This window comes from Maylandia zebra, linkage group LG23 (assembly GCF_041146795.1).
Source record: "Maylandia zebra isolate NMK-2024a linkage group LG23, Mzebra_GT3a, whole genome shotgun sequence".
In the NCBI taxonomy this organism is placed as follows: domain Eukaryota; kingdom Metazoa; phylum Chordata; class Actinopteri; order Cichliformes; family Cichlidae; genus Maylandia; species Maylandia zebra.
Genome location: NC_135188.1, coordinates 23095641 through 23167729, shown reverse-complemented (window position 1 = coordinate 23167729; position 72089 = coordinate 23095641). Strand labels below are relative to the sequence as shown.

General features: G+C 40.6%; 1 protein-coding gene across 5 annotated transcripts; it reads left to right on the top strand.

Annotated features, from left to right (window-relative positions):
- The first annotated feature begins 20570 nt into the window (after positions 1-20570).
- On the top strand, positions 20571-49443 carry LOC112429706 (uncharacterized). 5 transcript variants are annotated; one of them, XM_076880014.1, is made up of 7 exons: positions 20571-21084; positions 21745-21881; positions 22145-22451; positions 23098-23180; positions 23349-23401; positions 23693-23731; positions 48246-49443. In XM_076880014.1, exons 1-7 carry the CDS (start codon positions 20895-20897, stop codon positions 48286-48288), a joined length of 852 nt encoding a protein of 283 aa, XP_076736129.1. In that variant the 5' UTR covers positions 20571-20894; the 3' UTR covers positions 48289-49443. The 5 variants fall into 5 exon arrangements, with proteins under 5 accessions (XP_076736129.1, XP_024654625.1, XP_076736131.1 ...); XM_024798857.2 differs by lacking the exon at positions 48246-49443 and adding an exon at positions 24006-31382 and having other exon boundaries at positions 20573-21084; positions 23689-23731; XM_076880016.1 differs by lacking the exon at positions 48246-49443 and adding an exon at positions 24006-31382 and having other exon boundaries at positions 20574-21084.
- The last annotated feature ends 22646 nt before the right edge of the window (positions 49444-72089 follow it).

Sequence of the window (72089 nt, the reverse complement as noted above, 5' to 3'; positions counted from 1 at the left end):
GAGGGGCGTGATTGGGAGGAATGGCCTCCCTGATCTGAACCCGAGCGGTGCTTTGTTATTGGACTTCTGTGCTAATCACAGTTTGGCCATAACGAACACCCTGTTCAAACATAAGAGTGTCCATAAGTGCACGTGGCACCAGGACGCTCTAGGCCGTAGGTCGATGATCGATTTTGTAATCGTATCAGCAGACCTGCGACCATATGTTCTGGACACTCGGGTAAAGAGAGGGGCTGAGCTGTCAACTGATCACCACCTGGTGGTGAGTTGGATCAGGTGGCGGGGGAGGACGCTGGACAGACCTGGTGCACCTAAACGCGTAGTGAGGGTGTGCTGGGAACGTCTAGCAGAGGCCCCAGTCTGCGAGATCTTCAACGCACACCTCCGGCAGAGCTTCAACAGCATTCCGAGGGAGACTGGGGACATTGAGTCCGAATGGACCATGTTCAGCGTCTCCATTGCCGAAGCTGCTGCATTGAGCTGCGGCCGCAAGGTGGTTGGTGCCTGCCGTGGTGGTAATCCCCGAACCAAATTGTGGACACCAGAGGTGAAGGGAGCCACCAGGCTGAAGAAGGAGTCCTATCGGGCTTGGTTAGCCTGTGGGACTCCGGAGGCAGCCGACAGGTATCGACAGGCCAAGCGGAATGCGGCTCGGGCAGTGGCTGAAGCAAAAACTCGGGTGTGGAAGGAGTTCGGAGAGGCCATGGAAAAAGACTTTCGGACTGCCTCGAAGAGATTCTGGCAAACCGTCAGACGTCTCAGGAGGGGAAAGCGGTGCTCTACCTGCACTGTGTATAGTGCTGGCGGAGCGCTGCTGACGTCGACTGAGAAAATTGTCAGGCGGTGGAAGGAATACTTCGAGGACCTCCTTAATCCCACTGACACGTCTTCCGAGGAGGAAGCAGAGTCTGGGGATGAGGGGAATGACCCGCCAATTTCCGGGGGCGAGGTCACTGAGGCAGTTAAACAACTCCTTGGTGGCAGAGCCCCTGGTGTTGATGAGGTCCGCCCCGAGTTCCTGAAGGCTCTGGACGTTGTAGGGCTGTCCTGGTTGACACGCCTCTGCAATGTTGCGTGGAGATCAGGGGCAGTACCTGTGGACTGGCAGACCGGGGTGGTGGTCCCCATCTTTAAGAAGGGGGACCGGAGGGTGTGTTCCAACTACAGGGGGATCACACTCCTCAGCCTCCCTGGGAAAGTCTATGCCAGGGTGCTGGAAAGGAGAGTTCGTCCGTTAGTCGAACCTCTGATACAGGAGGAACAATGCGGTTTTCGTCCTGGTCGCGGAACACTGGACCAGCTCTTTATCCTCTCCAGGATACTTGAGGGTGCATGGGAGTTTGCCCAACCAGTCTACATGTGTTTTGTGGACTTGGAGAAGGCATTCGACCGTGTCCCTCGGGGTGTCCTGTGGGAGGTGTTGCGGGAATATGGGGTGTCTGGCCCATTGCTACGGGCCATTCGATCCCTATACAACCGTTGCAAGAGCTTGGTTCGCATTGCCGGCAATAAGTCGGACTCGTTCCCGGTGGGTGATGGGCTCCGCCAGGGCTGCCCTTTGTCTCCGGTTCTGTTCATAATTTTTATGGACAGGATTTCTAGGCGCAGCCAAGTGGCGGAGGGCTTTCGCTTTGGTGGCCTCAGAATCTCATCTCTGATTTTTGCAGATGATGTGGTTCTGTTGGCTTCATCGGGTGAGGGCCTCTAGCTCGCACTGGAACGGTTCGCAGCCGAGTGTGAAGCAGCGGGAATGAGGATCAGCACCTCCAAATCTGAGGCCATGGTCCTCAGCCGGAAAAGGGTGGAGTGCCCACTCCGGGTCGGGGATGAGTTCCTGCCCCAAGTGGAGGAGTTCAAGTATCTCGGGGTCTTGTTCGCGAGTGATGGGAGAAGGGAGCCGGAGATCGACAGACGGATTGGGGCTGCAGCTGCAGTAATGCGGACGCTGCACCGGTCCGTCGTGGTGAAGCGGGAGCTGAGTGTAAAAGCGAAGCTCTCAATTTACCAGTCACCCTCACCTATGGCCACGAGCTGTGGGTAGTGACCGAAAGAACGAGATCGCGGATACAAACGGCAGAAATGAGCTTCCTCCGAAGGGTGGCTAGCCTCTCCCTTAGAGATAGGGTGAGAAGTTCGGCCATCCGGGAGGGGCTCAGAGTAGAGCAGCTGCTGCTCCACATCGAAAGGAGCCAGCTGAGGTGGTTCGGGCATCTGATAAGGATGCCCCCTGGGCGCCTCCTGGGTGAGGTGTTCCAGGCATGTCCCACCGGGAGGAGGCCCCGGGGCAGACCCAGGACACGCTGGAGAGATTATATCTCTCGGCTGGCCTGGGAACGCCTTGGTATTCCCCCGGATAAGCTGGAGGAGGTGGCTGGGGAGAGGGAGGTCTGGGCCTCTTTGCTTAGGCTACTGCCCCCGCGACCCGGCCTCGGATTAAGCGGATGAAGATGGATGGATGGATGGATATATATATATATATATATATATATATATATATATATATATATATATATATATATATATATATGTATATACACTCAACAAAAATATAAACGCAACACCTTTGTTACTGCTCCCATTCCCCATGGGATGGACGTAGAGACCTAAAATTCATTCCAGATACACAATATAACCATCCCTCCCAAACGGTGGTCACAAATCAGTCCAAATGTGTGGTAGTGGGCACATCTGCTATATTGAGATAATCCATCCCACCTCACAGGTGTGCCACATCAGGATGCTGATCTGACATCATGAGTAGTGCACAGGTGTACCTCAGACTGCCCACAACAAAAGGCCACCCTGGAATGTGCAGTTTTGTCTCACAGCAAAATGCCACAGATGCCACAAGCAATGAGGGAGCATGCAATTGGCATGCTGACAGCAGGAATGTCAACCAGATCTGTCGCCCGTGCATTGAATGTTCATTTCTCAACCATAAGCCGTCTCCACAGTCGTTTCAGAGAATATGGCAGCACATCCAACCGGCCTCACAACCGCAGACCTCGTGTAACCACACCAGCCCAGGACCTCCACATCCAGCAGGTTCACCTCCAAGATCGTCTGAGACCAGCCACCCAGACAGCTGCTGGAACAATTGGTTTGCACAACCAAACAATTTCTGCACAAACTGTCAGAAACCGTCTCAGGGACGCTCAACTGCATGCCCGTCGTCCTCATCGGGGTCTTGACCTGACTCCAGCTCGTCGCCGTAACAGACTTGTGTGGGCAAATGCTCACATTCGATGGCGTCTGGCACGTTGGAGAGGTGTGCGCTTCACGGATGGATCATGGTTCACATTGTTCAGGGCAGATGGCAGCTGAGAATGTCCCAGTTCTTGCATGGCCAGCATACTCACCGGACATGTCACCCATTGAGCATGTTCGGGATGTGCTTGACCGGCGTATACGACAGCGTGTACCAGTTCCCACGAATATCCAACAACCTCGCACAGCCATTGAAGTGGAGTGGACCAACATTCCACAGGCCACAATTGACAATCTGATAGACTCCATGCGACGATGTGTTGCACTGCATGAGGCAAATGGTGGTCACACCAGATACTGACAGGTTCTGGGTCCCCAGACCCCCAATAGCGCAAAAAACTGCACATTCCAGGGTGGCCTTTTGTTGTGGGCAGTCTGAGGTACACCTGTGCACTACTCATGATGTCAGATCAGCATCCTGATGTGGCACACCTGTGAGGTGGGATGGATTATCTCAATATGGCAGATGTGCCCACTACCACACATTTGGACTGATTTGTGACCACTGTTTGGGAGGGATGGTTATATTGTGTATCTGGAATGAATTTTAGGTCTCTACGTCCATCCCATGGGGAATGGGAGCAGTAACAAAGGTGTTGGGTTTATATTTTTGTTGAGTGTATATATAGTTTTAGGATTCCTTTCAAAAGAGCCACCTGGCACTACGATGATTTTGACTTTTGCCAGTGTCACCTCGAAACAGTTTCACCCCAGAGATGGGTGTGGAAAGATTTGCAGAAAAAAACGGCGGATGAGGGGCGGCCGAAGAGTACACTTTAAGTACTGAATATTATGTAACTTATTTATGCGCAAATGTTTAATAACGAAGAACATTAAAACATTACTGTTGGCCACATGTCGGCAAAGTTATGTGACATTAGTGACGTTTGTACTAACTTGGTTTTAAAGCCTTTACTTTAAAATATATGCCGTTCAATAGCTGACCTTAATCTTACAGAGAATGATCAAAGCTCATGTAGCAAGAAACAAACAAATGAACAAAAGATTTTCTCCTTCATTTCTGTCAAACACAGCTATGACACGTTTCCAGTGGTTAGTATCATGGTTGCTAGGCAACCTGGGCATCGCAACGGAGGCCTTTTTTTTTTTTTTACTTTATTGACAAACAACAGTATCAGCGCAACGGAGGCTAGACCGTCCCATTACACAAACCTCGCACTTCCGGCCTTAGCGGTCTTTGAGTACGCGGCCCTTGAGGATCATTGAGGCTGCGTACTTTAAGGCTGCAGACCCTGAATTGGGAGACAGCCAGTGATTCGTTTTAGTGATGGGATTTCCGGCTCTTTTTAGAGAACCGGCTCTTTCGGCTCGGATCACTAAAAACACTCCTAAAAATTCATTTCTTTTATATTATGAAATCAACAAATGTAGAGGTTAGGAGAAGAAACTGGAAGAGGACTGAAGAAAAATAGCTCTATATATTGTTTGAGAGAGATTAATTATTAATATACTTTGTAATTTCCAACTGCTTTTCTCTTTCAAGCATATTAGACATTAATCTTTTAACACATTGAACTGGCCTTTGTTGATTTTTGCATTGTTGCATGACCTATGCTAACATTAATGTGTAGTTTTATGTGGAACTCATATCCTTTAAATCTTTAAATTTCTCTTTCTGTTTGTATTCTATACCTCACACACATTAAAAACACATGCAGGTAGATGTAAAGTGGAAGGTTATTGGGAGTGAAACCACCAAACAAATTTTTTAGTTTGCATACAGCAAAGTGCAAATGCTCCAACAATCCATCAAGCGGTGTGGCTTCGTAGCTTACCAAAGTCGTACTAACACTTTTTGACAGAGTTTTGAGCGCCGTGTACTACATAAAATCAGTTCGAGATCAGTAAGCACAACCAGAATTCCTACATAAGGCGCACTGTCGATTTCTGAGAAACTTAAAGGATTTTAAGTGTGCCTTATAGTGCGGAAAATACAGTATATTAGTGTTTTATCATATTATTTAAAAAAGTATTCATTACAATGAAATATTAGCTACATAAAGTAACAGAGAGGGTCAGAGCACTACGATGATTTTGACTTTTGCCAGTGTCACCTCGAAACAGTTTCACCCCAGTCCTTGGATTCCTCAGGCCTCCAGAGACGACACGAGGACTCAGTAGTTACTTCACAAAACTGTTATTCATCCACAATCACTGATGCACCTTCTAGAAGAGAGATGTACAAGACCGGGCAATTCCTCTGCAAGATCTCCATTACCCGCTGTTTTATAGAAGCGACCCCCACCGTAAACCCTATATGATGTGCCATAAAACTAAAACACTGTGTTTGTGTATGTGTGTGCAAGCACGTGACTGCCTGCGTGTGCACATACCTGTGTGTGTGTGTGCATGTGTATATATGTCTCTGTGTGCGGGACTTCCTGCCGGTCATAAAAGTCCATCTCCCGTCCAGACCACAGTTATCCAGTTACAAATACTGAGACCCCCACCCAGGTATCCCCTGGAGAATTTCCACTCATCTCTCTTTGTTTTACTTTCACAGCTCAAGGTGGGGGAGGGTCTCCTACAAGTCTACTCCTAACTTTGTGACACATTTAGGCCTTTATTACATCCAGGGCAGTTTCAGTGTCTTTACAATACTTCTACATCCTATCTAACACATTTCTAAATCCTAAAATAAGCTACAAATATCTTCACCAGTAAGTGGCAGTAACAGCTAGGACAGATGGCACAGTACTCTCTTGCAAAAGTAGCACAGACCAGTTATGGCAATGAAAGCCCACAGTATCACAGACCTGCTATTTTGCTGTTATTAAGTGAGAGTAGTATACAAGCATTATACACAGTTTTTTTGTTTGTTTTACAGCCATCTGTAACGGTTTTGGATCGATGCACACCCTTAAGTCCCCACTCTGCTTTTGGACCACAACCATCCCACTGATCCACTCTGTGCTGCTTTCGACTGGTGTGATGATCCCTCTGCGCAGAAGATCCTGAAGCTCATTCTTTAACGGTTTTATCATTGCAATAGGGACACGCTGTTTTGGTAACTGCACTGGTTTCACAGTTTCATCCACCTCGAGCCTTAACTCTCCCTCCAAACAGCCATCCCCTGTGAAGACATCAGCATACTCTGCTTTAATCTGATCCATGTTCCACTCATTCGCTGTTGGGTGCTCTGCAGTAACAATGCTGTCCAGTTTCAAGATGTTTTCATAGTGCATTGAATATGTAGTCCCTTTAACTTCTTTCCTTCTATTATTAAACCATTCATTCATTCTTTTTCCTTACGTTCTTCTAACCTTTTCACTGTGTTTTCTTTGCGTCTTTACAACAAGAGTGTAAAGTTAATAGCAGTAAATGTCAAGGCTTTCTGATTCTCAGTGAGATAGAGCGAGCTAGAGGAGCAGAGAGGGATGTATTAAATGAGGGTTAACTACCACACTCATCCCAGAACAGAATGCATGTACAAATCAAGTTCTCTCCTTAGTTCGTTTTCATCCTCCTAGTCCTCCTCCTCATCTCCTTGTAACCCTGTTAGTGAGTCAGTATTTTACTGACTCACTAACTGACACTGGCACTATCGGGGGTTTAGAGGCGGCGTATGCACACAGATTGAGGAGGATCTAAGTATGACGTGGATGACAGAGGAAATCGGGCGTTTTACGTCTATCTTGCCTCCGACGGTTTTCTCACCTTGGTGGCCAGCTCCTTCTCACGATCCACCAGCTCTCGATGTCAGCGGAATCGTAGCTGCTGCTCTCGCTCGGCCTGATGGCGCTTTTGAAAGGTGGTGCTTGAGATCTGCAAGGAGATGGAGGTGGACGTGGACAGAGTGCCCGAGCTCACGCTGGGGGACAGAGACTCGCTCAGGGACTTGGTGGTGGGAGCTGTTCCCACGGGAGCCGCCTCTCCCAGTTTCTCTCTCAGCGCCAGAAGGTGACGGGTCTTTTCATCCACCTGGACGAAAGATGGGGACGAATGTGAGGTGGGGAGAAGAGGGGAGGGTTAGTCATGTAAAGTCTGTACTCTAAAAAACCCTTTTTAGAATAGCACTTTGGTCTTTGAGTTGAAAAGTCTTTTTTCCCTCTACGATATTAAACAGAGATTCATTTCTTTATAAATCTTTTAAGGCCCCACCTCCTGCAGCTGCTCCATCTTCTCTAGCTCCCACTGGTGCTCAAGGATGAGGCTATCTAAGGAAAGAAGGAAACTTTGTAACAGGGCAGATATCTTTGATTGTGAAACAGAGATGGCCACAGTGCAGCAGCCCAGATTTACCAGTCAGGAGTTCTGGAGTATTCAGTCCCAAAGAGGTTCTTGCGAGAACGGGGTGGGGACAACTGCAGATGTCTTTGGTGATAATGGCAGGCTGGATGCAATGGTCCAGCTGTAAAGAGGAGATAAAGGGTGTGTGTTAGACACGATGACATCAAGAGACTTACAAACACGTAAAAAAACAGGTACAACACGGCGGAGCAGCGGCTGACCTCCAGATACGCAGATAAGGTCATGTAGATCTTCTCTCCATAGGGAGTTACGCAGTTGAGCAGGGAGCTGTCCCACACTGCCTCAAAGCGATAGAAAGTGCTGAAAAAGACAGAAAGAGGAAAAGTTATCTTAACAGCATTATTTTTTTATGAAGTCCTACTTGGTGCTAACATTACAGGGTCTCTGTTTACAGCAGTGTGTCATGTTGTTAAAAAAAGTGAGTGACGTGAGCACAGTTCTGACATATCAAGAAGTGAACACAGTGACTGAAGCGGTGTTCACATTCATCCTTTAATCATGACAAAACGTGAGGAATCGCACTGAGGTGAGACCTTGACAACAGACAAATCAGGAGCCACAGAGTGTCAAGTGTCAGCCGACACCAATCGGGACAATGATAAGAAAGAAATTCATTTACAGACACGTGAAAAAAGCAGTTTAAGGATCTGGATCTGGATTATTACACCACATCATCATTATACCTGTGATTCAGCAGCTGATGGAACCAACTTTAGCAGCAAAAACTTGAGGTAATCATTTTTTATTAGTGTTTCACAGCAGTGTGGACGGATTTCTGGCCCATTTGTCTTTACAATGTTTCTTCGGTTCATTAAAGTTTGCAGATATTTATTCATTCACAGCTTTCTTAACGTTCAGTCATGTTGAAGTCTCAACTTTGAGCCACTGCAGCACCACTCTGTTGTTGCTTTGCTGCTGCGCTCTGGAGTCACTGACCCAACGATGATCTCTTTGACTCTCGAGTACTTCATGTCTCACTCAGTGACCTGGACACTTTGCAGGTTCTTTGGCAGCAAAAAAGCTCAAATAATCATCACCCGAGCAAAACCGTTGGTATGACCTGTTTGTCTGATATGCCGTGTTTGGTTTTCATCAATGTTGAAGCTGTGCATTAGGGCTTAGGTTTTCAACTTTGCAAACCTAACCCATGCTGCCATGTTGTATTTAGCATGCTAACTGTGGCCTGTAGAGCCTCAGATGTGTGGGGTGAATTTTCTGGGACGTCCACTCCTGGTAAGATTGGAAACAGTCTTTGAATTTTTTAACTTGCGAATAATCTTTCTTGCTGTAAAATGATGGACTTCAAAGCCTTCCCACATTCGTGGGTATCAACAACTGCTTCTCTAATCCTCAGTAGTGGTTACACTTACTGATGATCTATTTCATTTGATTAGCACTTGGCTGATACTGACCCTCTTAACTAATTATGGAAATAGCCTTGGATGTACTACACCACATCTGAATTTCGGCTCAGTGTTTGTTAAATAAATAATGGCCTGGTATAATGTGTTATGTGTTGTTCATCTGAGGTTGCATTTACCTCATATTAAGACCTACTAAGGACCTGATTGTTTTTTTTTAAATTATGTCCTGATACATAAAACCTGAGAGCTCACATAACTGCATATGCTCAGAATATACAGCACACATGGATACAAATGACTGCCTTGCAGCAGCAATCGTAAGGCCATCACTATGAGCTCTATACAAGGTTACACTGTTCCTGTTATTAACAGCAGGGGGCACTATCAGCCACAGACTGAGAGCCAGATATGCTCTGCTGGTGCCTCATTGGCCTCATTGTTACTGAGGTAAGACTTTATAGTGAGAAACAGCTGAGGGGGAAAACATTGATCTGGAAACATCTGAGTGTTACAGAGGATATACATAGCACTACGGTTCAGTGTCACACAATCACAAACAAATACAGAAAAGTACTAAAAAGGGTGTTGCCTCCAAAGATCGCTTTTACTGGTTTGGAGCTTAGGAGGCATGGCATGAATGAAGACAGATCAGAACAGCTGTTTTATCACAGCATCCAGTACCAACACAACCATCCACACTCAAGAGCCCTGTTGGCTTCAGAGTCAGCAGCTGGATGTCTAAAATATGAAATGCAATTTTTTGGTCCATCAGCTACAGCATGAACTGCTTACAGTGAGAAGCAGCCTAAAGCCCGACAGATTCATCTTTCCAGACTGAAAATATCTCAGAGTGGGGAGGAAGGGGAAGTGAGATAGCTGGTCAGCCTCGTCCTTCAGACTGGCCAGAGCAGAGGACACCAGGGAGTTGGCGTGCTCGGACAGCGTGTCCAACACTTTGCTGTTCACATAGCCGCTCATGAGGTAGCGGGTCAACTCTATCTTACGGGTATAGTCTGGATGTGCGATATTGATGAACGGTGAGAGAGATTGAAGGGGAAAAGAAGAGGAAGGAAGACAAAGTTGGGTAAGAGGATTACCGTAATTGTCGGGCTATAAGCGGCTACTTTTTGCACAAGCTTTGAACCCTGCGGCTTTTAGTCAGGTGCGGCTTTTCTATAGATTGTCCGTGATTTTTGTGATATCGTAAGACGATTTGTTTTGTTTGTTCCGCTGTTGTACGGCACTACGTTGCCTGGCGGAAGGATCGGGGTTCAAGAGTGGTATGTTGGTCACATGTCCATCCGCCAGGCAACACAGTGCCGTACAAGTAGCGCGAAAAACAAACTTCAAAGTAGCGCTATGCGTTCAGCGGGAGTCGTGGATGACGAGCGGCGATAAACTTGCGAAAAGCAAGTTGTGCTCAACTCTACCGGTGGATTCTGACAGCGTGGAAAAGTGTGCAAACATCCACGATCACCAACGGATTTCGAAGGGCTGGACTGCTGCATGATGAAGAGGAGGACACCGCCACGGCCTTTCAGAGGGTGTTCGACTCCGACACTGACAATGACAATGAGGATTATCTTTGGTTTTGAAAGTGACAACGAAGGAAAGAAGCTGAGAGTGGATGACGAAGCCATCCTGAGCCTGTTCGTATCCGACACTGGAGAAGAGGACTTTGGTGGTTTTTTGCGCAGGAAGAAGAGGAAGATGGTGGTGAATGACTGACTTTTCTTCTTGTTAAAGCCGTGTCACTGCACCTGAGCCTAAAAGGTAGTCTGAATCTATTTTTCTGGTGTGCTGTAGGTTACTGTTATGTACTACATTTGTTACTCATTTATGAAGCACAGCACATGTGCAAATATGTACCCATAACTTGATTTTCAAAATATTAATAAAAGGGGTGTGTCTCCAAACAGCCATCTCTTTCCTGACAATTCGCTTTGTGCATATTCTCTTACATATGATAAGTCAATATTGAAACACCTGCGGCTTTTGGTCAGGTGCGGCTAATGTATGTACAAAACAGGATTTTCCCCTGATTTTAGCTTGTGCGGCTAATATTCAGGTGCGCTTTGTAGTCCGGGAAATACGGTATATAAATTGTGAGGAATGATTGAATAAGAGACAAAAGAAAAAAACAATCCAAAGGAGGCGATAAATGACAAGGGAAAAAAAGTGGAAGGACACATGACGCGTGCTTATGTAACAAAAAATCAACATAAAATTATTGATGGCAAAGAACACATTGAAGTGACATGAAAACACTCGCCTGGTTTGGACAGAGGCATGGGAATAGGATAGTACTTCCTGGATGCTGTTGGAGGACTGTTGACATAATAAAAAATACCTTTTATTTATATATGCATATAAAATTAGCCAATGTGATTAGAATACAATCGTTTACACATTTCTAACAAAATGCTGCTGCATTAAATATGAATTATCACTGCATGACTGGATCTGCTGTTTGACCCCCACCAACCTGGTCCCGTCCTGATATTCTAACTCTGTATGCAACTTCTGTCAGTGTTCTGATACTGGAAACTGAATTTCCCGGAGGAACCACCCGAGGGATTAATAAAGTTCTATCTAATCTACATCGACAACAGAAAAAGAAAATCTGCTGCTTGCAACAGCATTGTGTTAGAAGCATTTTTACTGGAGTGAATGCATTTAACTGTACTTGCATCATCTGTTAAAAGTACTTACATATTGCAATAAGACTGCAAAAAGCAAAGGGGACTGAATTCTATAGTATGTGGTATGTGTATAAGGTGACACATGTATGTAGTTTCCTGCCATTAGTGTAATGTAAACTTGGAATCATCACATATCTACAGGTATTTGTACTGAATGAAATGAGCTGTGGTGATTAAAAGCATTAGCAAAAGCATACTTACTAGTGGCCTTTTCTTCTTAGGTCTGGATCTTGATGCTTCTGGGACTGAAGATCACAGCCAAGTCACCAGTTTCATAAACAATAAACAAACAAAAAGCAAATAAACAAAACACTTTCAGAGATCGCACAACTTTTGTTTTCATCTTCATATGATAATGTTCCTTGAATCGAATCTACCATACACTACCACACACACTCTACTACAGTGTATCAAACTATTCTAAATACTTCCACAAACAATGACATACCCATCTTTGTCTTTTTGTGGCTTTCACCAAAAACTCTCCCCCTGCTGGATCCTGTGTTGACGTATGTGATTTTGGGAGAAAAACAAAAACAAAATCATTTTAAATGGTTACATTAAATGTAATAATATCAACATTCAATAGATTTGACTGTACATGTATCAACTGGTGTAAAATATATGTTCCTTGATCCTTGGTCAGGGAACATAAATTACTGTTGTTTCAGCCATCAGGTACTCCTCTAAAAGTCAGCCTGGACTCCAAATATAAAGCATACAATACATACAAACATACAAATCACCTTTGCTGGTCTTGTTGCCTGCGTGCTCCACTTGCCCCTCTGAAGTGCTCAGTGGGTCATCCTGTCCCTTGTTGAGCTCAATCTTCTCCATCACATTCCTCACTTCCTCCACCTGCGTGGTCCTCACCTCCCGTGGCTCCATAATCGTTGCCTCCTCCTGGTTGTTGATCATTCAAGTTAGTTTACACAATGGGTCAAACTTTTAACTTTATCCTGCTTTACGCCTCCTGGTTTGTAGCAGACTAAGTATATATGATGTATGAAAGGGAACAGAGTGGAGTTAATGCCCTACCTGGCCCCCTGGCAAAACTTTGCTAGACCCGCCCCTGCACAGTTACCAGCTGTCAGCTACATAGAAAAGGATCCTGGTGTAAGTTGTCTCTCAGAAACAGTTCATGGCTTTCCTTCAACCCATTCATGTCACCTAAAAGGTAAACCTGTTTCTCCATCACCTGTTCAGCGCTGATGATTCAGTAAGGACATCTCCTGGTTTCATCTTCATGTTTCCCTCTCACCAGATAACCAAACCAATATCATGACCAGCAGCTTTTACAGCTGTGGCTCCAACAAACATCAGCTGATACTAGAAAGTAATATTAAATAAATTCTAACAACAGCTTATCAAGTTTAAAGGCGCTTCTGCTGTTTAACGCGACCTCCGCTAGTTTCCTCTTTCTGGCGCAAAGTGGGAGGTAAACAAGCAAGAGAGATGGGACTTGCAGCAGAAACGCAGATCAGCTGATCATTGATCAGTTTCATGATTGAAGTAGCAGCAGGAGAGGGAGGGGGGAGAGTGAGAGAAGAAGAGTCAGCTGTGCAGCAAAGACACAGAATAACTCCAGCTTTGTGTCTTTTTTTATTGTAGCTGAAGTACGGGACAAATCGCGTTTATTTTCAGCTCAATACAAAATGCATAATATTAACTCTGAATACCAGAGGATTACGTTTTTATGGGACAGTAGGCAACTCTACTAACTAACCATATGAATAAAATAAAGTTCACCAGTAACATCATAGCACCCACCCAACTGTACAGAAACTCCATCATGCTAGCTAGTACACAGTACGAGTTATTGTAACTGACTGTAAAAAGTTAGCACAATGAAAATAAACTACACCTAAACTTGGTTTGACCCAGATAGACTGCAGGTCATAACTAGGGATGGGTACCGGTGTCCGGTGGTTCTGACATAAACGGTAGTAACCAGACCGAAAAGCAGCGCACATATCGGTGCTTTATTTCGGTGCTTTTTTTCCTGAGCTGTGATACACTTCTAGCCAATCATTTTACGTTTCCGAGGATAGTAGGCGGGTCCAGGTACGTGCGTTCTTTCAGAGCAGAGCTACAGATTAAAAATGCCCAAGGCCAAGCGGTCAAAAGTCTGGCTGTACTTCACAGCAAAATATGCAAACTCAGCAGCCTGCAACAAGTACTTTAAGCTGATACTGTCATACTGTCAAAGGAGGTAACACCTCGAATCCGATGAAACACCTGGCAACGCATAGCGTTTTTTTTTTAAAAGCCAAGAAATGCGCTGTATTTGATAGCTTGCTGCGAGACCTCACACCAAGCACATCTACTGCGGGTGTGGTGCCTGTTATCAGACCCGGAGTTAGCAACATCCCCAAAAACACGAAGAGGAGAGTCCTGGCCCCTAGCCCTGCCAGTGTAGCAGAAATGATGACAGATGATGATGGCAGCAGCAGCCGTTCTTCTCTGCGTGAGTAGCTTAATGTTGTTCGTGTGTAATTTACATTGAGTAGGCTAACCACGTTATTACATTAATGAATGTAAGGTGAACTAGCAAACATCATCATAGCTACATGCGGCTGTCTTCTTGTTTGATGGCAGATACTCCCTTCACCCTGGCCAAAAAGGCTAAAATGACCAAAGAAAAAGAGGGACAAAGTTTGTGTTTTTTCCATTGTTTAAGCACTGCTTCCAGCCAAGAGTGATACCATATATGCCCTATAGCTGCAGAAAAGGCTAACATTGTTATCTTTTTACAAAAAACAGCTGAACACAAGAGGTTTTTGGACCAATTTTGTGTTCTCCATTCTTTAAGCACCGGTTTGAGCACCGGCACCGTTTCAAAAGTACCGATTTGGCACCGGTATCGGATAAAACCTAAACGATACCCATCCCTAGTCATAACTTCTTACCTGAAGCTCATTTCACCTGACAGTCGGACTGGCGGCCGCCTTGGGTCTCTCCACCTCCAGTCCTTTCCCCCATCCACCTGCTGGCCTCCACCACTTACTAATTTTACTGAATCTGTGAAAGCTCCACCATAGCCACTACCAAACAATTGAGTTATTTTTACACGTCTGCCAGCATCTGTCCAATCCGCCACCTTTCACTGTTTACACGTTTACGAAAAAAAGACAACAACAACAAAACATTGGCCCATTTAAAACGAAAAATTACCGATGGCCAGTCCAGCTATGGCTGTGGGGCGTGGCCGGGTGAACCAGAGTGTCTTAAAGAAGTATCCACGCGCCACGACCATGGGGGGTTGTACCCCTTACATATGGAATATGTAACGGTCTCTCACTAAGAGAAGTTGTTTTCTAGTGGTTTTACACCAGTAGGAAACATCCACCGAGGGAGAGAGTGGAAAATAGTCTCTCAGATAAAGACATTTAGCTACTAGCAACTAATTTAAACTAACTTTATTTAAGGTACTTACATTAAGCTTTCACATTATTCTACTTGACAAGATGGTATAATATTTAATAATTACGTGGGCAGAATGTTCAGTGTTTTTTTTTTTTCTATGTACAGCTTTGAGATAATTATGTTTATATGACAAGGAAAAACAATGTTTAGGATGTCTAGGATTTAAATTCTGACTCTTTTATGTGAGTCAGAGAAAACAAGTTAATACTTTCAATTATTTAACTACCATTAAACTTAGCACCAAAAGTAAGGAAATTTGTGTGTTTGTCGATTAATTTTTGTTGTTGTAACAATGCCTCTTGGCAGTAAATGTTATACTGTTGGAAACCCTGTTTGTTTCCTCTTATGGTGCCACATTTGTAAAGATAATGTATTTTTGGTTGAGCAGCAGTTTTTAACCACAAAAAACCCCACTAGAGGGCAGCACAGAATAAAATAGTTAAAGCCACTGCTGCTCAGTCATGAAATAATAAATGGTTGTGGTGCACTGGAATGACTGAAAAAACTGAGAAGATGACTGAGAAGCATGAAAGCTGTGGTACTTGATAATAACACTTGGGTTTTTTCAGGGATGTCAAAATAATGCTAATTGTGACTGGAGAGTATCAAATATTGTTAAGAAACACAGAATGAAATGAGCTGAGAATATTTGATGTTTACAAGATTCCTCTGCTGACAAGGCTTCAGTGACAATACAGAGAGAAATTTCTATGATCTTTGCTGATATCAGTTCCACACAAAACTACATAATAATGACAATATAAGCAAAGAAAGAATGCAAAAAAGAATAAAGGCCATGTGGTGGCAGGGTGTGGTTGTGGTTTAGCTGCTGGGGGAGAGGTGGAGTGGAAGTTTGAGATGACAGTGCCCATCATGCCTCAGGCCAATTCAAGGTATTAAAAGGTAAATTTGCAAGATGCTGAATTAAAAAAACACTTCTGTATTTTCAACAGCTGGCTCTGAGCCAGAAAACTCAGTCTTAGAATTAACAGGCTGCGAAACATTCAGAATGAATACTAGCAGTAAGCTGGCACAGAAACTAAATACAGTCAGTGAAAAAGAAAAACTCAGTTTTACTATCTGGATTAGAACGTGGAATTGAAACCTGGACTTTAGATTGACTTGTTGATAAGCAGTTGAAACAGCACGGTTATTGGTCAGCTCAGAAATTGAAAACTTGATTGATAATATTTTGAAATTAACTGGACTAAAATTTTGTTTTCAACTGCTTTTATAGATGAGATATTAATCACATTCTGAGTGTAGATTTTGTTCACAGTGATGAGTTCCTTAAACTCCTTTAAGACAAACCTCAAGTCCATGTTATGCATATTTGTGGTTGCAGCCTTCTGTCATATAGTAGTGTCAAAACTGTTATTGGCTTTTAGAAGTTTAAAAAAATATTTTGAAAGTTCCTAAATTCCCAAGCTCCATGCATGAAATTAAAATTTCATTTGGCTTTTAACACACTTAATTAATTAAATAACATAAATTGGTTTGATGATTCATCAGCTAATTGAACAAATACAAGTGACCAATAGGTGTGTTTTCTTGTGATGTTGAAACATTTTCCAAGAATAAAAGGGCAGTCTTGATATGCAAATTCTTTTTGAAAAGCAAAACTCAGAGCTCAAGCATATATTTTTCAAAACCTTTTGGATCCTCATTGCTCTGAGGGATTCTTTCGAGAAACTTAACAATGGATCAGATCTTTACCTTCATCCTGCTCCTGCTCAGTTTATCTGGCACTTTTTCCAAATACGTCTACATTAACCAGAAAATGGATTGGCGTCAAGCTCAGATTTACTGTCAGCAGCATTACACAGACCTGGCTCCTGTCAGTAATGAGAGGGATAATAATGAACTTCAGCAGCTCGCCAGCAATGTCAATGAAATTATCTGGATCGGACTGGTAAGAAATTCTTCAGACAGAACAGAATGGCTGTGGTCAGGAGGTGGAGCACCAACCATGTATTTCTGGGCAAAAACTGAACCTAATGACTATGATCATAGAGAAGACTATGGCTTTCTGTGGAAAAGCAAGTGGTACGATGGAGGCCTATGGTATAGAATAACCTTCTTCTGCTACAGTGCATCAGTGGTGAAGGAGAAAAAGACTTGGGAGGAAGCTCTGGAGTACTGCAGAGAGCACAACGATGACCTGGCCAGTGTGGGGTCTGAGACTGAGATGCTGCTGATCCAGAAAGAGCTGAGCAAACAAAACACCACTGAACACGTCTGGATTGGATTGCGTTTCCTGTCTGGTGACTGGCTGTTGATGGACGGGCAGGAAATGGACTTTGAGGCCTGGGGTGAAGAGGGAAAACCATCATGTCCACATGCCAAGATGAGGTGTGGTGCCTTACAGGTGGCAGTTGGACGCAAGGGTACTTGGAAGGCACATGACTGTGAGGAGAGACTAAATTTTATTTGCTCCTGAGTTTACATTATAAAATTCATTACCCTCTATCTACTGTGTATGTGTGAATGTGAGAGTGAATGAATAGTGGCATTGTAAAGCGCTTTGGGTGCCTTGAAAAGTGCTATATAAATCCAATCCATTATTATTATTATTATTGTTACTGTGGTTAGTGTAGGTTGATTATTTTTCGAATTTATTTGTGCTTTCTTTCTTGATGTGTCGTTGTAGATGTGTAGTTTCATTTCCGTTTTGTCAGAATGGTAAAAAGTCATTTTTTTCTTTCTTTTAGAACTACTATTTATTCTACTAAGTAAACAATATAGAGAGAAATAATATCGATGTTAATTCAAAGTAAACAAAAATATTTTGAGATCATTTCCAGATGTTTTTCCATAAGATTTGAGAATGCCTTACTGTTTGCAGGCAAGCTGTAGAGTGAAGCTACATGTGTTTACGAGTTAGAGGGAAGATTGTGGTGAGGGATGTAATGGGGTGAAATTATGCTCAAAGGTCTTACAGATATGTATGTTATGATCCAAAAAATAAACAGTCATTCCACCACTAAATGGCTGAAAAATTAATAAATAAATAAAATAAAGGTTTGTGAGTAGCTTACTCAAAGTTTGTACTTATATCATATTAAGATGCTTTGGCATGATCTTAAAAAGGGAGTTCATACTGAAAAACTGTCCAATGGGGCTGAATGAACAGTTTCCACAATGAAGACCGAACAAAAACTCCTCCATAGTGATTTAATTATCAAAAAAATCTTGGAGGAATTAAACTCCAAACATGCTACTTTAAAAAGCATCAACTTTAAAATACTGTGTATAGTGGTTGTATACCACTCTCACTTAAAAACAGAGAAACATAGCAGGTCTGTGTTACTGTGGACTTCCATCACTGTGACTGCCCTGTGTTACTTTTCTAAGAGATCACTTTGCCATCTGCCTTAGCCGTTACTGCCACTTAGTGGCGAAAGTCAGTTTTGCCTTAGTGCCACATCAGGTGGGAGCCAATGAGGTCTTTTTCTCTGTACCATGATGTTAAACTATTGTCACAACAAAAACAAAAAAGTTGACGTTGGGGGGGGGGGGGGGGCAACACCAGCGCAATAAAAGAAACTTTGACAGGAATCGTAAAACTTGTTTTGAATGCTTAAAATACTCAGGGTATAAACATATACACTTAATAATGACAGTATAAGCAAAGCAAGAATGCAAAAAAGAATAAAGGCCATATAGTTGCATGGTGTGGTTGTGGTGGATGATCTGATATCCTCGTGTTGGTGTTGTTCCCAGACCATCATGAAAATGTTGTTCCAGGTTCAACATTGCAAGTGACCAATCACATTGTTGTGACGTTATTCCTTTGCGCGCCAAGCCATTCGTGCATTTATGAAATTCCAATGTTGCAAGGACAATATCAATTCTGCTTACTGTTTATTAAAGGGTTACGGTTAGGGTTAGGGTCAGGGTCCGTTGATCGGCGGACAGAGGCGGTTTCACGCAGCTTTAGTACAGTTTTTTGTTTTACGCCGGTTTTTCCCGACGTCACAACATTCTGATTGGTCACTTGCAATGTTGAACCTGGAACAACATTTAGTATGATGATCTGGGAACAACACCAACACGAGGATATCAGATCAACCGGTTGTGGTTTAGCTGCAGGGGGAGAGGTGGAGTGGAAGTTTGAGGGGACAATGCCAGGAGAGACTGGCTGGTGCGCATTACCTATAATTCTGCCTCTTCCATTTATTTAGTAGTTTGTAATAACTAATATAGTAATACTGGGGAAACAACTGCAACATTACAGCATATAGTGAAAAAATAATCCAATTCTGTGCATTTCTGGGACACTCCTGTGTCACAATGCTACAGGCCAGTTCAAGGTATTAAAAGGCAAATTTTCAACATGATTTGAATTAATAAATAATGTTCAAAGGAAAACAAACAGCCAGTTGGGGGAAAACGATACAGATTCTATCTCTCTCACATAACATAATGAATTTTCCTCTTTCAGTCGATTCCCTTGACCTCTTCATTTCTTCTCCAAGCACAACCATAACCTCCACGCACCCTGTCCCCTTACTTTGTCACATTAAACACCTTTCTACTTTAAAGAAGTATCAACTTTAAAAAAAGCAAAAAATAAAAACTGTGTATAATGCTTGTATACTACTCTCACTTAATAACAGCAAAATAGCAGGTCTGTGATACTGTGGGCTTTCATTGCCATAACTGGTCTGTGCTACTTTTGTAAGAGAGTACTGTGCCATCTGTCCTAGCTGTTACTGCCACTTACTGGTGAAGATATTTGTAGCTTATTTTAGGATTTAGAAATGTGTTAGATAGGATGTAGAAGTATTGTAAAGACACTGAAACTGCCCTGGATGTAATAAAGGCCTAAACGTGTCACAAAGTTAGGAGTAGACTTGTAGGAGACCCTCCCCCACCTTGAGCTGTGAAAGTAAAACAAAGAGAGATGAGTGGAAATTCTCCAGGGGATACCTGGGTGGGGGTCTCAGTATTTGTAACTGGATAACTGTGGTCTGGACGGGAGATGGACTTTTATGACCGGCAGGAAGTCCCGCACACAGAGACATATATACACATGCACACACACAGGTATGTGCACACGCAGGCAGTCACGTGCTTGCACACACATACACAAACACAGTGTTTTAGTTTTATGGCACATCATATAGGGTTTACGGTGGGTGTCGCTTCTATAAAACAGCGGGTAATGGAGATCTTGCAGAGGAATTGCCCGGTCTTGTACATCTCCCTTCTAGAAGGTGCATCAGTGATTGTGGATGAATAACAGTTTTGTGAAGTAACTACTGAGCCCTGGTGTCGTCTCTGGAGGCCTGAGGAATCCAAGGACTGGGGTGAAACTGTTTCGAGGTGACACTGGCAAAAGTCAAAATCATCATAGTGCCACATCAGGTGGTAGCGAATGAGCTCTTTTGTACGGTGGCCCTGAAGTGCAAATCACACCAACAAATTGCTAAACACAACAACAAAATTGAGAGGCCCTGAAGTGCAAATCACACCAACAAATTGCTAAACACAACAACAAAATCGAGAAACAAAAAAACAAATGGAGAATCACAAAAACAAAACTGAGAATCACAAAAACAAAATTGAGAAGCACAAAAACAAAATTGAGAAGCACAAAAACAAAACTGAGAATCACAAAAACAAATCAAGAAGCACAAAAACAAAAGAAGAATCACAAAAACAAATCAAGAAGCACAAAAACAAAAGAAGAATCACAAAAACAAATCAAGAAGCACAAAAACAAAAGAAGAATCACAAAAACAAATTAAGAAGCACAAAAACAAAAGAAGAATCACAAAAACAAATTGAGAAGCACAATTACATTAAGAAAACCGGAAAGGGTAGGTACCAGTCGGCAACAGGAGACATCACTGATTGGATGTCCGATCTGTTCGTCTTTGGAACCGGAAGTTACTCTGCCTGTGGCGCATTTCGTTTGAAGAAGAACGGCGGAATGTTTTGTCCTAGCTGTGGGAAAAAGCTGGTTGAGGAGTCGCCGAACTTTTGCAGCGGCTGTGGCGAGAGGCTTTATCACGCATCTTGCATCGGAGACACTTCACTCCCATTGAGTAAGTTAATAAGCATAATAAAATGTTTGTTATTTATTGATTTATTAGCCTAGCGTTAGCTGTTTCCAGCCCATAGCAGACCAGAGGGCTGTTCCACTAAGCGAGCTCAGAAAATCGAGGCTCATTTGAAAATGCACGCAGCTGTCAAAATGACTGCTCAAGACCTTTCTAGTAGTGAAGGTTTGAGGGCAGTTCTAGTGTTAACAAACCTCGCAGCTAGGGTGCCACGGACCAGACTTGTCCACAAGCATATTGCATAATGAATGAGCAGAAAGACTGCAGGTTAGCCTCGTTCCTGGAACCGAATTTGGGGCAATCGAGCCTGGATTTTCAGAGTGAGCCTGGCTTTTGGGATTAGCTTGCTTCGTGGAACAGTCCTCTGAGCATTTCCACAACTGAAACGATAATAAATTAGTTCATTTATTATGTTTGGTTAACTTTAGGAACTAACCCTATTATGTGTCTATACATTAAAACTTACTGGTGTAGAATTGTATTGGTCAATAGTATCAGTTGCATTGTCATTCCTTGGTAGAAATTTTCTAGTGAGATTATTCAGTGTTGTCCTTATTTGCGTGTTGTGTGGACAATGGAATGTTACATGAATGAATGTCTTTAATGTGTGACATTGTAGTACATTTTTCCTTTGTTTCCCTTTAGCATCACAGACTACCTCAAACTGCCCGACTCCAACCTTCAGCACCTTCATAGAATACAGAAAAAAGAAAAATGAAGAGAGGCAAAAGTTTTCTGAAGGGAGGAAGGGCTTAAAGAAAAAGGAAAAAAGAAAGGTTCAGGTAGTTTGGCTAGCTCAGTCTGAAAACAAGTTGAGGTTAATTTTCTAATGACATTCTTTTGTTATTCCTTAGGGGAGTTGTGTAAAAAATGTTCAGTGTAGTAAAGCTATCCAGAATAAGAACAATTGTTTACGAGTAATTGTACATTTAGGTTGTCAGGAAGATCCCTCTTTAGCAGTTAATAAATATTCAAGTTTGAATAGATCTGCTTAGAGTCATATTAGTATCTACTTGGCCCATTGTTCATGTGTTTTTCCTTACAGATAAATGTCGGCTTGATGACCATAAAAAAGGGTGGTTTGAAGCCATACCGTGGAAAAACTATTTTCCTAACAACAGACCCTGACGCTACTGCCACAAGTCTGCTCAATCAAGCTGTTAAAAAAATGAAGGACTTTAACAAAGATCTAAAAGATGGACCTTTCCTTCTTCTGTATCCGGATGGCACTGAGGTCATTACTGTCCCTGGAACACAAAGACCATTTACACTTGAGGCTTATAAGGCTGAAGTTGGCAAGCCTTATCAAAGAATCACTGTTTTCATCTGCTTGAAGAGTGACTTTGAAGATGGTAAGCTGCTAATGTTTGTTTTGATTTTGACACACATTCCCTTAGTTTCAACAACTGCTAATTTTGAAATTGTAAAATGATAACATTACGCATAAAGCACGCAAGTCAATAGCATACCTACATTAAAATGGTGAATGGCCTGTATTTGATATAGCAACTTCTAGGGTTCTACAACCCCCCCAAGACACTTCACAACAAAACCAGTCATTCACCCATACACATTCACACACTGCTGGTGATTAGCTACAATGTGGACACAACTGTCCTGGGACTCACTGACTGAAGCAAGGCTGCTGTACACAGATGCCACCTATCCCTCCCACTACCACCACCTGGCATGGAGGGTGAAGTGTCTTGCCCAAGGACACAACGACTGTGACAGACTGAGCAGGGCTCAAACCTTCAACCTTTTGATTACAGGGCGGGCTTTTAACTCCTCTGCCACCATTGCTGCCTAAATTAGCTTGTATATGTTATGTTTCTTCCTGGAAACATGAAATTCAGCCATTTCTGGATCTACTGAGTCATGATTTTTAAATGCTAACTTTATGCCTTTCGTATTAATCTATTATTCATGATCAAATAAAGTTTCATACATTAGTATGAATTTAGTTTGCTTAGCTTGATTTGTTTTCATGTTTTGTAGTTGGAGAAAACTCAGACTTGTCTGACTCTGACCCCGAGATTGTTATTAAAAGGCCCTCTGAGTTTGATCTTGCTGATACACTGGTAAGTACAATTTAAATTTTTTTTATAGAGTTTTCTTGTTGTTTAGCCACCACCATTTGCCTCAGTTCAGTAAAACAGTTAATAGTTATATGTGAAATACATTTTGTGTGTGTGTGCGTGCGTGCGTGCTCGCTCGCGTGCGTGCGTGTGTTTGTTTGTTTGTTTCAGCCATGGGAACTTCAACATGAAAGCAGTCCTTTACAGAAAGCGGCAGAATATGAGTAAGTGATATTTTAAGAACATGTAATCTTTTACTGTTTTTTGCCTAAACTTTTGTATTAATGAGATATACACTTTTGTCAAGGTTAAAGGTTCAAGGTTCTTTATTTGTCACATGCATAGTTATACAAGTATAACACACAGTCATTCATTCTGTATATGGTTTTTGGAACATGGACTACATAATACTTGTATTGCTTGTTTGTTAATCAAGATGCTTAAATATTTTCAAAGTGTCAATTAATATTTTCACAGTACACAACAATAATGCTTTTCTTTGTTCTCTAAGGAAGGGTGCTGGGGATCTTGTGCTTGCTAATGAAGTACAACAGGTAAAAAAACTATTTTATTAGTAAAACAGTGCAGCAGACAATCTCCACAGCCTTTACTTTGCAATTAGATGACGATTCACTGTTTGCTTATTACATTCATTGTTATTATACAATGCATTTCACATCATCAATTTTCATACTATCAATAGATTATAACATCCACCCCTTAAAAGTACACTAAGTGAAATAATCACAAAGCAGTCTAATGTCTCAATCATGTTGGAAGGAAGGTTACATTGAAACTAACTGTGTATGACTCGTCTTTGTCATCTAGAATCTTCTGGCGCTGATCCGTACCCATGAAACTCATGGAACGGGAGGAGGGAGAGTCACTCGTTTGTTTATAAAGATAGACTGTAGTACACAAATTTGACCACAGGATTTCTTATTTCATTCTTACTTACTGTACCTTTAGATAATCTATTGGGATAGGAAACCTAAGGTACATCCATCTACTTCCGGACCATGGGTCCCATACTGCTAAAAAAATAGGAGTCTATGAGCCAATAAAAATTATTTTCTGATCCCGTTTGATGTGTATAATGGATTTAAAATATGATGTCCGTGAAGTATATAAACACATTTTGATGCCAAAAAGTGCTTAAGCGACAGGTGGCAAAGGTTATTTTATGTTTTGTTTGAAAAGACGTGGCGAAATGTAAATGTTCGTCTCACAAAATTGACATCATCGAACCAGACACAGAGAAGAGGAAAAGCTTAGTTTTGTTTAGCGAGCTTCGAATCCTTCTTCCAGGATGATGTGGAGAAAACCACTATAAATCTGGCCATGTGATAATTAGCAGCTACGCTGGGGGAGAAAAGCTTCTGAGGCGACATCATATTTGCGACATCTGACTTGTAGTCATTTTAAGGACAAATTTTTACAAGCTAACAAATCTCAAATTACATTACAGACATAGTCGAAACACAATTATTTATTATTTAAATTGAAGTACAACATATGTGTGATTCAGAGAGTAAGGCAAAGCAGACCAGAAAATAACTTTTATAGCTCCATTCACTTCCATTCATTTTTCTTTTGTTCAGGGACCCACGAGCAGACCAGAAGGGGAGGAGACTTAGGCTCCCTATATTAAAATAATTAATAATAAACTTGATGAACATGTCGTAGTTGTCAGAGTATGTGCTGCGTCGAAATCCTCTAACAGCTCCATCCCATACAGCTGACCTTGATATATTGAACCTGCTGACCTTCTTGTGGTCAAGTTCCAGTGCCAAATTTGCAATAATTTCATGTGCCTCCAAATTGGTGTCTCTAAAAAAAAAAAAAAGGGAAACTTATTTTTTAAAGGTGTATATACTTCTCTCATGATTGCATGATGTCTTAGTCTATTAAACTCCACCGAGACAGCTGGTAATGCAAATCTGAAGGCTAGACCGTCCCATTTCACAGCCTCGCACTTCCGGCCTTCTCGGTCTTCGAAGGAGCCGGCCCACGCAGACCACGAAGGCCGGGTCTCCCGAAGTGTGCGGCCTATGAATTGGGACATAGCTTTTGTGTGTGTGAGTAAGAGAGATAGTGAGAATGTAAAATATTATCTGTTAATGATATAGTTGACATGATGTTGCATACTCTATGCTATTAATTTTAAAACTGAAGTGCTGCTAATTGAACAGTATGTGCTGTAATGCATTAATACAATGTACCAGAATAGAACAGAATGGAATAATACAGTGAACAGGAGCAATGAGAAGTATGCAATGTAATGATGAGCACTCCTAAAGATCTGCAGAAAGGTTCACAGAATCATTTTCCCACTGAATCGACAGGGTAACTCAAAGCCATCAGGTACCATTCTGAGCAGTAGAGGGCAGCGCAGACTGTCTATTGACATCATGTATAGATGCTGCGCAATGGAAGTATTATCTTTCCTATGTATTGAGATAAAAATAATGGAGTCAAACTAACTTACAACAACCTAGAAATTTGTATAGAATGTTCTTCCCACAAACAAAGCTTCAGGTATTTCATTGGTGACTTTTATGTTGCAACAAGTCTTTAGTAGACTATAGCATAATGGTAAATGGCCTGTATTTGTATAGCACTTTACTTAGACCCTAAGGACCCCAAAGCGCTTTACACTACATTCAGTCATCCACCCATTGACACACCGGTCATGGCAAGCTACATTGTAGCCAGGGACCCAATACCACTGACGAATGTTCTGTAAATATTTATTTCAAATTATTTGGACCATGTAAGTGTATTAGTTGACATCAAAGTGAGCCTTTAAATTGCCTAACAACAAACAATTCAAACAAGGCAATTTATTTCACATCCAGTGAATCATTTTAAAAACCCCAAGACCGGTTTGAGGCAGATGGCCACCCCTCACTGAGCCTGGTTCTGCCAGAGGTTTCTCTCTCACTCATTCACACACCGGTCATGGCAAGCTACATTGTAGCCACAGCTGCCCGGGGCTCACTGACAGAGGCGTGGCTGCTGGACACTGGCGCCACCGGGCCCTCTGACCACCACCAGTAGGCAACGGGTGAAGTGTCTTGCCCAAGGACACAACGGCCGAGACTGTCTGAGCCGGGGCTCGAACTGGATTACAAGACAAACTGCCAACTCTTGAGCCATGTTCACCCCGATAATAAGAAAAGTCTACAGCTTGTTGAATATTTTATTTATTTTTGTGTAAACATCAAATGTATGTCATGTCTATCATATCTATCAGTCACACAGATGGATAGATCACAGGGGGCTGTGGGTGATGAATTAATTATAAACATTTTTGCTTCTCTATTGAGGCATGCAAATAATCAACTGTAAATGAGTTTATAAATATATTAGACAAAAATACTCTTACACAGTAAATGTGTTTGGGACATCTTTAAACAGGTATTCTGTATTTAAACATTTACATATATCATATATTGATCAATGGTCATGACAATTTGCATTTTAATGACAAGGAAACTGACCTCACAGCCCATTTTTCTTCAGTGGTGTTAGTTCCAGTCATTATGCAAACCCGCTGTTTATAGAGTTGAGGAAACCTTTTCTGTCACTTGGATGAGTGACGAAACGTTTCTCCCACTGAAAACGCTACGTCCAGATGAACAGAATCAACTTTTCGGGATTAGTAAGAAAAAGTAAATCAATTTAGTAATTACAACCAGGTGACTTTTGTAATCTAAGATATTTGTTGCTTAAAGATTGGAGATTGGAATGTTGCTGGAAATGTTATTAATAATATGTAGCTGTGTAAGTTACATTAAGTATAGCAGAGATGAATTTGATATTAAGCTGATGATGCTTAGATTCATTGACTGAATTCCACCTCCATACTATCTAGTAAAAAGACAGCATAAAGAGTGTACTGTCAGTGTAGAGGATGGAACAGGACAACTCATGAAACATCTGCTTACATTTTGTTACCTTCAGTTGTGTAACTCCACAAACAGCAGTAAACCTCGGAGCAGCAGCAGCCAAGATCAGGTGATCAAAAATAAATCAATCAATCAATCAAATCAATTGAAATTGTGACACTAAACTGATTTTGGATTTTGGAAAAGAAATGATGAAACAGTATTTATAATATGATGGAAAGGTGACTTTGTCATGCTCACACGATCGAAATGAAACTAGATTAGACATCAAGAGGGAAAATACAAATAAATAAAATATATAAAACACAGATTTGTGCTAACCGTAGGTAAATAAAGGCTAATTCAAATGAAGTTGGCAAAGTAAACTACTTCAGTAGCAAACAAAATGTAGTCTGTCCTCACAGTCACCAGCCTTCCAAGCACCCTTATTGGCTCCTGTCACCTGTAGGGCTCCACACTTCATATTGGGTTGTGGACACATTGGTTTTCCCCCTTGACCCCAGGCCTCGTAGTCCATCTCCTGCCCATCCACCCAGAGCCAGTCCCCAGGCAGGAAACGCAAGCCAATCCAGACGATTTCAGTGGTGTTAAGTGTGTTCAGCTCTTTCTGGATCAGCAGCTTCTCGGTCTCAGATGCCACACTGGCCAGGTCCTTGTAGCGCTCTCTGCAGTACTCCAAGGCTTCCTCCCAAGTCTTTTCCTCCATCACCACTTCTGCACTGTAGCAGAAGAAGGTTGTTTGATACAATAGGGTTGCATCGTACCACTTGCTTTCCTGCATACAGCCACGATCTTCATTACCCTGACAGTTGTCAGGTTGATTTTCCGCCCAGAAATTCCTGGACACCACTTCACCTCCTGACCATCTCCAGTTCTCATTACCTGGCAAATTTCTCACCAGTCCTATCCAGATATGGTGAGTGACATTTCTGGAGAGCTGCTTTAGTTTGTTGACATCCTTCTCAGTACTTACAGGGGCCAGGTCTGTGTAGTTCTGCCGACAGTAACTCTGAGCTTCAAGCCAATCCATTTTCTGGTCAACATAAATGTACTTGGTAAGCGTTCCAGACAAATTCAGCAAGAGCAGGATGAAGGTGAAGAGTTGATCCATTGTTGTCGTCTTTAGAAGAATCTTTCATAGCAATGAGGAGCCAAAGACGTTTGTAAGATATATGCTGGAGATGTGAGCATGTCATAAAGTATTTGCATAACAGGACATCCCTTTTATTCTAAGAACCTATTTGCTTTCAGCAGTAGGGACACAGACTTCTGACTTATACTTGTTCAAGCAGCTCATGTATTTATTAGTCATTGTAAAATGAAACTGGACTAAGGTGGATTTTTAAAGTACAAAACAATTTAAATGAAACTTTCATCTCATAAATTAAATTAAAGTTTTTGAATCTGGTTAAATCTTTTATTTTAACTTCAACTAATTAAACTACTTCTAGAGGTACACATATTTTCTCCTCCCATTTACGTATAATTATCTCAAAAGTGTACAAAGTTGTAAATATAAAACATTCATAATAGCGTGAAAGTTCTACTTACTTTACTACTACATATTATAGCATCTTGTCAAATCCATGAAAGTGAAAGCTTGTTTAAATATAAGCAATTTAATTCGAGTTCAAATTAGTTACTGTTAAATGTATTCAGCTATAGTTAAAGAAAGAGATTCTAGGTCAGGTTATTTACTTTATTTCATATTAACTGAGCCTAACCATAAGAATGAGTGACTCAGTTTATTTCATGATCATTGTACTTAAACACACTAATGAGAACCAAGGAGATTACTTTGGGAAATAGTTTTCTTTCAGGGATCCCCAAAAACACTGAAAATATACTGTGCACAGCCAAGCCACAAGCCACAAACCACACCCAACCACAACACATACACAAGATGAAAAAAACCACAAGGTTATCGGGACAAGTTAAACAAATTTTTATTTTCCATAAGGCAAAAATGAAATGTTGCTTGGTTCACATCAGACAAGAAAATCATAATATTCAGGAAGAAGGCAAAGTCATTTTTCATACCACTGCGTCAGCCCCCTTGGAAAACAAATGAAGAGGTCAAGAAAGCAAATTCAAAGAGGAATGAATAAATATGTAATACAAATGGTTTATTTGTTTGTTTTTCTGAACTGCTTTTTGTTCTGCTTTCAACATTTTTGCTTTAATTCTGTATATTGCATCTTTGTCTTTTTATATGTAGAAGTGGCCAGTGGTCTCATTATACTGTAAACGTCAAATGTTTTCACCCATTAAATACTTTTTGAGGATAGTGAAGATTACATCGCAGAGTTTGTATCTAGGGGTCCAAATGATTGGACTCTGAATGGTACTCATGGCCATTGATTATTGTCATTGATCAATGATCATTGGTCACTGATGAATGGTCTTTAATCGGTGGTCTTGAAAATTTGCATATTAATGCTCAAGAAGCTTGCCTCACACCCCATTGTTCAGCAGTGGTGCTGGTTTCAGTGATTATGCAAATGCATTGTTTATAAGGTTGGGGAAACCTGCATTTAGCTGAGACTGAAGAAGTCACTTGGATGAGTGATGAAATGGTTCTCCCACTGAAAACATTATGTCCAGTAGTGATGGGAATTCCGGCTCTTTTTAGAGAACTGTACGGTGGCCCTGAGAGGCCAAACAGACTGCAACTTCAGACAACACCTGCAAAAAGAAAAACGCTGGAAAACACACAAAACACAACAGAAATAGGAAAAAACACAATGGAAATTTTTCTGGGGAGACAACCCGACGGACCAGTTGCACGAACCAAAACATGCTAACAAGTGCGCTGGGACTGGGAGACACTTCAAAAAAGTGGAGGAGAGGTAAATGTGTTGTAATTATAGGATTCCAATAATACTACAGATATCTGGAATATAAATACATGTTTTAGTTCATGCAAGTGGTGTGTATTTGTGAGCATTTAAACACTGCAGAGAGTACAATTAACAGTATTTTGTCTAAGTCCCCCATTGTAGAAATTCATTTCACCGAAACAATAACGTGGTGCACAGTGTGACATTAAAAAAGCGCACACCTTTGACGCTGCGTTTTCTCCGTTTTCCTCGTCCACACGTAAATGCAAAAACTGAGTTTTCGAAAATATCCACCCTGGCAGGCGTTTTTAAAAATCTCAGTTTTCAGTGACCGAAAACGCCGTTTACGTGTGGACAAAGGTGCAAACGCATAGAAAAATCTCAGTTTTTAAAAATACCCGGGTACGTGTGGACGTAGCCTTAGAGCCTGAGTACCTGGCCTTCTTTCAGGTACTAGGTGGCGCGCAGGAGAGTATTCAACACGAGAGGACTTCAATGCTCACCTGGGCACTGACCGTATGACCTAGAGGGATGTGACTGCCAGGAACGACCTGCCCAATCTGAACCCAAATGGTGGTGACAGGTTAATCAGATTTTGAAGTTGCTTTAGGCACTTTGTGATCAACAAACAAATTATATTTTGTTTCAGAAGGCAAAGTAGTTTTTCATAGTAACTAATTAAAACCATTAACCTAAATACTGAGAACAGACTTTACATCGTTTTCAGACCCCTGTGGTCTTTCGCTACTCAGGTTAAACATGATATACAAGTCACTTAGATAACTTAAAAATATAATTGTTTGGCTTTTTTCAGCGTTTTATTTCTTTCTAAGTAAATCGCTTTGGCTGAGATTAAAGTTATAGTTTTCACATCTGAATAAACGTCAAACAGAAAACTGGTTAAACAGAAGTGTGAGGTTGTCGAGAATTTACTCCAGTGTCGTGTTATTTATTAGCGAGAAAGGAGCAGATGACTTAGTCTATTAAACTCCACCGAGACAGCTGGTAATGCAAATCTGAAGGCTAGACCGTCCCATTTCACAGCCTCGCACTTCCGGCCTTCTCGGTCTTCGAAGGAGCCGGCCCACGCAGACCACGAAGGCCGGGTCTCCCGAAGTGTGCGGCCTATGAATTGGGACATAGCTTTTGTGTGTGTGAGTAAGAGAGATAGTGAGAATGTAAAATATTATCTGTTAATGATATAGTTGACATGATGTTGCATACTCTATGCTATTAATTTTAAAACTGAAGTGCTGCTAATTGAACAGTATGTGCTGTAATGCATTAATACAATGTACCAGAATAGAACAGAATGGAATAATACAGTGAACAGGAGCAATGAGAAGTATGCAATGTAATGATGAGCACTCCTAAAGATCTGCAGAAAGGTTCACAGAATCATTTTCCCACTGAATCGACAGGGTAACTCAAAGCCATCAGGTACCATTCTGAGCAGTAGAGGGCAGTGCAGACTGTCTATTGACATCATGTATAGATGCTGCGCAATGGAAGTATTATCTTTCCTATGTATTGAGATAAAAATAATGGAGTCAAACTAACTTACAACAACCTAGAAATTTGTATAGAATGTTCTTCCCACAAACAAAGCTTCAGGTATTTCATTGGTGACTTTTATGTTGCAACAAGTCTTTAGTAGACTATAGCATAATGGTAAATGGCCTGTATTTGTATAGCACTTTACTTAGACCCTAAGGACCCCAAAGCGCTTTACACTACATTCAGTCATCCACCCATTGACACACCGGTCATGGCAAGCTACATTGTAGCCAGGGACCCAATACCACTGACGAATGTTCTGTAAATATTTATTTCAAATTATTTGGACCATGTAAGTGTATTAGTTGACATCAAAGTGAGCCTTTAAATTGCCTAACAACAAACAATTCAAACAAGGCAATTTATTTCACATCCAGTGAATCATTTTAAAAACCCCAAGACCGGTTTGAGGCAGATGGCCACCCCTCACTGAGCCTGGTTCTGCCAGAGGTTTCTCTCTCACTCATTCACACACCGGTCATGGCAAGCTACATTGTAGCCACAGCTGCCCGGGGCTCACTGACAGAGGCGTGGCTGCTGGACACTGGCGCCACCGGGCCCTCTGACCACCACCAGTAGGCAACGGGTGAAGTGTCTTGCCCAAGGACACAACGGCCGAGACTGTCTGAGCCGGGGCTCGAACTGGATTACAAGACAAACTGCCAACTCTTGAGCCATGTTCACCCCGATAATAAGAAAAGTCTACAGCTTGTTGAATATTTTATTTATTTTTGTGTAAACATCAAATGTATGTCATGTCTATCATATCTATCAGTCACACAGATGGATAGATCACAGGGGGCTGTGGGTGATGAATTAATTATAAACATTTTTGCTTCTCTATTGAGGCATGCAAATAATCAACTGTAAATGAGTTTATAAATATATTAGACAAAAATACTCTTACACAGTAAATGTGTTTGGGACATCTTTAAACAGGTATTCTGTATTTAAACATTTACATATATCATATATTGATCAATGGTCATGACAATTTGCATTTTAATGACAAGGAAACTGACCTCACAGCCCATTTTTCTTCAGTGGTGTTAGTTCCAGTCATTATGCAAACCCGCTGTTTATAGAGTTGAGGAAACCTTTTCTGTCACTTGGATGAGTGACGAAACGTTTCTCCCACTGAAAACGCTACGTCCAGATGAACAGAATCAACTTTTCGGGATTAGTAAGAAAAAGTAAATCAATTTAGTAATTACAACCAGGTGACTTTTGTAATCTAAGATATTTGTTGCTTAAAGATTGGAGATTGGAATGTTGCTGGAAATGTTATTAATAATATGTAGCTGTGTAAGTTACATTAAGTATAGCAGAGATGAATTTGATATTAAGCTGATGATGCTTAGATTCATTGACTGAATTCCACCTCCATACTATCTAGTAAAAAGACAGCATAAAGAGTGTACTGTCAGTGTAGAGGATGGAACAGGACAACTCATGAAACATCTGCTTACATTTTGTTACCTTCAGTTGTGTAACTCCACAAACAGCAGTAAACCTCGGAGCAGCAGCAGCCAAGATCAGGTGATCAAAAATAAATCAATCAATCAATCAAATCAATTGAAATTGTGACACTAAACTGATTTTGGATTTTGGAAAAGAAATGATGAAACAGTATTTATAATATGATGGAAAGGTGACTTTGTCATGCTCACACGATCGAAATGAAACTAGATTAGACATCAAGAGGGAAAATACAATTAAATAAAATATATAAAACACAGATTTGTGCTAACCGTAGGTAAATAAAGGCTAATTCAAATGAAGTTGGCAAAGTAAACTACTTCAGTAGCAAACAAAATGTAGTCTGTCCTCACAGTCACGAGCCTTCCAAGCACCCTTATTGGCTCCTGTCACCTGTAGGGCTCCACACTTCATATTGGGTTGTGGACACATTGGTTTTCCCCCTTGACCCCAGGCCTCGTAGTCCATCTCCTGCCCATCCACCCAGAGCCAGTCCCCAGGCAGGAAACGCAAGCCAATCCAGACGATTTCAGTGGTGTTAAGTGTGTTCAGCTCTTTCTGGATCAGCAGCTTCTCGGTCTCAGATGCCACACTGGCCAGGTCCTTGTAGCGCTCTCTGCAGTACTCCAAGGCTTCCTCCCAAGTCTTTTCCTCCATCACCACTTCTGCACTGTAGCAGAAGAAGGTTGTTTGATACAATAGGGTTGCATCGTACCACTTGCTTTCCTGCATACAGCCACGATCTTCATTACCCTGACAGTTGTTAGGTTGATTTTCCGCCCAGAAATTCCTGGACACCACTTCACCTCCTGACCATCTCCAGTTCTCATTACCTGGCAAATTTCTCACCAGTCCTATCCAGATATGGTGAGTGACATTTCCGGAGAGCTGCTTTAGTTTGTTGACATCCTTCTCAGTACTTACAGGGGCCAGGTCTGTGTAGTTCTGCCGACAGTAACTCTGAGCTTCAAGCCAATCCATTTTCTGGTCAACATAAATGTACTTGGTAAGCGTTCCAGACAAATTCAGCAAGAGCAGGATGAAGGTGAAGAGTTGATCCATTGTTGTCTTCTTTAGAAGAATCTTTCATAGCAATGAGGAGCCAAAGACGTTTGTAAAATATATGCTGGATTTGTCAACTTTGCCATTCAAAAATATTTGCATATCAGGATGGCCCTTTTATTCTGAGAACTCGTTTGTTCTCAGCAGCAGAGACACGCACTACTGCTCACATGTACTTCTTCAAGTAGCTGATTTATCAATTTATTAATCACCATAAACTAAACAGTGCAATAAAAGTTGGACGAAATCTTCAGCTCAAATGTCCTATGATGGCTCCTGAGTCGTTGAGCCAGTGCTTTGAGTTTATTCTCTTATGTTTTCAGTCCAGAGTTTTTGTATTAATATCCAGTGGTTCTTTTAAATTATGTTTTGGATAATTTTTTGATTTCTTTGTTATTATTTAGTCATTGAGCTTCAGTTACTGTCTGTTTTATATTTGTATTCTGCTTTGGGTTTTTAGTTTTTTTCTCTTCCTGCTTTCCTCAGCCTCCTTCTGTGTTTGCTGTATCCAGTTAAGTTTCCCTCTGAGTAGTTGTTATGTTTTGTCACTTCTTGTGTTATTTTGCATCATCTCATGTATTTTGTGTTCAGTTTGGCTTCTTCTTGCAGTGTTCTTTCGTCCTAAATACCCCATATAAACATTTAAACACTCAGTTTCCTTCTGTTCCTTGCCCTGCTCTCTCACACTGTATGCTCCTTGTTTTTTCTTTAATCCCTCAGTTTTGCATCTCTGGCTGTGTCTTAGCTTTGCTTGTATTTTTACATGAGCTTCAGCAATAAAGCTGTCATTTGAGTTCACCACTTGTCTTCAGAGTACTGCATAGCGAGTCCTAAATCTGCCTCCTGTAGCATATTTTGTTTCATTTGGAGCTTCAAAAAAAAAAAAAAATCGGTTAGTGATAGAAAGATATAAGGCAGTTGAATGTGAGGCAGCTAAATGTTAAGGTTGAAGAAAAAGATTGTAGGTCAATTTATTTAGTTTATTTAACATTAATTGGGCCTAATCACAAATATGAGGTTCACAGGGGGTTATTTATTAGTTTTCTTGATGGATGCCAGATTTAAAACACTTTGAACCTTTACATAAGCTGAAAGAAAGACCAAGGTTGTTTGAACAAGGTAAACAAATTTTTAATTTGCAAAAGGCAAAACTGAAGTGTTGCTGGCTTCGCACAAACAAATTAGTTTTCAGGAAGAAGTCGAAGTCATTTCTCATATTATCACGTCATCCTACTTGAAAAATAAATGAAAAGGTTTAGAAGAGAAATTGTACGATGACTGAAAAAAAATCTTAAATTGTATGAGAGGGATAAGAATGTGTTTTACTTTGTTTTGTTGGGTTTTTTTGTCTTTTTATTCCTAATTCTTTCTTTAATTCTCCTACTGCTACTCTGCCTGTTAATACCTTGAATTAGCATATAGCACGACAGGCCGCTGGAGCGTCCCAGCACAGACAGACTATCTTTCAATATTTTTCACTGTATGCTGTGACTTTGTAGCTGTTCCCATTGTAACAGCTGCTCACCGTACTGCTTCTCCCTGATCCCAGCACACTATTACATAAATAGGAGAAGCAGAATTATAACATTCACATCAGCCAGCCTCTCCTGGTACTTTCCACTGTACCCTCAAGCCCTCCTCTCTCTGCAGCTTACCCATGATCATACCACACCTTACTGCCACATGGCATTTGTTCATTTTTGTATTTTGGCATGGCTTGTACTGCCCTTATTGTGTAGTTTTGTGTAAACCTCATATCATAAAAAACTTCATAGTTCTTCCTCCAGACATTTCCAAGACTCCTTGTTTGCATCTGAAGTCCTTTGCATTGGAAGTTGAATCTTTGTCAGTAGAGTGATCTTTGCAGCTTGTAAACATCAAATATTCTTAGATGCATTTCATGCAGGATTTCTTAATGATATTTGAAACTCTTTAAACACAATTTGCATTATTTTGACATCCTTGAAGGAACTTAATTGCAGTTGTAGTTAAAAGCATCAAAACTGTTATTCAAGTAAAGTAGTTTTGATGCTTTTAAAGTCCAGTGCAGCACATTAGTTTGTTATTTCATGACTGAGCAGCACATGGCTTTTAGTTTTTGTTTCTGGTGCCCTTTATTTCACAGAGTTGCATATAGTTGTGTTTGTGGTTGATGTTTTGCACTTGTGAAATTATTACAGATTTATTTACATTAAGGTAAAGTCTAAGTTAAATGTGTAAGGTCTTCAGCTAAGGTTGTGATGAGGTTGAACCTAATCCCACAAGATATAAAAAGAATTTGAAAAAAATATGCACGAGCTGACAAAAATCCAAAGTTTATCATGACAAGGTAAACACCATTTTTAATTGGTGTAGCTGGGTACAAATCAAACAAAACAAACAAAGTGCAGAGGTCAAGAGAAGAAATTGAAGGGTATGAAATATGAAAATATGAAAAATATGTCTTTATATGGTGTGTGAGAGGGATACAATTGATATTTTTTACAATTTTTTCTCAATTGCAGTTTTATTTTCCCTTCACCATTCTTACTTTCATTCTTCACAAGTCTGTTTTCTTCATCTTATCTTCTGCTTATTTGGGTAGAATTACATTGCAAATCTAGAAACGTGTTCAATACATTTTCAGATAGTATTTGTGTCCGTTCGTATTCATGCTTGCCTCAAACCTCAAACTATAAATCCAAAAATATAAATTGTCCATGATAGCTAAGAGATGTTGTAACAGTGGGCTCGTCACATTTACAAAGCAAGTCTGAGGCATAGACACTGAACTGCTACCTGACACAGTCTGTTATGTTCTCCACTCTGTGACTAGTAAAATCCAGACACAGCATCCCCATCCCCCTCTTCCTTGTTTCTGGTGACTTTAATCATGCCTCTCTGGACCCAATGTTACCATCATTTACCCAGTATGTTACGTACCTCACCAGAAGCGGCCATGTGGGAATTACTTTGTGATGACGGTGAAGACATTGGTGGTCTGGTGGATTAGCTACAGTCCATACCAACCAGGATTGTATGGTGTTTCATAAGCAATAAACTAAGGATCCCTCCTGACATCGAGGCTGTGTTCATGAAACGTGATTTAAAAATGTTTAGATTAAGTAAGTTGAGCTCTTGGAATGTTTTAATCCTTCACAATTTTGTCATTTTATTCCAATCCTATTCAATAACCTTTACCCCACTACTACTCTTAAATACTACAAGTTGTCTTCATATTACATAATGTTCAACAAAGTCTAGAGTCTGGTTAAAGTAAAAAATTGAATGGATTTACAACAACTGCCGTCCTCCTATCTTTATCTGGGTTGCAGGATTAAAATTCTGGAAAATCATTAGTCTTCATTTGATTTGCCAAATGTTGGTCATAATACAAAATTATGTGGGGCTCTTGTCAGTAGGGGCATACAAAGTGATTAGGTTACAATGAATAACTAAATACTAAATGGTATCTCAGTACAGTAACGATAACTCCTGTCTCTGGATATAAATTAAGAGCATGAAACAGTTAAAAAAATAATCATGTGCAGGCGATCAAGGAAGCCAGCTGCTGTAATAAGATAACAGTAGATCTGTTATATACACATGATAATGAAAGAAGCAAGACTGGACTGAACAAGTGTTCAGTGAAGTTGAGTTTAGGAATGAAGGCAGGGAAATCCACCTGCTAGCTCACCAATTCCAGAGGTAATCTCTGATAAACAATCTCTCTTTGGATGATGCAAATTTGGAGATGGCACCAGGGCTCACTACAAATAATGTTGCATTTGTTTTTATGGAACATATGCTTGAAGTCACCCTATGGCATAGGTCCTATCCTAATCAGTCAAACATGGCATAATTAGAGAAGAAACCAACTGACCACTGCAGCAGGATCAATGCTCACAGTTGCTGCAAAGTAGGCACCAGTCAAGTATCTGATTGTTAGCGCCTGGAGTACCAGAAGCTCAAAACAAGAGTCAACAGCAGAATAAGCTGTTTGGCACTGGCAGAGAAGAATTGGCAGGTTTGTTCATGAGTGCAACCCACAAATGCATTTTCCTTTCAAAAGTGGTTTAAGGGGAACTAAGCAGGCTTTCCGATAGTATAAGATTTACTGCAAGAAACAATGTTACCATAAAGAAATAATCAACCAAACACAAATTTCCCTACTATTCGGGCAATGTTCATGTTTAAAACATGTACTTATGCTGTAATATCTGTGTGCGGTATATGTAGAAGCTGGTCCTGGTCCCTTGGTCTTTAACTCTTTGTTTTGAGTTTTGTGGGTTTGTGTTTTTTTGTGTGTGTTTTGAGAAGTGGTTTATGTTTAGTTTCTTTTAATGTTTTGTGAGAATTTCTGATCCCTGTTTTGGTCAATATTTTATTCTTTGTGACTCCAGTTTAGTTGCAGATGACTTAAAGTTTTTAGATCCTTTCCTATTACATTCGTCTCCTCTTGTTTTGTCCTTTGATGTTTTCCATGTGAAAACAGTGTTCTTCTCGGGATCCTGGCTCTCTCGACCCAGTGTTTTGAGTTTTCTTGTGTCTTTGTGATTTTGTGTTGTGGATTTATGTTCAAAGTTCACTTTGTTAGTTATAGTTCATCCTACAGTGTTTAGTGTTCTAGTTTAGGTTTCCTGTATTCTCTGTTTAGTTCGCTGAATATTTAATAGGTTTCCCTCATATATTTGCCCTCTGTGTCTCCCTCTGTGTGTCTGTGTTCATGTTGTGATGTTAGTTCTGGTGCCATGTTCCCACTCCTTGTGTTCTGTGTTTTCCTCATCCCGTCATGTGCTCCTCCATCTCCTCTTTCTCCCTCCACTCTGTGTCTGTGTACTTGCTGTTTTACTTTGAAGGTCTGTGTCTCATGTTAATGTATTTTGCTTCCTTGTCTCCTTTGCTCCTGTGAGTATATAAGTCTTGTGTTTTCTCCTGCTTTGTGCTGGCTTGTCTGTGTCTCTCTTTCTCTGTCTCCCTATGGATTCAGGTTTCAGCTAAGTTTCATTAGTTTCTGCCTATGCCATCTCTGATCCTGTTTTTCTTGATGGGTGAATTGTCATACTGCATATATCTTCAATCACTATAAAAAGGGAAACAAGACTTTTGGTTTGAATATAAATGTTTGTATTTTTCTTTTAAATGTGTGCAAGAAAAACTAGAATAAATAAATAAAATTATGAACAAAATCAAGAAATTATTTTGAACTACTTTTATTATTAGTTTTTATTTATTTTGAATTAACATCCACATTGTTTCTAAATGTATTTTGTTTACACAACAAAATATTACAACATAGTTTGCTTAAAGTAATTGCAACTGAAATACACAAGATACACAAGAGATAAATGAGACAATTACAAGATTCAAGATGTAAAATACAAATAAACAAACGAGAGAGATAATCAAACAGCACTAACCACAGTAGTCAGAGTGTATTTCAAATGAACTTTGCACAGTAAACTAGCTCAGTAGCAAATAAAATGTAGTCTCTCCTCACAGTCATGAGCGTCCCAAACAGCCTTACTCCCTTCTGTCACCTTCAAGGCTCCACACTTAATCTTAGCATGTGGACATGATGGTTTTCCTTCTTCACCCCAGGCCTCATAGTCCATCTCCTGCCCATCGACCCACAGCCAGTCCCGAGCCAGGAAACGCAAGCCAATCCAGACGTGATCAGTGGTGTTATGTTTGTTCAACTCTTTCTGGATCAGCAGCATCTCAGTCTCAGATGCCACACTGGCCAGGTCATCGTGGTTCTCCCTGCAGTACTCCAGAGCTTCCTCCCAAGTCTTTTTCTCAGTCACCACTGCTGCACTGTAGCAGAAGAAGGTTATTTTATACCATAGGCCTCCATCGTACCACTTGCTTTTCCACATACAGCCATAGTCTTCATTATCGTTAAAGTCGTTAGGTTCACCTGGTTTCCAGGAAAATCTGGATACTGCTCCACCTCCTGACCACAGCCATTGCATTGTGTTTGAGCAATTTCTCACGAGTCCTATCCAGATATAGTGATTGACATTGCTGGAGAGCTGCTGAAGTTTGTTGGCATCCTTGTCGTTACTGACAGGGGCCAGGTCTGTGTAGTGCTGCCGACAGTAAGTCTGAGCTTGAGGCCAATTCATTTTGTCATTAACGTGAATGTACTTTGTAAAAGTTCCAAACAATCCCATCAGGAATAGGATGCAGGTGAAGATCTGATCCATTGTTGTCTCGTTTTGAAGGGTTCTGCAGAGCAATGAGGATCCACAGAGGTTTTGGAAGATATATGCTGAAGATGTGAGCTTTGCCTGTCAAAAAGCCAGGACAGCCCTTTGATTCTCGGCGCCTGTAGTTCCTGCTACCTATTCAGTAGCAGGAACACAAAACTACTTTACATCTTGTACTTTTCCAAGCAGCAGATGAATCAAATTATTAATAACTAAAAACTTAACTGGTACCAATTTAGAATTCTAAAGTGTAACATTTATTTCTCACAGATATTGTGGCCTCCTTTGAGTAATATGTTTTTTTTTTTTTAAAAAGATGGTTGCATTTTGTAAATTAATCTTCTTAGCAGATTGGCATTTGACTTCAAACTTTTCTTTAAATCACCATAAATGCAAATTAAAAAGAAACAAATGATTTAGGATTTGCACATGATCTGGTTATTTAGTTAAAAAGAAGAACTTTATGCTAAAAACAAACAAAACAGACACTAAGGGAACAAACTGTGTTCCATGAAACATCATAAACTTTAAAATGATAAAGTTTAGGAAGTACAGTACTGTGCAAAAGTTTTAGGCAGGTATGAAAAAATGGTGTAAACAAATAATGCTTTCAGAAATATAAATGATTTTTTATTGGCCCCAAATGTATTCTGCAGCAGGACAACGACCCCACATATCCCAGAATTCATAGCGCGGCGGTGGGTGTGGATAATTTTGCCGGAAAAAAAAAACGGCGGATGAGGGCCGCCTGAAGAGCAAACTTTAAGTACTGAATATTATGTCACTTGCAAATGTTTAATAACGAAGAACATTAAAACATTACTGTTGGCCACATGTCGGCAAAGTTACGTGACATTAGTGACGTTTGTACTAACTTGGTTTTAAAGCCTTTACTTTAAAATATACGCCGTTCAATAGCTGAGCTTAATCCTACAGAGAATGATCAAAGCTCATGTAGAAACAAACAAACAAATGAACAAAAGATTTTCTCCTTCATTTCTGTCAAACAAAGCTGTATGAAACCTTTCCAGCTGTTAGTATCATGATTGCTAGGCAACCTGGGCAGCACGATGGAGGCTAGACCGTCCCATTTCGCAAGCCTCGCTCTTCCGGCCTTAGCGGCCTTTGAGTACGCGGCCCTTGTGGACCGTTAAGGCTGCGTACTTTAAGACTGCAGACCCTGAATTGGGATACAGCCCTTTTCTCCACTTGAACTGTCAGATCAGCAAACCTGGCCTGATGACAGTTTGCCATGTAGTCATGATTCCAGCAATAACAGGCATTTATCCACCTGCAGTCCCCAGTGATGTCTAATAGAAAGTTTGCTCTTACAGCAAAAATAAATGGAGTATCACTCGTCTGCCTCTCACTGGCATGCTGTTTCCATGGAGAAACACATACGTAAAACCTGTAGGTATAGTGGGTTATTTTGGTTTGCAAATGATAAACTCGCCTTATCAGGGCTGCTCTTTTTTTTTTTTTAAGTATGTTTATTGAGATTTTTTGATATAAGGAAAAAAAGAGACACAAAAAAAGACAAAAAAACAACAGACAACACAACAGCAAGGGCTAAAACACACAAATAAGACAAAAGATTACACTGCAAAGACAAAAATACTACTTCAACACTGGCAATAAACAGAAATAAAACGCTAAGGGGGTAGTCGATCAAACAGGACTTTGTTTTAATACATGGTCTAAAAATGGCTGCCACACATCAAAGAAATTACTAAGTTTGTCCGCTAATGTGTACCTAATTCTCTCCATATGCAGTAGAGCAGTCAGTTCTGTTAGCCACATTTTGAATTGAGGTACAATATCCGACTTCCAGACAGCCCAATAATAAAACTGAAACAATAGCAAAGCAAATTCACCCTTAGGTTTAGACTTACATAGATGAACTTTTTATATCCTGTGAGTTTTAAAGCCCCAAACAAATGGTAATACTACTGAGTCGATCACTTTAAAAAATTGCTTATTCAAAAAAATAGGTAAGTTTAAAAATAAATATAGAAATTTAGGAAGGGAATGGCTGCTCATTTTTGACCCACTAATTTGTTTTATCCATGGCTACAACAGCTCAGGATCAGTCAACAACATCAGCCTCTACAATTAACCACTAGGGTCAATCAGAGCCCACTTAGACAGTATCAAGTTTAGTCTTCCCACAGCTGGCTGTTGACTTAAGATCAATTACATATGCACATACATTTAAAAAGACTAAAAACCTTTTTTGTGTTGTTTTGTTTATATTTCTGACGTTTTCATTGCCTTAAAAAAATGTAAACCTACACAATTTTGTTTGGTTTTTATCTTCCTGTTGAATTATTTTATCTTTATGGTCTGTTTCCTTGTAATAGGGGAAAGACAGAATATCAACCAAATTCTAGAAAAACAACACATTTAAATAAAAGTTTGAATTTTTTTTGCATGTCAGTGAAATTTGTACTTGATACCCAAGAAAAAAACAAATTAGTACTTTCCTGGTAAATACATCAAGATGAAATCTTAGTTAACTTAAGTTAGAGTTTGAATTAGTTGCCATTAGGCATTCCATTTATTTATTCAATAATAATTCATACTCATACATATGAGGTTTACAATGAGGTCTTTTTAATAAGAAGTTTGAAAAACTCTTTAAAACCACAAGCTAATAAAAACAAAAACAACCCAAGGTTGTTGGGACAAGTAAATCAAATTTTCAGTTTGTATAAGGGAAAACTTGACATGACACTGGCTTCACATTAGACAAGCAAATTGCAGATATCAGGAAGTCATCTTTTATAGTAGCACCTGCTTCAAGATATTACTAAATCATTGTATTTTGAAAAACACAAGAGGTCAACAAATTGAAAGGAAAACTGAAGAAATTTTTATTTTTACATTTAGTGTGAAAGGGATTTTCTTTCCCAGTTTTTTCTCCTTACAGCATTCATTCTATAAGTCTTCATATTTCTTATTTCTTATTATTATTTTGGGAGACGCATGTTGGAAATCCTCCAGTGTTTCATTGTTGTATACTTGCTCTGTGTTCTGGTGATACTGCTTGTATCACCAGAACACATTTTGTAATTTTTTAAGTTACATAGTTTTATCAGAATTCATTCAAAACTTCTTTACAGACAGAATGAAGTGCTCAAAAGCTACCAACAAATGGTACTGTTCCATACCACCATCTTCAACTCCCTGATGTATCCTTCGAGCAGCTCATCTCAGACTGCCATCTTCCTGATGCATTTACAGGTGCTCTCTCTTTCATCCTCCATTGAAATGTACTAATCCTCTGCCTCTCTCTTTTCATTGCTTACAAATCCTCAGGGTGCTGGACTTTGAGTGGAGCCTATTGTTCCAGCTCGGTATCTGATGACTGGTAGGGCATTGTATCTTATTCGTACCATAGAACTGGCTTCTCAGCACCCCTCTGGAGGTATCTGGCTGTGGCTGACCTTCCATCTTTATCGTGGTTACTTCTGTCTGGTATATCTGTTATTCTGCTGTCTGGTAGTTCTGCGTCTTTAGACCAGATCACCTTCTCTTTGCAACCATTCAGCCACACTCATAGTGTGTGTGTAGCTTTTACAAATATCTGCGGATGTCTGGCTTGTATCCATAACATATGTTATACTTTCTTCAACCAAGCCAAGTTTTTTACTTTAAATCAGAATTAGACTTAATACCACATTTACCCCCTCTCATCAGAAGGCAGAAATTTTGATAACTGGTGCCCTATAGGGGGTCCAAGATTCACAAACACTTTGAAAACATACACAAACATAGACAGATGTAAAGCCCAGGGTTGGAAGAGAGCAGCAAGCAAATTTTTTTAATTTGCCTAAGGCAAAACATAAGAGATGCTTTGCTTTACGTCAGACAGCCAAATCATATTCATTGTTCCTACTGTCTTATCGTCTTACAATGGAAATCACCTGAAAAAAAATGTATACATACACACACACACACACACACACACACACACACACACACACACACACACACACACACACACACACACACACATCATCTTCTTTAGATTATCTCTACCTTTTATCTCTTTAGGCATGTTCATGATTAAATATAAAGAAAGGTTTGGAAGATATCCAGGGGTAGACATACGAGACTGTGATTCAGCAGTATTTTTGATTTTGGAGGGTTTTTTGGACATTGGACCACCACACAAACATGTTAAATATTAACGTATTTATGCTTTATGCCAGATACATGAGTAAAGACAGACTCTCACTGCAAGTGACAGGCCAAATGACAGCTCCTGGAATTGAGAGCTTTGGCCTCAGAAAGCAAATCAAAGAAAACAAATCTCCAACATAACCCCAAATAGACGTACACATTCTGGGCTAACAAGCCTTAAATCTATCCCTTCCAAGACAAATTCTGAATGTCAGTCAGAATCTAAAAGCTTCATGTTCGAACTGTTACCCTCCACTGCCTCAAACGGTTAGAGCATTTATCAGTGTCACATACCTCCTTTATATTTGATAATGATGATTGTTGTGAGTACTTCTAATGTTCCCTGTCAGGGGAGCAAATCACAAGATTACCTACATCATCCCTGAAGTGAGCAGTCTCCAAGCATGAGGGACATTGCCTGTGCCCATGACATGTGAATTAGTACCTGACAACATGGGAGTCATTCTGAAGCGATGTTTTCCTGACAAACAGGAAAGGCCACAACGCAAACACCTGACGTTGAAATGCAGTTACGGAATGAACAAGTCTACACACAGAAAATGGCCTGAAAAAGTCTTTGAATGTACCTGGCAGGCCCACATAAAACCCAATAACTGCAAACTCTTAAAAAACTCTTATTGAGAAATATATAATACATAATATATAATATATATGTTATATAACTCTGTGTTACCTGAAAGAATTACAAATGATCACAAACACTCTGGAGGCATTGCTAGCATATTAGTAAACTGTTGACGGGTAACAAACAAACAATAAAAAAAATTCCCAAACTGTGGGCCAGGGCCCCCTGGCCCAATAATGGTATTGCAAGTGGGCCTCAGTAATAACTCAAATTCAATATGAATTTCACTCAGAGTGCAACTCCCATTTAAGGGTATACTAAAACCGTCTTTTTGCTAGAATAAGCACAAATGATCTGTGAAGACAATATTAAATTATTAATAAAATTTTGATTATGCTTGTGTTTAGGCTAATCCTTACACCGTCTTTTTAGTGACATTAATGCAAAACTAATGAATACATTAATGCAATTAGTTTTAGATTAATATAATTAATTAATTAATTGGGCTAAGGCCCAAATACCAAACACCCTCAAACCTGGCCCAGGCTACGTAAAGGAATCCTTGATGTCTTTTATTTATTTATTTATGTAGTATATTTAGCTTGGGAGACCCTACCAAGGGCAAGCTTCCCTCAACAACATGACCTTTGTTACTAGGATCAAAGGAACGCACAACCACCTCCACAGTGACAAGGTGGTGATTCACAGAGGGGTATTTTCCATCAATAGTAGGAATTTGTTTTTTGATTTGGCATAAACACATCATCTCTGGTTCACTGAATCACTTTTCCACTAAAGCAACAGACAAAACTCAAAAACAAAATGTACAATGGTGAGCACTAGAGTGTAGCAGAGACCAACATCAAAGACACTTTCTGCTCAGTCAGCTACAGTATGCCATCATGTAGTGATGCTGTGCACTGAAAGTATTTAAGAAAATAGGTCAAGGCTCATATACTTAATGATAGCCTGCAAGATTTTTAAAACAATCTAAATATAATCCGAGAACAGACAAACTAAAGGAAGCTGAGGATATCTGATGTTTGCAAACTACCATCAAATTTGCCCAATGAATTAAAAAAAACAAAACAAAACAAGACCCATGTTCTTCAAGGGTCAGGGGGTATGGGTTTAGCCTTCAGTTTTCAGCCGCTAATTACAATCTCCCTGTCTATATCAGTAAAATCAATCTGCCTCCACACAATACAGGTCAGGCCATGTTAGGTGTTAGGGTTGAAAATTATTAAACAGATTACAAAATTATTAAATAAAGCTCTTTTATTATTTTTTTATGCACAATGCAAATGTGCTCATAAACGTGTTGGTCCTCCGTGTTTGAGGGTAAAAAGCTTTGTCCGGTGCTATGTCTGGATTTTAAAAACTGAAGGGTAGACGTAGAGCGCACAGGGTTTTTCAGCATGCTTACACATCACACTTGAAATTAAAGTAAATAAAATCTTTTAAACAACAGACATTTCTCCCTACTTCCTTGTGAAAAAATTTGAACACGACATAAGCTAGACTATTGACAAATAGCATCTTCAGGAACCCCGGGTGGTCCGTGTGAGTTATTTTTGTTTTACTGAATTTATTTGATTTACTTTTTCTTTTGATTTTATTGACCTATTATTGCTAGTATGAATCACCCATCATTGTTACCAATTTGCTGGAAATCTTAATAATCTCTAATTTTCCTGGGGATTTTAGCACCTGCATTGTGAAACTCTGATGCCTTACTGGCTACATCATCTCACCAAAGGACAGATGACAGCGTGTGCCATGGCACTGCATCTGTCCTTCCACAATGTACAGCAGGGGTCGCCAACCTTTCTGATGATGAGTGCCATCCAAAATTTTGTCAGAAGTCAATGTGCCATATGATTGCATTAGCAATAAACGTAATACCGCTCTATATCAACAGTTACACACTATATAGAACAACTTTATAGGATTATATTTGTTCGCAGATGTAGCCAGCTATCAGCGAATATTTATCAGCTATTTTGAAACAAAAAAGGACACTTTTTATCCATATCAAGAACTCCATAATAGCAAAAAAAAAAAAAAAAAAAAAAATGCAAATGCTATTTATGGTCTCCACACAACAATGATAAGAAAAATAAACTGGGCCAATATGGCATGTTTGTTAATACAGAGATATGTATGTTGATGTGAACTCTGGTCTCCCACTCAGAGACACAGGTCTCCGAGTGTCCAGCATTCAGACCTGAGGACACTCTCCGTGTGAGAGAAAATCTGCTCACACAGATATGTAGAGCCAAATACTGTCAATAAGGCCTCTGCAATGTTCTGAAGACAGTTAAACTTGTATGCAGAGGTGGGTAGTAACTAGTTACATTTAATCCGTTATATTTACTTGAGTAAGTTTTTGAAAAAAATGTACTTTTAAAGTAGCTTTTTTGCACGATACTTTTTACTTTTACTTGAATACATCTGTGAAGAAGAAATGGTACTTTTACATTTGCAAAATTCGACGCTTTACTTTTAAAAAATAATTAGTTTAACACATTAGATAACATGCCGCCAGTAGAGTTTCCGGTAACTTTTTTACCAATCAGATGTGGCCATGCAGTCACATGACCAGTCTGAAACTGTGGCGGGCAGAGCGGCCCAAGCGTTTCAAAGTGGCGGACATGAAAAATTGAAGAGGATGAACACCCTTGGCCTCATATACAAAGAATGCTTAGCTTAAAAGCAGTACAAAAGAACAGCCATGTCTTCAGTGTCGGTGTCTTCAGTGAGAGCCAAAACAAACCTACTTTTCAGCGTGAAAAAAACTCAGCTCGTGTAACCTGAGCTATATCACGTTATAACGTGATATAGCATGACAAATATATTGTTCTAACAATACACCTTTCACGTTTGAACAATATAATATCACGTTATTACAATATACATAATTATCACGTTCGTACAATATAAATATTATATAGGCTACATCGCAGCTCCAGTCACGGCTTCCATCACTGTCTTTCTCGTCTTTTCCCAGAGTAACAGCCAAACATTGGCTAGCACTGCTTAGCCTTGCACGCGTTCTTATTTTAAACTTAATCTGGAATTCATTGCAAACTGTTTGTGCGGGATATGAATGACAAGATTTTGTTTTTCTACAAGAGTTAGTAAAAAACATCAACAATATGATCAAATCTTCTTGCCAAACATCCACAGCTTGGCAGTGTATACAGCACTATAATGACCAGACCTAATTCTTTTGAAAACCATACATCTTTCCACAGGTCTCAACTTCATCAGACATCACCTAGACTCAGAGCTGGATGAGGCCAGCACAAACAGCGGCCTAACCAACGAAGATGATGGATCCATGGGGTCAGGAAAGCCAGAAGCAGGGCTGGAGAGGTACCTTTCATGACCATTCACTGGAGGTATGGATCTATTGCATGGCTTTCCTCACATCAAGAAGCTGTCCATCAAAATCAATACAGCTCTTCCTGCATCTGGAGCTTGTGAAGGACTTCTCAGTCATGCAGGACTCCTGTTCACTGCTGAACAGTTAGAGCTTCACAGAAAGAACCTTGAGAGCAAACTGCTGCTGAAGCTTAACCATCCCTTCACTGAGTAAAGAAATGGCACATTTTTGCTAAATATGCAGAAATAAATGCACACCCATACAATTTTATGGTAAACTGAGCTGCCTTGTATGAACACATGTTGAAGATGCCTTGTTCTAATGTTTTCTCTGAGACTGCTGCCATTTGGAACAAAAATGAATATAAAGTTTACAGCATATCTTGTCACTGGAAATTGTTTGCACTGTTTATATATTTATATTATTTACTGTAGGCATTGGTAAAAAAAAGCTTTATGTTGAGGAAAAATGAAATCTGGAAATTAGAATTGTTGTGCCTTATTTTGTTGATGATTTTACATATATTCCTTTTGAAAATACTAAAATTTGTATATTTATTTATTTTTGTTTGTCTGATAGCATTTATTTAAAAAGTAAATCGGACATTTCAAACAGTTACTCACTACTTGAGTAGTCTTTTCACCAAGTACTTTTTTACTCTTACTTGAGTAACTTTTTTTAAGACTACTTTTCACTTTTACTTGAGTAATAATAGTTTAAAGTAATACTTTTTTCGCATCGCTTGAAAAACCTGCCAGCTAGCAGCGTCCCCCTCCCCGGTAGGTGAAGTTATTTTTAGCCAATTACAAGTTGAATCTGGTAGTTGGGGTTGTTAGCTAAGATACAGTCATTAAGAAGTGGCACAACTAATGTGTCTATGTGAGCTAAATTGCGATGTGCACCGCTGGCCCGGCCATTTATTTTTTAATGCACCTTCTCAGATTAATTCACTGCGTGTCGTGCTCAGGGCTGGACTGTGACAAAAAAATCAGCCGGGGCATTTTAACTAGAGACCAGCCCACCAGGTATTATAGGAAAAGCCATAAAGCCTTTGAATGAAAACAAACGCTGTTGTGATAGTGATGTACACCGTCTTGTTGGTATATGTATGATTTCTATACATTTTACATCAAATAAAACTTTGGTTGTAAGATTCAGATAATTATTTATTAAAAGCGAGACATTTTAAATAAGAATATGAAGGAAAAGTATTTCTTTGTGCCCCCCTTTCCCTGTTAGTGCCCTCCTGTGTAACACGCAGACACTAAAGCGGTTGCGCCATAATGTCATGCTGCAAAAGAAAAAAAAGGACGATTCTTTTAAATACAAGGGGGAGTAAGCGAGTCAGATACCAAGGCACAGAGATGTACGGAGCCCCTCTGATGACATGGTCCAAAAAATTTATAAATTGTGGCCACAAAATACTACTTCGTGCCCTTGAAATGGGTATAACGTGCCCACGAAATACTTATTTGTGACCACGAATTGGGTATAACGTGGCAACGAATTACGCATTTGTGGCAACGAAATAGATAACGTGCGCACATCATATTGACACAATTCCTGGACAGCTGCATAGAGACATAAGCATAAGAGTAGGCTAAACCTATACACCATGGACAGACAGTATGATTGAGTTTTATTTTACGCTGGGAATGAGCTACAAATGCATTTCGAAAAGCCTGGCAATGCAAGGAACCATCATTACGGAGAGACATTTAAACAGGATATTGAGACCCCAGTTGCTTTACAGACATAAGTACGACTTGGACACCAGGAACACCAGGATAGATTTTATTGTCTACCAACTGCAAGGGCCTGGGAAGGATCACGGTTATATATTAAATACAATCTTCTACGTTCACTAAATTCCCTCTAATGTTAGTATGCCACATGTTCATTATGGGTCCACCAGCAGTCCAGGAATTCCTTCTTTAGAGTGGAGTCCACACCAGCCTTGTCTTCGGCAGATGAGGAGGAGCCTCCTATCCTCTTGTCTTTCCACTGGGCCCATCACATCCCTGCCCAGCTTGCATTCTGCACCCGAGTCCGTCCTGCGATGCCACCACAGCTCCCCTTGCGTCGGCACCCTGTAAAATAACAAATAGGGGCCAGAACAATGGTCCCAAGAGGGCCCTGGCTTATAGCCATGGCGACCCTCTCCCAACCCGGCTGCACCCAGTAAACGACAGTGGAGACCCTACTCACAAATGCTGCCACTCACACGTGTTGTCTCCTACTGTCTTTGTAAGTGAATTGAGGGTCATACACAGCTAGTTACAGCTAAATTACAATAATTTGAAATTCTTTATTGCCAGTTATGTGGAACCTAAAGAAAGGTCCTGTTGTAACTTAAAAATCAACTTTTTTAACTTTTTCAACTCTTTTAAAAAAAGATTTCTTTAATACAGTGGAACCCCGACTTACGAATACCCCATTTAACGAAAAATTCAACTTACGAAGGGAGTTAACGCCAATATTTCTGCCTGTGTTACTGCAAAATGCCCGCGTAACGAAAGCCCAGAATGCCTACAATGCCCACAATGCCTTCCGAATCATGTGACAACCCCCTTGGCTTTCGTACTTGCACTTCGCTGTTCCACTTGAACCGATGTATTGTTGTTGCAGTTAACAATTAGCCTATGGCCTATCGTTCACTCAAAAGGCACAATGGGTGCTTTGACTTACGAAAATTTTCGACTTATAAAAGACCCTCGGGAACGAATTAATTTCACAAGTCGGGGTTCCATTGTACATGAAAACCAGACGTTCGTATTAAAGGAGAAAATTTAAACTGTAGAAATCTCAATAATAATAAAAAAAAACAAGTTTTAAATATTTTAATAACAATGAATGAAAGAAGTAATAATGTTGTGTGGGGAAAATTAGGCACAGAGCTGGGTCGCCACGTCACATCGGCCGATCTGTCTCCAGGTTAGGCGTCGCACCCCCACAATTAGGCAGCGGGTCCCTCTTTTCACATGGCCTCCACACATTCCTCCTCATATCTGGGGCCTCTCTCCTCCCAGTGCTCAGCTAGCCTGCTTTTGAAAGGTCTTTGCACAGCTGATAGGCCACCTCTGGACACACCCATGCCTCAGCAGGTGATCCCTATCAGCTAATTTGTCCCATGTGCAGCCAGTCCACAGTGATTAAAACCATGCAATATAAATATCAACATACAAACATGCAAAAGAAACAATAAAATCATGCAAATAAAAAATGCACTCATAAATAGACACTAAAAATTAGAATAAAACCAATGTACAAGATAAATACAGATTTCCACTGTGTGACACCTGCCTCCTGGCAACACTTTGCTAGACCCGCCCCTGCACAGTTACCAGCTGTCAGCTACTTAGAAAAGGATCCTGGTGTAATTTGTCTCTCAGAAACAGTTCATAACTTCCCTTCAACTCATTCATGTCACCTAAAAGGTAAACCTGTTTCTCCATCACCTGTTCAGCTCTGATGATTCAGTAAGGACATCTCCTGGTTTGTTTCCCTCTCACCACATATCCAAACCGACATCATGACCAGCAGGTTTACAGCTGTGACTCCAGCAAACATCAGCTGATACGAGAAATTAATATGAAATCAATTCTAAAGCTTAAACGTGCTGCTGTTTTTTAGCGCGACATCCGCTGGTTTCCTCTTTCTGTCGCAAAGTGGGTGATAAATAAACCAGAGAGAAAAGCCGATCAGCTGATCATTGATCAGTTTCATGATTGAAGTAGCAACAGGAGAGGGAAGGGGGAGAATGAGAGAAGAAGAGACAGCTGCAGCGTAAAGACACAGAATAAATCCAGCTTTGTGTCTTTTTCATTCTAACTGAAGTCCGGGACAAACTTTTCAGCTCAATACGAAACGCGTAATATTTTCTCCGAATACGGGACGATTCCGTATTTTGCAGGACGGTTGGCAACTCTACTAACTAACCTTATAAATAAAATAAAGTTCACTATCAGTAACATCATAGCACCCACCCAGCTGTATAGAAACTCCATCATACTAGCTAGTACGCAGTACGAGTTATTGTAACTGACTGTAAAAAGTCAGCACAACGATAAACGATAAACTCCACCTAAACTTGGTTTATATCTGACCCAGACAGACTGCAGGTCATAACTTCTTACCTGAAGTTCCAGCGTCCGTCAGCCCATAAAAACGAAAAATCACCGGGCCAGTCCAGCTATGCTCGTGCCATCGGTTAACCCTTCGCGTGCCACCTCCTGTGGTGCTGAACAGAATAAGTGGAAGAAAAATGCATAGATGTGTCTTTGTTGGTTTTTCAGCATTTTTTGTGGAGCACTTTGTGATATTTATCTTGAAAACAACTAGATAAATAAAATCATGTAAGAACAAAAAACTCACAAAACACGTGATATGTGGTTATTTATTTATTTATTTAGATAGTTAGGTGGTTACATATCCATAGGTTACATCCAGAAAGTGACTTCTTATATTGACAGCTTTGTAGTGAGAATCTTGCTTGAACAGATTTTCACTGTGGTAAAGCTTACATTGCAACAAACTGATATCTTCTAATTTCTTCCAATAATTTTTTCCCAAAAAGCAGTTATCTTTGACCCTATGTATTTTAGTGTCATTACCAAAATTAGCAACAGTCATTTCTTAATAATTGGTAAAGACATGATTGTCCACATTTCCCTGCATATAACTGCACGTTCTTTGAGGTGCATTTATATTGCATGTTACACAAACAGTGGTCTTGTAAAATCGACCAGCCTGTGTATACACAGTTTTTTTCTTCACTGCCTTTGTTTGTAAATTTCATTTTCATTTTTATGGTTTATCTTTATGCAAAATGAAAGTAAATAAAATATACTGATCCATTTCTCAGTAAGTTGAAACAGGTCAACGGCACACAGTTGCACACAAAGGTAGTTATATAAAGTGTCCAGCAGGTGTCAGACTCAGACCCAGACACAGCCAGCGTCCAACAAGGTAGAGCGTCAAACCTTGCTGGACCTTTTGTAGCCCATATATTGTACCATTATATCTTTAGCCTTTATCTATCCATTGCTAACTATTGACATCAAAACGGACATATCAAAAAAGCATTTTTAATGAAATAGCGAAGATCTCAAAACTCTGAGCAAACTGCGGTCTCTTGTAAAAATCTAGTGGCTTTTGTGCAGAGATAAGCAGCTTTTGTACACATAGGTATTTGGACTCTCTGCACCACTGTTGCTTTTTGTTGCTTTTTAAAAGTCTAGCATAATTAAACGCTGTCACCAGAGATGACGTGTGTTGCTTTGCAAACTTCACAGAGATTCTGTGATTGAACAGCCACTGCAAGTAACACATTCCACAGTTGGCCAACTTCAAAATGTGTCCAGTGTCAAACATACGAGCTTGTGTGACCTGTCACTGCTAAATCATTTTTTATGCAGTTTAGCAATAAATTAACAACCTGTTTGCTCAATGGTGTTTGTTCTGTGCTACATTAAAAATGCTGCTTGAATGTACACCAGTTTCATGTACAGTTTGATGTATAGTTTGAACTATAATCCTACAGGTATCACAGACATAAGGAATTAATCGATACTAGCATGTGTAAGGATGGAAAATTTTAACATATCACTCAAATCTAATAAAAATAGATGTTCTTTTAGTGCATGCTACAAAAAACAAAACAGGAAATTGTGTCATGTGTTCTAAATGTCAGAAAGAGAAATTGGTTTCCTGGGACCTCCCCCAACTAAGCAAGAAATTTAATGATGATATTTGACTTGGATTTTATTTTAACTGGGTTTTTATTTTTAAATCTGCCATAATTTGTAGTGTGATTCTTTCCTTTGCCTGAGAAAATCACACACTGTGTATTTAATAGGCCTAACTGATTCACTAACCGAGCACTTACTATAAGACACCTACTTCTTCTAGAGTTACACTGGTTTGCCTTTCAGATATTGTAGTGAGAGTAAAAGAAAAACTGAAAAAGCAGCCTACTCATCCATCTGTTTACCATGATTATTTCTATTTACAGTAAAAGAACCAAATTCTGTCACAACATAGTTCAATATCTGTTTACTCATCATGAAGCACAACAATTAAAACATTTTGGGAACTGAGTGAAATGAGAGTTTATTATTTTAAAAGATAATCTACCAAAACCAAAAGATTAGCATTATATCAAAAGAAAGAAAGGACAAAAAGCTGACCTGAGTGCAAATAATAGTACTAAACTTAATTCCTCCATCTTCAGCCTGACTTTTTATTAATTTTGAAATATAGACATTACTCTAATCTCGTTTGTATTTACTTATGACATTTTATATACCGGAGTTTGCGTTCTGTGTTTATTGTTTTGATGTTTTCAAATCTATTCAGCACTCTTTAATTTGATCAAGTGTCCCTTTACCATAGAAAGAAAGAAAAGAATCAAGGAGCAAAACAGAAATTGCAAATGGAAATGAACAACCAAAGTATAGCAACCACAATTATTAAAGGGTAATTCAAATTAATTTTGCAAACTTGCTCAATAGCAAATAAAATTAAGTTTTTTCTCACAGTTATGAGCCCCCCAGACACCTCCACTATTATATACAGTTGCAGCAAGAGTTGCCTCATCTCTCCACAAAGTATTTTCTAAAAAATGAGAAACACTTCCAATGACAGACGTGCCAGAAGAAGCCGAGGTTGTGTCACTGGCCGACCATTCCATTGCCTGTAAGGCGGCACACTCTGCACTCTGGACTTCTGGACATGTTGGTTTTACCCCTGGACCCCAAGATTCGTAGCGCAGCTCCTGGCCGTCCACCCACAGCCAGTCTTTAAAGAAGAAATGCAATCCAATCCAGAAGGGACCTGTGGTGTTTTGCTTTTTCAGTTCTCTCTGTATCAGCAACATCTCGGTCACTGATGCCACACTGGCGAGGTCACTGTAGGTCTTTCTGCAGTACTCCAGAGCTTCCTCCCAAGTCTTTTTCTCATTCACCACTTTTGGACTGTAGCAGAAGAAGGCTATACTGTCAGCTTCTTTTCGATCACTCAGTCCTTTGTCATCGATATAGCCATTGGTATCTGACTCGCCATTGTCGGGTTGGCTTTTTGCCCAAGGAACCTCCATTGGTCCACCTCCTGACCAGGTCCAATTATTTGTGCCTGAAATTCTTTGCAGTCCTACCCAGACATCGCCTGAGGGTCTCATCTTCTGAAGTTTGTTCAAGTCCTGTTCATTACTAACAGGGGCCAGGTCTGTGTACTTTTCCCGGCAGTAATTCTGAGCGGCATTCCAAGTCTTCTGATCTTTGATGTAAATGTACTTACTCTTACTAAAAGTCCCAGACAAATTCAACAGGAACAGGATGTAAGTGAAGAGTCTGTCCATTGTGCTCTTGGATTTAAAAAGATTTGGGAAATCTGTTGTGGAGCTGTCACCTTTTATGCTTGTCCTTCAGACATGCATTTGCATATAGGTCGGCCCTTTCATTCTCTTAACCACACAATAATCACAAGCTGAGTGAGAAAACACAGCTGCTTTAACGTTCTTCTTTTTTTGACAGCCCATAAAACTGCTTACAGGGCCCCGAACCTGTCCCAGCATTAAATAAACAAGTAAAATAGGTAGCTAAGGCTGTATAAAAAAAGACTTAAAGCATTTTAAGTAAATTCACAGAAATTATTTTTAACCACACAAATATTTCCTGACATGTTGGTAGTTGGTGTTGTTATAGGGGTTCCAGAGTTAGGAAACATACACAGACAGACATAAATCTAAAGGTTCTTGGAAGAGGACGCCCTAAACAAATTTAAGAATTTGCTTAAGGCAAAGCACAAGGGATGGGTGGCAAACAAACAAACCATATTATTCTGCAGTGAGAGCAAGTCGTTTTTTATATTGTCATAGCATTTCACTGGAAAATAAATAAAGAGATAAAGAGAAATTATTTAAGGAGAAATTGAAGCCATATCACTTCAGTTCAAGTTAACTTTACATATATATATATATATGTATATATATATATATATATATATATATATATATATATATATATATATATATATATATATATATATATACAGTTATTTAGTTATTTATTTATCTATAAAAGAATATATTTTGTACATACTGGACAGGTCACCACCAGTCTGTTGCAGGGCAAAGACAGACAGACAGAACACCATTGTGACAAAACAACTACACCTGTGGCCAATTTAGATGCACAAATATGTGTTTTTGATTTTATTTTGATACTATATTAATTTCAGATCAATTTAATTTCAGTTATATAGATTAAAGATTCAAAGTGTTCATTGTCATATTTACAAAGAAAAGCATTTCTCTGTACAATGAAATTCTTTCTCTGCTGTCCACACACAGATGCCTGTTAATATGTACAGATAGAACTAGAACAGATAAATACAAATAGTATGAACAAATAAATTGAGACAAAAAAAATAAATACATTTGTGTGCAAAAGAGCTCTGAGCTTAATATGCTGGTTCGATATGTAAAATGACCTGATCTGCAAAAATTATTATTACTGTTAAAACAGGTCAGCTGTTCAAGAGTCTGATAGCAAACAAATCAACAGTTGCCTAAAGGTGCAGAAATATAGAAATATAACAATACAGAAAATTCCCAGATTACAGACAGGATGATGGTGAAACAGCACAGGTAAGACTCAGCGACTTAGCCTCCCTTTTTATTTTTTATCTATTAACATATCAGCACTAATGGTGAGGTATATTTCCCAAAGTTGTTAGGACAAGAAAAATAAACAAATTTAGAATTTTCTTAGGGTAAAGCATAAGTGCTGCCTTACTTCACAGTAGATATGCAAAACGCATGTTTGTATAGCAAGTCAAATGAGTATTTCAGTGTCTTTCTTGGGAAACAATCAAAGATCATGAGAATAAATTTAGAAAGGAGAATAGGAAATACAGCTTTACATTTTTCACACTGATAAGATTTTGAACAAAATACAGTGTTTAAATACATTTGTGTGTAGTAGCAGCATTTAATTTAAGTTGCCTTACCTTTTTTCTTGTGGTTGCTTTTTTTAAGTTCTGTTATTACTACACTTTCATGAGTTTTTTCTTTTTTCCCTATTTCCTATTTTCATGATTGTCTTTTCACTTTTACATTACTGTCTAAATTAACTTTCATTTTATTCAGTAAAAGGACTAGATGTTACAATCCCTGACAATGACATACGCAAGTTTTTGGGAGCTAGACACCTGAGGACCAGGTTGTGTCTCCATGTGTATCTGCCCTGAGTAAGGCTAGTCCTACAATCAACTAAGATGTTCTTGAGTGTGGCTGGGACTGTAAACAGGGGGCAGGCTGGGTCTTTTCCGAACCTCTAGCATGTCTGGCTGTTTCCTCCTGTCGACGCACCTTCTCCACTACCCTTTTTTGAAGTTACAGATGCCTGTTGCCACAGAGGTGTTACTGCTCCAAGACCAAATCCTCCTGTGCCCTGTTGGATGTGACCAACCACGTCATGTTGCCGAAGAGCAGATTTGGCCTGTAGCTTAGATGTGGCTGGAGTCCACTTCCTCCCTTGCTAGGGTGGGAGCAGTGCCTCTTAAGCCTCGCTTTTGCACATTTAAACCCCTCTACCTGGCAATGACAGTATCCCGTCGCTATAGAGTGCAATGCTGCTGAGGCATTTGAGAAGTCCGAGCCACTTCTTAACGTAGGAGCTCACTAGCCTCTTTAGTCGATTGCATGATTAAGTGAGACCTCATACATTGTCAATGGCCACAGTAGTCTGCGTAATAACCTAAATTGAAAGCACCAGAGCTTCAGTTTTCCTGGGAGTGCAGTGTTGTTAATCCGCTGGAGATCATTAGCCAAGTTCTGCCTTAGTTGTTCTAGTTGCCAAGTATCATTGAGGTCTGCATTATACCACCGTCCCAGGCTCTTTATGGGCTTCTGTAATACTGTTGGAATTTGTTCTCCACTGATATAGAATTGATTGGCTGTCAGTTTTCCTTTTATGATGGAGATGCTGTGAGATTTACTTGGCTTAAACTCCATTCTTGCCCATTCGATGTTTTCCTGGAGCTTCTGTAGCAATCGCCTAGTACATGGTTTTGTTGTTGCAATGATGGTCATGTCATCCATGTAGGCTCTAATGGGAGGAAGACGAAGGCCACTCTAAGCTGAGCGCGTGAGCAGTCGCGCACTGCTCACATGGTCTCACAGAAAATCTGCGCTGCGCACACAAAAAAATCCAGTCTGAATTGGAATTAAAGTAAATACATGTATTTATTTTATTTTGCTGATTTTCTGTGCGTGGAGACTGTGTTAGCAGTGCGCAATTTCTCACGTGCTCAGCTTAGAGGGAACAGTGCTCTTGAGTCTCTCACCTACCACTACCCACCGAGATGCCCGCATGACCAACTCCATTGCCATGATAAATGCCAGAGGGGAAATCTTGCAGCCTGTCATTAACTCCAATTCCCAGGTGCTGCTAAGCTGGTCACCAGGACATAAACACTCCACGGCTGAAGATTTATTTAAAGCACATAAAATGCATTTTATTGAAGAAAAGAAACAATGCGTGGGGTTGGGGAGTCCAGTCTTGAAATCATATGGACAGTCTCTTTAGGTTGGAAGAGAATCTGTGTTTCCTGAACTGTAGGACAGCATTATATAACTTCTTGTATGTGTCGAACAGCATGCCAGACACAGCAGTGCACATAGTCGTGTAGTAATGTCAACTAAAGTATAAAACTTGTAATTCAGCATTAATGTTTTCATATTAGTTGTCACACTGGCATTCCAATCCAAGAGTTAATGTCACTCCTCGCACTATGTTTCAAATATTTTTTATTAGACGGAAGAACAAATTAGATGCACTTATGCCTCATTTTTTTGTTTTTCAGTACCTCCATAATAATAACAATAATAGTAAGTGTGCCTTGCATAGGGAACTTAATGATAGAGATGGTACTACTAATAATAGTTGAAATAGTAACAATTATAATAATAGGGGTGGCCATGTGGTTAGCACTATTGTCTCACATCAAGAAAGTCTTGAGTTGAATTCCACCATCGGGGTCTTTAGTCCAAAGACATGCAGCTATGAGGATATTATTATTAACCTATCAACCATTATTAACCTATCATTAATAACCTATCCTCACTAGCTGAGTGAGCTATCACTCATGCCATGTTGTGACGTCAGCCAGTGACGTATGAAATATAAACATGAGCTAGATACATGAACATGCCCGGAACAGAATCATGAAATACACCCATACTCAGGAACTACAACATAATTAACTTATTCTTTCATAGAAACAAATAAGTCCAAAACCATACTCAACAACCTGTGCCAGCAGTGCATGGACCATGACACCGAACCATTGAGCTACCTTTTCTTCTAAACATCTTACACTTTGTTACGATCCAATGTTGTCAGTGTTTTGTGTTAGGCGTGACTGTTATGTGTTTCCTGTTTTACTTTGAAGGTCTGTCTTATCTCAGTGTGTTCAGTTTACGCTTCCTTGTCTAGTCAGTTCTGATTTGCCCCAGCTGTGTTTCCCTCCTGTTGTCCATTCCCTGATTGCTCCCTCTATGTATTTAAGCCCTGTGTTTCAGTTTGTCATGGTTGTGATCTCCTCCCGTGTTGTAAATAGTTTGTCGTATATAGATGTAAATACTAGGGGTGCAACGATACACAAAATTCACGGTTCGGTTCGATACTTTGGTGTCACGGTTCGATAATTTTTCGATACAAAAAAAATATTCATGCATTTTTAATTTGTCATTTATTAAAATTATAAATATATATTTTAACTCAAAAGTACAGTTTTTAAATTTAATGTTGCTGAAACAAAAGTAATTAAAAAAATAAATATATCTCAGGGCTCTCAAAATTTCAAAATCCCTGGTAGCCCATCGGGCAGGGACTCTTCAGTTTTTGGTAGCCCAAAATAAATGTAAGTAGCCCGAATAAAAAAGAGAGCAATTTTTTGATTGATGTTGTGTTTCCTTTACAATATTATACATTAAAGTATAATATTGTAAAGGAAACAAAACATTAATCAAAAAATTGTTGAAAAACAAATTACAATTGAATCAGTCTGTGTCAGATCCTGAATATGAAATTTCCACTGAAGTCACGGGTAAGAGACAAGTGGAACCAAGATCTAGGCCATTTGCTTTTTGAAGTTTGCAAAGACTGCTAAATTGTGCCAGTGGTAGTTCACTCTTTGCAACATAGTACGCTGTTCTAAACAGCTTTTTCAGGTTTATTTTTAGTATGTTATTTGCAATTGGTGTTTGTTCTGGGAAAGGTATTGCAGACTCAGCAATAATGCATTTCTTGCATTTCTCATGGGTTCTAATGGGGGCCTTTCTTAAAATGACTGGTCCCAGTAACAAAGGCACTTGTCAACTCAGAGATCGAGAGAGAGAAAACCAACAACGCACCCGGCAGAACATTATGTTATTTACACGGGTGCACATAAGTGGTCCGCATGTGCGCATTCGCTGTCAAAATAAAAGACGCGCACCAGATAAGAAGTTGCAACGCGCGTTTGCGTCCATGTAAAAAGCACTGTTTTTGTCCGCTAGAGTGGGCACATTCCGCACCACATCTCTGTGCGTTCATCATTTGTTTGAAGCCAGCTCACCTCCTGCAACCACTTTTCTGAGAATACGTGCTTCTTTTGTGGTTCGGACTCCTTCTGACATTTGTTTGGAGGTGGAGGAACTCCAAAGTAATTGCTTAAAGGAGCTTGCTTCTTTGACATCTTTAAGAGTTCTAAACAAATGTCTGTCCTCCTCCAGAAAATCGTATGTACGCAAACACGCGTTGCAACTTCATATCTTGTGCGCGTTTTTTTTATTTTATTTTGACAACGAATGCGCACCTGCGGACCACTTATGTGCAGCCCCGGTTATATAGCTCGTCATATTGCAGCCACTGAAATTCTTTTGTCCATGAAACCATAAAGCTGCACTTTCTTTTTGCCTTATAGTCTGATTTGTCATAACTTTTCCGTTTTGTGGTAAGCTTTTCTTTGGCTGTCACTTCTTCACCCTGACCTGTCTTATTTGACTCAGCAGAACTAAAATATATATCCTGCTGCTTTTACACGCGCACTCACATAAGCTCAGCGATTCTCTGCGCGATCAACCTCTCACATGTTTAAGCTTGCTGCGGGAGATTTCACTTGTCATGTTTGCATAGTAAGCTAACGATTGATAAGACGATGTCAGAGGAATTGGTGTGCAAATTATCATCACTCACCAATCAGTGCTGTCGCTCTCTATACACAGTTCGCGCGATTGCAAAGTGAAAGCAAAAAACAAGCGCAAATTCAAAAGCGATTTCAATATGTCACATATTGACAGTGGCTCACCGATGCCAATGACATAATTACCCAGCTACATTTCCGAAAGAATGCAAAAGCATTGACATATATTTTTCCTTCCTACAATAGCCCGACGGGCAGGGCAGAGATAGATTTTGGTAGCCCGACTGGAAAAATCGCTAGCCCCGGGACGTCGGGCTAGCGATATTGCAAGCCCTGTATCTGATTGAGGAATCACTCATCTTTGGAAAAGAGAGTTTATTACAGAGAAATGGCTCTTTCCAAAATAAAAGCAATACTATACGCTTCTTCTGGGCTATATTCTCAGCAGCATATTGTAGCGGGTCAGGGCTGTTCGGGGCAGCGTTCTTCTGCAGATGTCAATAAACGGCTGTGCTCCCTGGCTAGCTCACGGGAAGCAAGACCAAACGACACCTCTGTCTCCTCCTTGTCTGAGCTCGCCACATTGGTGTCAGAAGTGGGATGATGGTGGCACCCCATGTTCTGACCCGAGTGACTTTTCCCCCGCCGGTCGTGACCGGCCGGTGCGCCAAAAGAAGGCACCTGGACATTTGCAGGACTTTGTGTGGGGTAATGGGGTCGTCGGGGACGACTGACCCCTTAGGTGGGGGCTATGTAGCGGGTCAGGGCTGTTCGGGGTTCTGTTTGTACAGTTATGTTTTGTTTATGTTGCCATAGTGACGGGTGACGCCCTCTCGCTGCGACGGTGTGTCCTTCCGGGGTCAGAGGGCGCCCTGTGTGTTGTTGTTGTTGTTGCTGTGCGGTTGCCGCGCTGAGCAGTTAGCTAGCGGCAGTGTTCTTCTGCAGATGTCAATAAACGGCTGTGCTCCCTGGCTAGCTCACGGGAAGCAAGACCAAACGACACCTCCGTCTCCTCCTTGTCTGAGCTCGCCACAATATTAAACATATCAGGTCCCCATAAGGAGAATCATGTGCTAACGGCTGTCTAAATGACTCGGGTAAAGTTTGTAGCATGCATGCTTGTTGTTTTTGTCTGCTTCCACTTGTCTTTGCACTAGGATGATGTCGGCGTAAATGTGCAGTCATATTCGTTGTGTTCCCACTAGTGCTGTCAGCGTTAATCTCGTTGAAATGACGTTAACGCCACAACACGGCAAATCTCCGTTAACGAGCTACCCCTGATGCGTGGGGCTAGACGGCCAACACGTTAACGAGCTAACTGCGCTAACACACTAGTTCCCACCCATGTAATTGAGCATTGCGTGGCACATCCAACATACTGTTTTACTTTAGTCCATGACGCGCTTACCTTCAGGGTCATACGTTACATGAAAACCAAAATAATTCCAAACGCCAGATCTGAATGAGGGTGGGGAGGTTCAATTTGCCATGTTGCAAGGAGAGCTTAACTTCTGTCTCGCTAGCTTGCCCTGCGCTCTTCCTTCTGACAATGCTGTCTGTGTTGAAAGCTCAGTGGATCTGCGCTCGACAGTGCAGCCTAGGCGGAGTAGTCGAACGCAGATTCACTGAGCGCTCAACACAGACAGCATCGTCAGAAGGAAAGTTGATAAAATAAATTACAAATTTTGTATTGTTCGATACATATGCGTACCGAACCGAAAGCACTGTATCGAACGGTTCAATATCGATACGAGTATCGTTGCACCCCTAGTAAATAGTTGTCGATACTTTTTTTTTTTTACTTGGTAGCTGTAGGGGTGAGAAGCCATTTTTCTTTGGGAACCTTTTCTCCTGTTTTTGGTTAGGGAGGCAGGTAAGACACCTTTAATTTTCGTTTGGGGTTTTCTGTGAAGGTAAGCCAGCTGCATTTCATTTCTAGAGTTTATGTTTGTTGTTTTGGCCATGCTCACCCTGATGCCTGCTACCTTTTGGGACTCAATAAACTGACTGGCTGTTGTGAAATCCGTGGTAGCTGTTTTTTGTTGGTTCGTCCTCCTTGAGAGCAGGGAGTGTGGGGGCATTTTTCCTTATTTTTATTTTCCTTATGTTGCACGCCAGTTTTCCCTGGGCTGGGGTGTAACAACTTAAATGATGCCCTTTTCAGTGCAATCTGGAAATACAGAAGAACTTATGAAGGTCAATGACAACAAGCACAACAACCAAATTTTTAAAATTTGCTTAAGGAAAAGCACGAGGGTTGATTAGGTTCACAGGACACAAACAAATTATATTGTTGGTTGACAGGACAAAGTTGTTTTCATGTTACATCATCGTACTTGGAGAACAAATGAAGATGACAAGAGAATAAATTTAAGTTTCATCCTGTCAAAATGTTTATCATGCACTGACTGAACTAGTCTCTGGGCATCCCACAAATAAGTTTAATAAGTCCAAGAAGCAAATATGAAAATAATAATAACAGAAAAAAAGTTTTTTTTCTCAAAGCATTGTTAGTTTTGTGATTAATGTCATCTGAAGAAAACAAATACCATTATTATTTTTGCAGGGTTACATTTAATCCAACATACTCTTTAGTAGTAGAGCTCTTTAGCCTCCAGCCTCTGAGGGTGAGCCCAACCACACAAGGATTCTCATTTCTGCCTCCTCTATTTGCATTCTTATTCTTTTAGTCACCACCCACTCTTTTTGTTAGCCCGGCAACTTGTGCAAGGATAGGCTTCAGCCTCCCTAAACCAGAATTTAATAAATAAAAGAAAATGGATGGGCAAGTCAAAGCAGAAATAGAAAAGCAAAAAATGACATCATTGGGAACAAACTCATCGACAAACTCACAGATTTATTAGCTTTCAAACTCCAAAAAGTCAGCTGTTGACAGTGTTTGAATAAGATTCATCATTCCCGTATGTAGATTTACAGATAAATCATAAAAAAAATCAAACAATCAATAAATCAAAGTGAGCCACTGCAGATGATGCTCTGTGAGGCAAGCCAAAAAATAAGTGTGTCATTCAAGCAGACTGTTTATTAGGAATGTAGTGGTTTGTTAAATAAATGCACAAGCAGCCAGCCCAGAGATATAATTTGTCCAGCATTCCCTGGGTCTGTCCTGTGATATTCTCCAGGGAGAAAACATCTCACCAAGTCCATTCAACCAAGACCAAAACCAGCTCCACAATCAGCTTGGTCATTCAAGAGGGACCCCTTGTCTGTATTACTTTCTCTCCCTGGTGGTAGAATCAAAAGTGATGCCAACACAATGTTTATGGAAACTGTCACTAATGAAGTGCTTTTTTTTTGTTCTTTTAGCGCTGGATTTTCTTTAGGTGACTGTATCCCATAATCTTGGTAACCTACCTACTGTCATTATGATATGGAGAACACAATAACAACTAAATCGAATCCTTTGCAAATAATTGACAGTAAATTGTCTTCAAAAAGCAAAGACATCTAATGCTGAAGCTAAAAGATTGCTTTTTGTTTGTTTTTGAAAAATATAATAATATTTTTGGTTCTATGTCAACAACATATCCCAAATAAAGTTTACAGCATGCTTCACTCTGTGGCATCATCTGCTTATTTAACAAAATCTAGTTAGCATTGGAAATTCTTGTTAATACAAGATTTAAGCTACTCAACTGTTCAAGGCCTCATTGATTGTATATTTTGTTTCGTGTGTTTTTTTTGTTTTTGTTTTTATGAGTGACAGTTTTGGGTTGTTGGTCAAGATGCGAATAAAATGCAGACTTTCCATTTTAACTCAGCTCGCCTTCCAGACCTTCACTGACCCTCTCCTCAAATCATCACAAGCTCCTCCTGTAACGTAAGCCATTCACACCTCTAAAACTTCATTCACATCTGCGTAAGTGCCAGTTCCCCACTAATTCAACTCTCCTCTGTTCACAGTTCACTGCATTAGATCATCACGCCATGATTAACAGGGAGGATTAACAAGCAGCCACGAGTCCCTTGCTGAAATCAACCTTGCATTCAGCTTTCAAATCGATGCAAGTCATATACAGCAGAAAATAAATAAAATCAAAGACTCAGTGGTGCTGTTGCTCTTAAATCTATTTTAACCTGTTTAGCAGGAGTGGGGCTGGCGGAGTTTACCCTGGTGCAGGTGTGCCGCAGCGGTCATGTAAGTGGAAGGATCTGGGAGTTTCTCAGTAAATTTCACATTCCTGCACACATGTGCAGTTCCAAAAAGGTTTCAGACACTGTGTAAAATGTAAATAAAAACTTTTGGTGCTGGTGCATTGTATTTAATGTTTTTTTAATTTTATAACTGGGTTTAAAGGCTGAAATCTTTTTTGTAACATATTATGAGATTTAGCTGTTTGTTTGAGATAAGATAAAAGAAAACGTTAAATGACGAAGCCCCAAAAGTTGTTTCTGTTCATCTGGACGTAGCGTTGTCAGTGAGAGAAATGTTTTGTCACTCATCCAAGTGACTTCTTCAGTCTCAGCTGACTGCAGGTTTCCCCAATCTTATAAACAGTACCTTTTCACAATGACTGAAACTAGCCGGCTGAATGAAAAATGGGCTCTGAGGTCAGTTCCTTGATCATTTATATGCAAATTGTCATGACCATTGATCAACAACCACTGATCAATGGCCATGAGGGAATGATTGCAATCACAGCATTGTAAGATGGTGAAAGTTGTACCCTTAGGCCCCCTCCTTGATTCAGAGATGGTCTTTCCCTTTTCACGTAAATGGCCTCCTTGACTCTGCACTCAAACCAGCGTTCCTCCTGTCCAGGATGTGCACATCCTCATCACTGAAAGAGTGTCCACTGGCCTGTAGGTGTGATTAGACTGTGAAGTCCAGGGCCCTATTTCAGAAAGCAGGTTTAGAAAACTCAGAGTTAAAAATGATACTCAGCGTTGAGTAACCCCGAACTGTCCAACTCGGAATATTCGGTTTCAGAAAGGCTGATAACAATTAGTTCAATCAACGCGGAGTTGCTTTAACCCCAAGTGAAGCGCGCGCACGAGGATACATAAAGCCCTGATTAGTGGAGCACAGATTAAGCGAGTCACCATGGAGACGGAGGGAAAGAAGGCGCGGTCAATGTATTTTACAGCGCTTGAGGCCGAAATTCTGATGGCAGCATATGCCGATAACATGCAAATTTTGCGGAAAAAAAGTAACGCAGCCTCAGCTGCAAAAGAAAGGGAGCATGCATGGCAAAACATAGCCGACAGAGTCAATGCATGAGTGTTAATTTAAACATTGATCTAGGGATTTCCACCCATTTAACACGTTATTTTATTTTATTTTATTTTATTTTATTTTATATTTTATACATTTTATTTTGTGATGTGATGTGAGCGCAGGTGCAACCCAACAGGCCCCAAACGTTCCTGGCAGCAAGTAAAAATGAAATATAAAAATATAGTCCAAACAGGTAAGGTGTAATTGTATTATGAGCCATAGTGCTTGGTCTGTTTGTCCTATGTAAATCAATTGCAGTTAGAGGCTACATTAATTTTCTTTCTGTAAGCACTTATTGAAATTATCTGAGCACATTACAAGTACATATTTGCTTACTCTGTATGCTCAAATGTGACCCGTTATAGCCAACAGAAAAAAAGCGGAGGCCCGAAAAACAGGTGGGGGTCCTCCACCACCACCACTCACAGAGGCTGAGCAGTTGGCTTCCACATTTGTGATAATGTTGGCAGCATCACATATGATCTTCACAGTGCAGAGAACACAAATTAGCATCCATTACTATAATGAAATAATTTGTTAGTTTGAAATGCTACAGGGAACTATGTACCTGTACATTAATGCTGTGGAAAGACTTCCTGTTCACATAGTCTCCTTCATTTACTGAAGGAGCAATGATTGGAATGTGAGTGCCATCTATACAGCCAATCACGCCTGGGAACCGTGAGAATAAATGTAAAATTTAAGTAGTAGTTCAAGTATCACCACATCATGAATTAAGTTTTGTTCATCCTGATACCTGCAATTTTTTGGAATCCCTCTTTGATAAATCTTGTGGGTCTATGACCGGGGAACACCACAAACGAGTACAGGAGACGTTTCAGTGCAACTGTAACATTCCTGACTGCCCGACAGACGGTAGCCTTGGAAACGTGCTCAGCGTCACCAATATTATACAGAAAGCTCCCGTTTGCAAAAAACCGAAGTGCAATACAAATAATATGTACAGAACTGAGAGGATGTCCACGATGTGTCACATGAGCAATATTAGGCCTGAGGATGTTATTCAAATCAATTATAGATTGTGCTGAAAAACGGTAACGTTCACACAGGAAATCATCAGGAAATGATAAAATGTCCGAACGCGCTCTAATCACTCTCTCCCGGCGGAGAGCTCTGCGGAGAATTTGGGCTTCAACATCTACTGGCTCTTCAAGGAAGGGACACGCCATGTCTGACACTTCCTACAGTCAGTTTTCTGACAAAGAGGCGGAGAAGGTCAGGGTTAGTTGAAGTAAACCTGCTAGGGGGCAGGTTAGCTTCACGGAGTGTGTCGTCATAGTGACTCACTCAGAATTAATCTAAACTCGCTTTGTGAAACCGAAAACCCAGAGTTTTCGTTAACTCAGGGTATACTTACTCAGAGACTAAACCGGCTTCCTGAAATAGGGCCCAGGTCTGACAAGTTAGCTCTTCTGTGTTGTGCCATCTGCTTTGGTTTTCCCAATGTATAAATCATCGCAATCCTCCTGGCACTTAACAGCGTACACTATGTTACTCTGTGTTGGGGGACTCGATCCTTGGGGTGGAACAATTTTTGGCGCAGCGTGTTTTGGGGTTTAAAAGCCACAGAGGTGCGGTGTTTAGAAAAAAAATGCATCTCAACTGTTCCTATACTCCTGACACTAGAGATGGCACGATACCACTTCACTTTTTTGGCTATCAGCGAAGGTGGTCGCACTTTTCTCCTCTCCTGCCCTTATCTTCCCTGCTTAGCTTCTTATGTCCTTGTCTTGTCTTGTGTTTTTACTTACTTTTCCCTGGAACACTCTCTCACAGTCTGTTCTCTAAAACCTAAAAGAGAATTATGGATTTGATCAACTGGTCTCTGAATGCAATTGACACCCCTTCTCAACGAGAAGTCTGGGCTCGGGTGAGCCTGACTGCTGAAGATATCTACCTATTCGGAACCATGATAACAGGGTTCCTGCTGATCGGAGCTGGCTTGGCCCTGGCTTATCGAAGAATTAAGGAAGCGGAACCGGCTGTTCAAACCCCCACAAGGCTGCCCGCTGGGATTGAAATGATGGGACGAGGCGTGAGTTTCTCAAAACGGGCTCATTGAGTGCAGCACGGAGAAGATCTTGGAGAACGCACGGCTGCTGTGAATACTCAGAACAAGACCTCTGAGTGAAAAACGGGATTACATCTGGAGGGGCTCGCTCGAATAACACCTTTGAGCGCAAATTGGATCAAATCTTGGGGAAGTGCATTGCGGTCGTGAGTTCTCAGAACCTGCTCTTTGAGCAAAAAGAATGACAACATCACGGAACGTAAGTTTGGATAATATCATAGAAAGCTCACGGCTCTCCAACGGGAAATTGAGAGACCAGTGTTGGACTGTTAGAGCAGCTTTGAAATTCATATGAGTTGTTCGCACTAAAGTAAAAACCATCATCACTTCATGCGGAGACCCCTTCGGCGCCAGCTGCGGCCTCAAGGCTGGAGCTAAACAACAACACCCTGATAACGACTGTGTTGAGTCTGTTCCTTCCCATTCCATGCAAGGCCACCTGGGTTGGCTGGAAGACTGTTTACTTAGCCTAGCAGGGCGAAGGACACTGTCTCAGCTGAACTCTGGACACGCACACACATACATATACACTGATATGCACACACTCATCCCCCCCTCCCTTTCCAAACGCCTTCGATGCTTGTGCCCTACCGGGGAAGATGGCAGTCGACTGGACCAGCGCAGACATGCTGCAGGACCGGATGCGCTGTCTACACCGGCTCTCTCTTACCCTTTACCTGCCCCTGTTGCGTGTCTTGTGTTTCTATGGTGTATTGATAGCCATGTGCTTTTTGTGCTGAGGTGTTTTTTCTGTTATCAAACTGTTCTCCCACTAGGAGCTCAGTCTGAATAGAGTTTTTTTTTCTCCTCCTCTTACCTCATGTTATGTATTTCCGTTGTTTTTTTTCCTATCAGCCTACCTTTCTGACATGTCTCCCCAATGTGATGTTTGTGTAAAGTTGGTCAGAAGGTTCCTTTGTAAGTGCGCATGCGCCATTAGCGTGCTGCCTGCTGTAACCCTAATTTCCTTCAGGATTAATAAAGTATTCTGATTCTGATTTAATGTCTGCTACCGATTCCGATCTATGTCCACTGTGAGCGACCATCTTTGAACAGAGGCGGTGGTTTACGACACCAACTCTCTGCCATCTATAATCCAGTTTTGAGATCCCTTCCCAGACGCCTTAACGCCCACTCATATCCTGGGCCATCTGACCTCAGGAATTCGCATGATAAGGTGGGGCCAGGTTTCACAATGAACACACCCGAAACTCTGGCTGATTGGGACCCACACCCAGTTTCACACCTTGGCTCAGGCAATTAGAGGATCATCAGGGGGTCCTTTTGTCCCTCTGTGGGGGGATACTCCCACTAGGTTTATATCTGGGACTCTCCACCATTTGACCTTAGAACTGAAGAAGCTTCTCGGATGAGAGGTGAAACGTCTTCAAGTAACTTAAAGAAGTCCATCACAATAAACTAGCTAGCAGTAGATATCAGTAGATACTAGAGATGGACCGGTCCGATATTGACGTAAGTTACTGGATCGGATATCGGAGAGAAATTTAAAATTTTTTATCCGATCCAGTGAATATCACAAAAGCACCTCAAAAACTCGCTAACATGGTATAACCCAGGTCATGACCTTAGCACGTCAGAGCAGTATGCGTCACGTGATCGAGTGGTTATCGTGTGGGAGAGCTCAGAGCCATCATGTCAGCAGTGTGGATTTATTTCAAACTAAAAGACGAAAAAAGCAAGACTGCCGAATGCAACTTATGCGATGCAAGTGTTTCGCGGGGTGGTAGCAGTGTGGGGAATTTTAACACCACAAACATGATTAAACACTTACAGAAACACCACGCAAAGGAGTACGCGGAATTTAGCCTGGCCTCCAAAGCTAAGCAGAAAAGTGTACCATATCAACAAACGCTTTTGGAAAATATTCAGAGACGTGAGAAATTCCCTCCGGAAAGCAATAGAGCGAAGCTGATAACGGAGAAAATAGTTGAATTTGTTGTGCTTGATGACCAGCCCCTTTCCGTTGTGGAAAATGATGGTTTTCGACGCTTAATTGAGCATTTAGAGCCTCGCTACATGCTGCCAAACCGGCATTTCATCTCGGAGGAAGCTATCCCAGGCAAGTACAAACAGGTGCGCAAGTTCATCTCTGAAAGTTTGGAAATAATTCCCACGTTAAGCATGACGACTGATATCTGGAGCTCGGACGTTTGTCCGTTGTCCCTGCTAAGCTTGACTGTACACTGGATAGACTCGAGTTTTACAATGCAAAAAGCAGTGTTGCAGGCCAAAGAGTTTCGTGGTTCACACACAGGAGAGTCCATCGCTGCAGCTATAGAGGAAATGTTAAATGCGTGGAAAATTCCGAAGAATAAAGTCCACATTGTTTTGCGAGACAATGCCAGCAATATAAAAAAGGCAATGGACCGGCTAGGTGTTGCAAGTTTGGGATGCTTCGCGCACACTTTGCAACTTGTGGTGAATGAGGGACTGCTTGCACAATGTGGTGTATGTGATGCTGTGACAGTGGGCAGAAAAATAGTGGGTCACTTCAAATACTCACCACAGGCATATTCGCATTTGGAGGACATTCAAATGGAGCTGAACATGTCACCCAAACGTCTGATACAAGATGTGCGAACAAGATGGAATAGCACATATTATATGATCAAGACCCTCACAGAACAGAAGCGAGCCTTGTGTGCATACAGTGGGGCAAAAAAGTATTTAGTCAGCCACCGATTGTGCAAGTTCCCCCACTTAAAATGATGACAGAGGTCAGTAATTTGCACCAGAGGTACACTTCAACTGTGAGAGACAGAATGTGAAAAAAAAATCCATGAATCCACATGGTAGGATTTGTAAAGAATTTATTCGTAAATTAGGGTGGAAAATAAGTATTTGGTCACCTCAAACAAGGAAAATCTCTGGCTCTCACAGACCTGTAACGTCTTCTGTAAGAAGCTTTTCTGTCCCCCACTCGTTACCTGTATGAATGGCACCTGTTTGAACTCATCATCTGTATAAAAGACACCTGTCCACAGCCTCAAACAGTCAGACTCCAAACTCCGCCATGGCCAAGACCAAAGAGCTTTCGAAGGACACCAGGAAAAGTATTGTAGACCTGCACCAGACTGGGAAGAGTGAATCTACAATAGGCAAGCAGCTTGGTGTGAAAAAATCAACTGTGGGAGCAATCATCAGAAAATGGAAGACATACAAGACCACTGATA

Bases quoted from the DNA above. Each gene is read 5' to 3' on its own strand.
- LOC112429706 (XM_024798857.2), top strand. From the start codon at position 20,895: ATGTCCGATCTGTTCGTCTTTGGAACCGGAAGTTACTCTGCCTGTGGC. The intron at 23,181-23,348 runs GTAAGTACAATT...TGTTTGTTTCAG, and splicing joins TTGATCTTGCTGATACACTG to CCATGGGAACTTCAACATGA. The intron at 23,402-23,688 runs GTAAGTGATATT...TTGTTCTCTAAG, and splicing joins CAGAAAGCGGCAGAATATGA to GAAGGGTGCTGGGGATCTTG.